The 72,089-nt window shown below is 47.0% G+C and overlaps 2 protein-coding genes, 1 long non-coding RNA gene and 1 other non-coding gene across 4 annotated transcripts; 1 reads left to right on the forward strand and 3 right to left on the reverse strand.

Annotated features, from left to right (window-relative positions):
- Positions 1-14,403: 14,403 nt before the first annotated feature.
- Positions 14,404-22,828, reverse strand: LOC121560975 (TNFAIP3-interacting protein 2). Its single transcript, XM_041873723.2, has 6 exons — positions 22,166-22,828; positions 21,157-21,462; positions 18,815-18,904; positions 18,004-18,345; positions 17,561-17,682; positions 14,404-15,685 (listed from the first exon to the last, which is right to left on the reverse strand). The coding sequence occupies exons 1-6, from the start codon at positions 22,484-22,486 to the stop codon at positions 15,643-15,645; spliced, it is 1,224 nt and encodes a 407-aa protein (XP_041729657.2). The 5' UTR covers positions 22,487-22,828; the 3' UTR covers positions 14,404-15,642.
- A 565-nt stretch (positions 22,829-23,393) lies between these two features.
- trnai-aau lies at positions 23,394-23,467 on the reverse strand. The gene has a single exon. It is a non-coding gene; the product is annotated as a tRNA-Ile (tRNA).
- A 40,580-nt stretch (positions 23,468-64,047) lies between these two features.
- On the reverse strand, positions 64,048-64,721 carry LOC123485547. Its single transcript, XR_006659046.1, has 3 exons — positions 64,641-64,721; positions 64,241-64,295; positions 64,048-64,095 (listed from the first exon to the last, which is right to left on the reverse strand). It is a non-coding gene; the product is annotated as an uncharacterized LOC123485547 (long non-coding RNA).
- A 3,956-nt stretch (positions 64,722-68,677) lies between these two features.
- On the forward strand, positions 68,678-69,680 carry LOC123485549 (glycoprotein hormones alpha chain 2). Its single transcript, XM_045216506.1, has 3 exons — positions 68,678-68,768; positions 69,007-69,182; positions 69,384-69,680. Exons 1-3 carry the CDS (start codon positions 68,678-68,680, stop codon positions 69,459-69,461), a joined length of 345 nt encoding a protein of 114 aa, XP_045072441.1. The 3' UTR covers positions 69,462-69,680.
- The last annotated feature ends 2,409 nt before the right edge of the window (positions 69,681-72,089 follow it).

The following is a 72,089-nucleotide window of genomic DNA, read 5'->3' on the forward strand; positions in this document are numbered from 1 at the left end:
TCACACAGTAACCAGTATGTACTTCCTGTGAGGCAGATTTGTGTCTGCTACAGTTCAGTTCGGTAACACCTACTTAAAACTGACAGGTATAAGGCTTTATACTTGTTAAAGCATGTATGAGCCTTTATGATGTCGTATTATAAGGATGTTATATCAATCTTTGTAGCAAATTTTCAACTGCCCCAAATGACTTTAATGGGCCATACATTTTTATGACAAGTCTTACAGTGCATTATAACCGCATTATAATGCATTGTAAGTAAAGTTTTCTCATAACATTACATACTCATCAAATACAGTTTTATTTGCCCATAACCTTAACTCTTAAAACTACATACCTCATTGAAGAGTATTTAAAATAAATCCCATGGCACTTGTCTTTTCCTACTTTGATGATAACTACTTTGTTGAGGGAAAATGTACTTGCTACGATTGTCATATGTTGTTGTCTCACCTAGCTATCTTAAGATTAATGCACTAATGTAAGTCACTCTGGATAAGAGAGTCTGCTAAATGACTAAAATGTAAATGTAAAACAAGGTGGAGTGACTTAATCAAACATTTCACGCTGAAGAGGAATTGAGTAACAATGGTAGGACATTCTCCCTTATTGCTTGCTTCCTCATATTTTTCAAGGATCAACTGTTCTTATCATAGATGGGTTTCATAATGAATAGTCACTATTCATACACATTTGTCAGATGAAAGAAATGCGGGAATTTTTCATCACGCAGAGAAGTAAAAACAGTATGGATTGAAAAGACAGCACAGCTGAAATTAGTCATTGTTTATTTCTGTAATGAATAGCTGACCAACTGACTTTCTGCCTGTACTGTGTGTTCGCTATCAGTCACCAATGATGTACTGTGTGTTCGCTATCAGTCACCAATGATGTACTGTGTGTTCGCTATCAGTCACCAATGATGTAAGAACAGACATCTGCTTCTGAGTAAGCGAGGGTGTGCAAGAAAAGACTACCTGAACTAGACAAGGACATTAACATTTTCTCAGGTATTTGTGAAACATAATTTAAATTACTGTAAATTATACATTGAGGAAAGTATTATTTATTTCCTTTTCAGGAATCCCCCAGTGTCCAAAGCTCATGAAAATGAACATGTATGATACTGTCACGACTTGCCGAGGCTGCCTCCCTCCTTGTTCGGGCAGGCTTCGGCGTTCGTAGTCACCGGAGTACTAACCACTGCCGCCCCAATCATCATCACAATTGTCTTGTCTCGTTATCACACACACCTGGTTCTAATCCCCTAATTAGTCCGTGTATAAGTGTTCCCTCTGCCCCCTTGTCCTTGTGGGTGATTGTTTATTGTGAAGGTTAGTGAAGCTCTGGAGCTCGTGTATTTTGTTCGAGGGGGAGTATTTTCCTGTGTGCCTTGTATTTTCCAGTGCACCTGTTTTGTGCCCTGGAGTGTGTTTGACGCAGTTCTGCGTAAACCTGTATTTTGTGGATTAAAGCCTGTTATTCTGTGATTTACCCTCCTGCGCCTGACTCCTTCAACACCACCTCATCACAGAATCACCCACCCTGAATATGGAGTCAGCGGGAGAAGAGTGCATGCCTGGAGTCGTGGCACGGGTCCAGGAGCATTCCATGATGCTGGTCGTCCAACGCCTGGAGAGGAGAGAATCCGATCTGTCGAGACCAGCTGGCCAACCGGATCCAGCCACCTACACCCCAGCACCGGAGGGATCCAGATATCCCGACCACGGGCGTTGATGGGACAACGGCGCTGTGCCAGGCATTCCTCCTCCAATTGGAGATTTACTTCACCAGCATCAGGCCGGAACCATCGGAGCGGGAGAAGGTATCCGTCCTTGTTTCCTGCCTCTGTGGGAAAGCCCTGGAGTGGGCCAACGCGGTGTGGAACGAAGGAGGAGCCGCGTTGGAAGACGACAGGGAGTTCGCTCGCCTCTTTCAGGCGGTCTTCGATGAGAGACTGGTCCATCTAAGGCAGGGGACGAGGACAGCGCAGGACTTCGCGTTGAAGTTTTGGACGCTGGCAGCGGGGTCCGGGTGAAACGAGCAGGCCCTGATCGACCAGTTCTGGTGCCATCTGCGTTAGGACATCCGACATGAGCTAGCCTGCTGAGACATAATGTTGTCCTTCAACAAACTGGTGGACATGGCCATTCGTTTGGACAACCTGCTGGCAGCCAGAGGACGTCCTAGTAGGGGTCTGCCCGTTTCCACCCCGGGACGACTGGATCCCGAGCCGATGGAGCTGGGTGGAGCCGCCGGCCGAGAGAGGGAGGAGGACAGCGACAGTGCCACTCTGGTGGTACGAAGGACAATACACTACACGTCGTAGTCAAGCGTTCTTTTGGGCCGGGAGGCGGCAGGCAGGGCACTCACGCATCACCCCAGGTATCGAACACCCACACTTGTTCAGAGCCCTCTGCTGCGCACTGTACCCTACCTATCCACTTTCCCGATTTCATGGTAGTTCCCCAGTGTAAGGCGCTAGTCGATTCAGGCGCAGCTGGGAACTTTATCGACAGGGCATTTGCATGCCGTCAAGGCATAACATTGGTTCCCCTATCGATTCCACTCCCCATCAGAGCACTCGATAGTCGACCAATAGGGTCCGGGTTTGTTACGGAAATCACGATACCAGTCACCATGATCACCCAGGAGACTCATTTTGAGCAGGTTATTTTTACGATTATTGAATCTCCTGCTTTCCCTGAGGTATTAGGTATCCTTTGGCTAGCACTCCACAGCCCCACCTTCTCATGGCCGCAGAGGGCTCTCACGGGGTGGTCGCGAGAGTGTCAGGGTAGGTGTCTAGATGTATCCATTGGTGCAACCACGGTGGAAAGTCCAGACAGTACCTCCACTGTGCGCATTCCCCCTGAATACCTCGATCTGGCGCAAGCGTTCTCTAAAACGGAGGCAACTAAATTACCACCTCATCGGGCGGGGGATTGCGCGATAAACCTCCGGGTAGACGCTGTACCTCCCAGGAGTCATATATACCCCCTGTCACAGGCTGAAAGGTTGGCTATGGAAACCTATGTCACCGAGTCCCTGCGGCAGGGGGTATATACGTCCTCCACATCACCCCGCCTCCTCGAGTTTCTTCTTTGTGAAGAAGAAGGACGGAGGTCTGCGCCCGTGCATTGATTATTGACCACTGAACAGGGAGACGATAAGATTTAGTTATCCTCTCCCCCTCATTCCTTCGGTGATTGAATCAATGCATGGAGCGCGCTTCTTCACCAAATTAGATCTCAGGAGTGCGTACAACCTGGTGCGTATCCGAGAGGGAGATGAGTGGAAGACCGCATTCAGCACAACCACGGGGGCATTATGAATACCTGGTGATGGCCTATGGTTTGATGAATGTCCCCTAATTTTCCCGTCCTTTGTGAACGAGGTGTTTCGGGACATGCTTGGTTGCAGTGTAGTGGTCTACATCGATGACATCCTGGTTTATTCCGCTACGCGCGTCGAGCATGTGTCCCTGGTTCGCAAGGTGCTGGCCCGACTGTTGGAAAATGACCTTTATGCTAAGGCAGAGAAGTGTATGTTTTTCCAGCAGTCCGTCTCCTTTTGATACCGCATTTCCATCTCAGGTGTGGAGATGGAGGGAGATCGCATTTCAGCCGTGCGTAATTGGCCGACTCCAACCACGGTTAAGGAGGTGCAGCGCTCCTTGGCTTTGCCAACTACTATCGGAGGTTTATCCGGGGCTTTGGCATGGTCGCAGCTCCCATTACCTCCCTGTTGAAGGGTGGGCCGTCCCGGCTCTGCTGGTCTGCTGCGGCTGACCTGGCCTTCAGCAAACTGCGGGGTCTGTTCGCCCCAGTACTGGCCCACCCCGATTCATCACTACCGTTCGTAGTGGAGGTGGATGCGTCCGAGGTTGGGATAGGAGCTGTCCTGTCTCAACGCTCGGGTACGCCACCCAAGCTCCAACCCTGTGCCTTCTTCTCTAAGACGCTCAGCCCCGTGGAGCAGAACTACGACGTTGGTGATCGGGAGCTGTTGGCTGTTGTCCGAGCCTTGAACGTGTGGACGTACCACCGTAACCTGGAGTACATCCGGGCAGCGAGGAGGCTGAATCCTCACCTGGCTAGGTGGGCCCTATTCTTCACCCGGTTTGATTTTACACTATCATACATTCCGGATACGAAGAACGTGAAGGCAGACACACTGTCCCGGCTGTATGACACAGAGGAGAGGCCCAGAAACAACACCCCCATACTCCTGGCCTCCAGCATTGTGGCGCCGGTAGTATGGGCGATGGACGCGGATATAGAGAAGGCATTACGCACAGATCCATCTCCACCGCAGTGTCCAGCTGGGCTGCGGTACGTGCCTGCTCTTATCCGTGATCGTCTGATCTTCTGGGCACACATGTTACCCTCCTCTGGTCACCCAGGAATCGGCCGTACAGTGTGCTGTTTGAGCAGAAAGTACTGGTGGCCTACCTTGGCTAAGGACGTGAGGGTGTACGTCTCCTCCTGCTCGGTGTGCGCCCAGAGTAAGGCACCTAGGCAACTCCCAACGGGTAAGCTACAACCATTACTGGTTCCACAACGACCATGGTCTCATCTTAGTATTGATTTTCGGACTGATCTTCCCCCTCTCCCAAGGTAACACCACCATCCTGGTCAGTGTGGACCACTTATCCAAGTCCTGCCGCCTCCTTCCTCTGCCCGGTCTCTCCACGGCCCTGCAGACTGCGGAGGCCCTGTTTACTCACGTCTTCCGGCACTACAGGGTGCCAGAGGATATCGTGTCCGACCGAGGTCCCCAGTTCACGTCCAAGGTTTGGAAGGCGTTCATGGAACGTCTGGGGGTCTCGGTCAGCCTGACCTCTGGGTTCCACCCCGAGTCAAATGGGCAGGTGGAACGAGTAAATCAGGATGTGGGTAGGTTCCTGCGGTCCTACGGGGGAGTGGTCGGTGTTCTTGCCATGGGCAGAATATGCCCAGAACTCTCTCCGCCACTCCTCTACTAACCTAACAAAAAAGTTTTTCAAAAACTAAAGCAGGAAGCACCAGTGACTCGGTTAATAAAAAAGTGGTCAGATGACGCAGATACTAAGCTACAGGACTGTTTTGCTAGCACAGACTGGAACATGTTCCGGGATTCTTCAGATAGCATTGAGGAGTACACCACATCAGTCACTGACTTCATCAATAAGTGCATCGATGATGTCGTCCCCACAGTGACCGTACGTAATACATACCCCAACCAGAAGCCATGGATTACAGGAAACATCCGCACTGAGCTAAATGGTAGAGCTGCCGCTTTCAAGGAGTGGGACTCTAACCCGGACGCTTATAAGAAATCCCGCTATGCCCTCCGACGAACCATCAAACAGGCAAAGAGTCAATACAGGACTAAGATTGAATCGTACTACACCGGCTCTGGACGCTCGTCGGATGTGGCAGGGCTTGAAAACTATTACAGACTACAAAGGGAAGCACAGCCACATTGACAGAAGCCTACCAGACGAAGCTAAACCACTTCTATGCTCGCTTCGAGGCAAGCAACACTGAAGCATGCATGAGAGCACCAGCTGTTTCAGATGACTATGTGATCACACTCTCCGTAGCCGATGTGAGTAAGACTTTTAAGCAGGTCAACATTCACAAGGCCGCAGGGCCAGACGGATTACCAGGACGTGTACTCCGAGCATGTGCTGACCAACTGGCAAGTGTCTTCACTGACATTTTCAACATGTCCCTGACTGAGTCTGTAATACCAACATGTTTCAAGCAGACCACCATAGTCCCCGTGCCCAAGGACACTAAGATAACCTGCCTAAATGACTACCGACCCGTAGCACTGACGTCTGTAGCCATGAAGTGCTTTGAAAGGCTGGTCATGGCTCACATCAACACCATTATCCCAGAAACACTAGACCCACTCCAATTTGCATACCGCTCCAACAGATCCACAGATGATGCAATCTCTATTGCACTCCACACTGCCCTTTCCCACCTGGACAAGAGGAACACCTACGTGAGAATGCTATTCATTGACTACAGCTCAGCATTCAACACCATAGTGCCCTCAAAGCTCATCACTAAGCTAAGGATCCTGGGACTAAACACCTCCCTCTGCAACTGGATCCTGGACTTCCTGACGGGCCGCCCCCAGGTGGTAAGGGTAGGTAACAACACATCTGCCACACTGATCCTCAACACGGGGGCCCCTCAGCGGTGCGTGCTCAGTCCCCTCCTGTACTCCCTGTTCACCCATGACTGCATGGCCAGGCACGACTCCAACACCATCATTAAGTTTGCCGACGACACAACAGTGGTAGGCCTGATCACCGACAACGATGAGACAGCCTATAGGGAGGAGGTCAGGAGACCTGTCCGTGTGGTACCAGGATAACAACCTCTCCCTCAACGTGACCAAGACAAAGGAGATGATTGTGGACTACAGGAAAAAAAGAGGACTGAGCACGCCCCCATTCTCATCGACGGGGCTGTAGTGGAACAGGTTGAGAGCTTCAAGTTCCTTGGTGTCCACATCACCAACAAACTATCATGGTCCAAACACACCAAGACAGTCGTGAAGAGGGCACGACAAAGCCTATTCCCCTCAGGAGACGGAAAGATTTGGCATGGGTCCTCAGATCCTCAAAATAATACAGCTGCACCATCGAGAGCATCCTGACTGGTTGCATCACCGCCTGGTATGGCAACTGCTTGGCCTCCGACCGCAAGGCACTACAGAGGGTAGTGCGTACGGCCAAGTACATCACTGGGGCCAAGCTTCCTGCCATCCAGGACCTCTATACCAGGCAGTGTCAGAGGAAGGCCCTCAAAATTGTCAAAGACTCCAGCCACCCTAGTCATAGACTGTTCTCTCTGCTACCGCACGGCAAGCGGTACCGGAGTGCCAAGTCTAGGTCCAAAATACTTCTCAACAGCTTCTACCCCAAGCCATTAGACTCCTGAACAGCTAATCATGGCTACCCGGACTATTTGCACTGCCCCCACCCCATCTTTTTACGCTGCTGCTACTCTGTTAATTATTTATGCATAGTCACTTTAACTCTACCCACATGTACATATTACTTCAACTACCTCAACTAGCCGGTGCCCCCGCACATTGACTCTGCACAGGTACCCCCCTGTATATATAGCCTCCCTACTGTTATTTTATTTTACTTCTGCTCTTTTTTTCTCAACACTTTTTTGTTGTTGTTTTATTTTACTTTTTTATTAAAAATAAATGCACTGTTGGTTAAGGGCTGTAAGTAAGCATTTCACTGCAATGTCTGCACCTGTTGTATTCGGCGCATGTGGCCAATAAAATTTGATTTGATTTGATAACACCATTCCAATGTGTTTTAGGTTACCAACCGGTTCTGGCACCGTGGCACCAGAGCCAGACCGAGGCTCCTGCGGTGGATGACTGGTTTCGGCGCGTGGAGGAGATGTGGGACGCTGCCCACGTTCACCTCCAGCGCGTCATCAGAAGGCCAACGCTGACCGTAACCGCAGTAAGGCCCCGGTTTTCGTACAGGGGGATCGGGTCTGGCTCTCGACCCGGAATCTGCCCCTCCGCCTGCCCTGCCGGAAGCTGAGCCCGCGGTTTGTGGGGCCGTTTAAAGTCCTGAGGAGAATCAACAAGGTTACGTATAGGTTATTACTTCCCCCTGATTACCGTATTAACCCCTCGTTTCATGTGTCTCTCCTCAGGCCGGTGGTGGTTGGTCCGCTCCAGGAGTCTGAGGTGCAGGAGGTTCCTCCACCTCCTCTGTCCTTGCCATCCTGGATTCGAGGCGTCGGGTGGGGGGCCTTCAGTACCTCGTGGAGTGGGAGGGGTACGGTCCGGAGGAACGGTGCTGGGTCCCAGTGAGGGATATCCTCCCTGTTGTGGGATTTCCACCGTTGCCATCCGGCTCGCCCTGCTCCGCGTCCTCCTGGCTGTCCCCGAGGCCGGGGTCGGTGCGCTGGTAGAGGTGCGCGTCGGGGGGGGGGTACTGTCACGACTTCGGCCGAGGCTGCCTCCCCTCCTTGTTTGGGCAGGCTTCGGCCTTCGCTCGTCACCGGAGTACTAACCACTGCCGCCCCAATCATCATCACAATTGTCTTGTCTCGTTATCACACACACCTAGTTCTAATCCCCTAATTAGTCTGTGTATAAGTGTTCCCTCTGCCCCCTTGTCCTTGTGGGTGATTGTTTATTGTGGAGCTCGTGTATTTTGTTCGACGGGAGTATTTTCCCGTTTGCCTTGTATTTTCCAGTGCACCTGTTTTGTGCCCTGGAGTGTATTTGACGCAGTTCTCGTAAACCTGTATTTTGAGGATTAAATGCCTGTTATTCTGTGATTAACCCTCCTGCGCCTGACTCCTTCAACACCACCTCATCACAGATACATAATATATGCCATTTAGCAGACACTTTTATCCAAAGCAACTTACAGTCATGCATGCATACATTTTACGTATGGGGGGGTGGCCCCAGGAATCGAAGCCACAACCCTTGGCAGTGCAAGTGCCATGCTCTACCAACTGAGCCATACAGGACCACAAGTATGGGTGCATGTATGACATTACTCTGATTCTACGTTTTCTATATTAAAAAAAACAAAAAAGAATAGAAAAAAACCTATCTGCATCACTATTACTTTGAAGAAATCTGACCATCCTTGGCTTTGGCCTCCGCTTTGACCTCTATCCCTAGCCAGTGATGACTGTGGTTAGAAAAATATCATGGTGCCATTGATTCTTCAATACACAGGGCAGAGCTCTAACTACAGGGGGAGAGGCAACAGGGTTATTAGAGGGAATCAGAGCTTTCAGATGGCTGCCTGTAGCTTGTAATCAGTGTGGGGGGGACCCCAGTCATTGGGGGGGAACCCCAGTCTTTCCTACATATTATACTCCACAATTGCATTTTGTACCAACAAGTGGCGAACCGCTCTAAACCAATGAACTGGCCTTCCTTATAAAATAAACGAACAAAGGGAATTGGCAATAATACCAACCACCTCCACCCACCTATAACTAATAATGATCTACAGCTCCCAAGTATGGAGCTGCCACGCTCCACTTTCAAGTGAACCAGAGAGTGTGTTGGGAATTCCCTTTATGGGAATTTCCCATTCTTTTCGGATACACATGAGATTTTGAGGCCACATCTATCCATTCTGTAGTCTGTCTAGATAAGTGTCAGGCTAAGTTTTCCCATTGCTGAAAAAGTGTATGACAGGGACAGATCTCGTAGACACCCGGTTAATGGAAACCTAGTGGCGCCAGGAACTGTTTTGCCACATCATCTGACTTGAAATTAATGGATTTGTAAATGTAGGTAGTCAGCCATTGTTTCTATCAAAAGGTCGCTGAGTACAGCAAAGGGATGTGTGACACCGAATGTTTCCACTCCATACAGCTGGGCTGTGTGTGTGTGTTCACATATAGACCAACTGTGCAGTTGTGTAGGTGTTTGTGTAAGCGTGTGAGGGGGGAAATTCCTGTCAACCCCAACCATGGCTTATTTGGGGGCCGTGTGTGTGACACTATGTGTGTGTGGGTCTTATGCAACAGTCAAATAATGATAGCTGTACAAAGCTACAATCTGAAACACAATCAATTGAATTCTTGAATTAAACTTCTCATAGAATCACCCTCTTTTCACTGAACAGATGTAAATGTGTGAGAATGATAGGAACTGGTCCGACCGGAAACATCTTCCCCAGACTGCATATGAGTTTGTGAGCATGCGGCGTGCTATGTCATCTCGAGACTGTGGCTGAGTCTCAAATGACACCCTTTTCCCTATTTAGTGCATTACTTTTGAGGGAATAGTGCACTATATAGGGAATAGAGTGTAATTTGGAACACAGACTGTGACTTGGCTCTTCGGAGGATTTTGAAACCTCTGATGGAGTTTCTATCTCTTTCAGCTGCTATAGTCCCTTGACACAATTAGCAAGGCCTTTCTTGTAGGAGGTCACAGGTCCTATAAGTGAGGCCTCATCTGCATCTGTACGGCAAGAGGGACCTAGTGTCTGTACTCTACTTCTATATAGAATATAGTCTTTAAAGGCTATTCAGGACACTTTTTAGAGTTTAGAAGTTCAGAGTTTAAGTGATAATGCTAGAAAAGCCGTTGTTTGTGAGGATATATTGGTACGGGTGTTGTTAGGCCCGAGACGAATATATCCTCCAAACAACGGCTTCGAGGGCATTATCACTTTTATACAATGGGTTACCAACATATTTAAATAATGATTGACATATTTTCATTAAAAACTTTATTTTGATTAATTTATTCATACTATTTCATCCTTCCACAAGATATAGACCCGACACAGATCTAGGGTTGCTAGCTTTTTGTTCTGTATCTATGGACCCAGTCGTTCATGCTAAATATTCCATTGCCATACTGGCTGGCAACGTTCTTATCCCTTGCTTGCTAGCTAGCCAACTATGGCTAACTTACAGTCACGTCAAAAAGTACAGCCAGAATAACAGCAAAGTAGCTGCATTTGCATTTGTTTAAGCTGTTTTCTAGTGACATTTATTTGGATACATCCATAACAATGAGCTAATGAGGCACGATTCGCCTGGCATAGAAAATGTGCTCACTTGTCTGGACACTGTTGTTCAGAGGAGCTAGCCAACAACACAGCTACAGTAACACAATCACTTCAAACTGAAGCTGGAAAGACTGCAAATTAGCTGCGCTTCATTTTACCTTTTTTCAATGTACCTTTTTTCCATAGAAATGATGCCAGCTGATTCATGATTTCGACTGGCTGAGAAACGCTGCCTGCCTGTCTGTCTCGTCCCGACTCCCAACATGTTCATTACTATGGGACAGCAGGAGATCGAATTTGAATATTGAAACAATATTGCAAATGCCGGAGAGACAGAAAGCAAGGTTTATACAAATCTTTGCTGTTGAAAATGAAATGTTAGTCTAAAAGAAATGTTAGATAATGTCTAGATGCTTTTTATAGTGGAGATCAAGTTTATAAATGCTGGGGTGATGAGACAATGGATTGCGCAGTCAGATGGAACAGAGTAAATAGGCATTTTAACGTCATAGATTTAGCCGATGGCAACTTGTGGAACTGACACCGGCTGGAATGCGGTTTTAACCAATCAGCATTCAGGATTAGACCCACCCGTTGTATAATCTATAATATTACAACAGCAATACATATTACAGACTTGAAAAACCATATTGTATATACTGTATGTGACACTATAATCCTTTGTAGGCAGTCATAATACACTATATCAGTATCAGCCATAATACATTAGGCTAAATCGTAAATTCGAATGTAGAAAAAACAAAGGTACAATAAACAAAGTAACACCTATACCTACACTACCGGTCAAAAGTTTTAGAACACCTACTCATTCAAGGGTATTTCTTTATTTTTGCTATTTTCTACATTGTAGAATAATAGTGAAGACATCAAAACTATGAAATAACACATGTGGAATCATGTAGTAACCTAAAAGGTGTTAAACAAATCAAAATATATTTTATATTTGAGATTCTTCAAATAGCCACCCTTTGTCTTGATGACAGCTTTGCACATCTTTGGTATTCTCTCAACCAGCTTCACCTGGAATGCTTTTCCAACAGTCTTGAAGGAGTTCCCACATATACTGGAGCACTAGTTGGCTGCTTTTCCTTCACTCTGCGGTCCGACTCATCCCAAACCATCTCAATTTGGTTGAGGTCGGGGGATTGTGGAGGCCAGGTCATCTGATGCAGCACTCTATCACTCTCCTTCTTGGTAAAATAGCCCTTACACAGCCTGGAGGTGTGTTGGGTCATTGTCCTGTTGAAAAACAAATGATAGTCCCGCTAAGCCCAAACCAGATGGGATGGCGTATCGCTACAAAATGCTGTGGTAGCCATGCTGGTTATGTGTGCCTTGAATTAGAAATAAATCACAGACAGTGTCTCCAGCAAAGCACCCCCACACCATAACACCTCCTCCTCCATGCTTTACAGTGGGAAATACACATGCGGAGATCATCCATTCACCCACACCATGTCTCACAAAGACACGGCGGTTGGAACCATAAATCTCCAATTTGGACTCCAGCCCAAAGGACAAATTTCCAACGGTCTAATGTCCATTGCTCGTGTTTCTTGGCCCAAGCAAGTCTCTTCTTATTATTGGTGTCCTTTAGTAGTGGTTTCTTTGCAGCAATTCAACCATGAAGGCCTGCTTCACACAGTCTCCTCTGAACAGTTGATGTTGAGATGTGTCTGTTAATTGAACTCTGTGAAGCATTTATTTGGGCTGCAATTTCTGAGGCTTGTAACTCTAATGAACTCATCCTCTGGGTCTTCCATTCCTGTGGCGGTCCTCATGAGAGCCAGTTTCATCATAGCGCTTGATGGTTTTTGTGACTGCACAAAATTGTCCGTATTGACTGACCTTCATGTCTTAAAGTAATGATGGACTGTAATTTCTCTTTGCTTATTTGAGCTGTTCTTGCCATAATATGGACTTGGTCTTTTACCAAATAGGGCTATCTTCTGTATACCCCCCTCTACCTTGTCACAACACAACTGATTGACTGTAACGCATTAAATTATTTTTTAAGAAGGCACACCTGTTAATTGAAATGCATTCCAGGTGACTACCTCATGAAGCTGGTTGAGGGAATGCCAAGAGTGTGCAGAGCTGTCATCAAAGCAAAGTGTGGCTATTTGAAGAATCTCAAATATAACATATATTTTGATTTGTTTAACACTTTTTTGGTTACTACATGATTCCATATGTGTTATTTCATAGTTTTGATGTCTTCACTAATATTCTACAATGTAAAAAATAGTAAAAATAAAGAAAAACTCTTGAATGAGTAGGTGTTAAAATTTGTTTTGACTGGTAGTGTATTTGAATTGCAAAATAATTGAGTAGGTTTTTAAATTGTGTTCTAATCATACCAGAACACAGAACAGTGTGACGGATCTCTCTCTCTTTCAAGATTGCTTTAAACTGGGACTCCAATAACAATGGAGCTCTGCAATATTAAAGCTGATCTACCCACTAAATACATTTAAAAAACAATGGCGCTTAATGATCCAGTGATCTGCTACTTTAGTGTCTCTAAAACGGAAGGACATGGTCACACGCACACACTCGCGCACACACACACACACACACACACACACAAAGTCCTTGTTTGGTGCTTCATCTGCCTTCCCTTTAAATAACTACTTTCTAACAGGGGAATGTCCAGTTCCTTGCGGCCATCTATACCCGTAAAAACTGGTCCTGGACTTGTGTTGTTTAGTCTAGTCGGAAGACTGAAGACAACTGATCCCAAATCAGTAGTTAGGAGCAGGATGTAACCAGAGCCTCTGTCTGACTGGTCTCTAGTCCCCTTGCTGTGTTAACTTCAGCCACACAGGACAGCTGGGAATGTGGCACAGACACACAGGGAAGCATGCCCATTCAGGCTACTCTGGGAAGGGGTTTTCCAAAGTGTGTACAAACACACACACAGTCAGACAAGGAACTTACACAGTCACACAAATGCACACACACACACACACACATTGTCACACACAGGAATAGGAATTAACAGTTGGACACACATGCACACACACACGAATGCAGATACGCACACGCACACACATGCACACACACACTTGGGTCCTGTGGTACCTGAGTTTCAATGGTTTATCTATGGTCAGAGCCTCTCGATGTCTCACACTCTCACTCCTCATGACTCTGCACCCCAAACTATAACTTGACCGGCAGTTATCCACCAAGCAAACCAAAATCCAACAAAAGTTCCTCAAGCTGAGATGTTGTATGGTTTGTATCACAAACACTCCACATGATTGGTCAAACAACAATGTTTTTAATTACAAAAATATCCTTTCAATTTATCAGGTTAAAACAGATAATCACATTTTGATGTTTATAAATCAATGGCTTCTAGAAAAATGTTACTTGTGTCAGTTCGGAGGTAATTTCTCCAAATGTAGTTTCAACTGTCAGATCTGACATGGCACTTTTTTTAAGATGCCATGTTATGGAGAATTTGTCTCCCACACTGTGTTGTCTTACCAGGATGTGGGAAACATCCTGCTTTGCTGTACCAGGATTCAGACGACACCTCAAAACATGATGGCACTGTTCATTTTGACACTGTAAAGATTTGCCTATTTTGAAAAAAAACCCACTAATAGCAAATAAATATTAAATCGTATATAATACTGTGAAAACATATTTCCAGGCACAAAGATCACAGGTCAATATCTATAGATTAAATTGAAAATAGATTACTTACACAAAACATGTGAAGAACATCAAAATATACAGTTAAACAAATAGCACCATGGTAACAAAAGACAACGTTCATACAGTATCTTCAACCAGAAAGAAGCTTATGTATTTCAAATCAAAGAAATCTAAAAAGAAATCTGTGCATTAACGATTACTTTGGTAAACAGGTTAGGAAAGTGCAACATGTTAACAATTTGATGCCGGAATATTGAATTGAGGTATGTGACATTCAAATATCGCAATTAACATCCAATTTCCCATCTAGATTTTCTACAGACCACACAATCAACCATCTCCCATGAAACACACCCATGCAGCATCATGTGATAATTCATATGGATCATGTAGTCAAACATGAGTGGTTTTGCACTGGAAAGCTATTTCACAAAAACGTTATTTTACAGTTACTTACTTTTTCCACTGGTATTTACCAGGTATTTACTAGGAAATTATATGGTAACAATGGGTACTTTCTGGTATTTCCTTCAAGGAACTCAACCCATTCAAATGGTGGCCAGTGGTGTTTGTTGTTACGATTCGAAAGCAAGGAACTCAACCCATTCAAATGGTGGCCAGTGGTGTTTGTTGTTACGAATCCGAAAGAAACAAACAAGTAATTCAAAGTCATTACTGTGTTATCATTTTACCATGTAGTTTCCTGGTAAATACCTGGTCTTTCTCCCACTACGACCACCAAAGTAGTACTGACACTCCAACTCAGTATCGATAATCTATTAGATTCTGTCCTTTAACAACCAAAAAGCATGGTAGCATCTGAAGTCCAGGTAGTACCTCCCTGTTTCAGTCCATTTTCTTCCATTTAGTGCCTAATGAACACAACCCAGTTGAACTAGTCAGTTTTCTAAGCTGCCCGGTCCCGACCCTTCTTAGGGTGCATGTAGTGCTTTTTCTTCAGTGCTCAGTTATCGTCAGTTAGCGATATTTGTCTCAACACCCCCGTGGGGTGGGCGGGGCAGTAACTCTCATAGCTTGGGAGTAGGGCAAAGTTGCCCCTAGACGCTGATCTTGGGTCAGTTTTGCATTTTCCCCACTTTATGATTTGGATTGGGGAACGGAAGCTGATCCTATATCTGTACCTAGGGGAAACTTCACGCCGGAGCTCATAGCCTGGCACACTCCTCGCAGTGGTTGAGGTACTCCACCGCATGTGCTTCATCATATGTGGTGAGGCATCTTGGGCATTGGAGTTCCGACAAACCCTGGCACTTTGTCCAGGTGGGACCGGGGGCTAATACCACCGGCGCCGCCCCAGCCGAAAGCCCGCTTTGAAGTTTTGCCGCAGGTGGATTGGCGCTGTTCCTCAGCAGTGGTTCGGCCGAGTCTGTGCTCATTCGTGGGGAGATCCGGTGCCCTATATGGACTCGGCACGTGGAGTTGACATCTCTAGTAGGGCTCTGGAAGAGAAATGAATGATGATCATGAGTAAATGTGTTCCTCCCATAGCCAACCTGGGCATAGTAGCACTTTGAGGATAATGTATGAAACACTCCACACAAATAAAATGATCACTATGTCATTATTATTGTAGGGAAGTGCTCTTTGTTGTTCCCTAATGTGATAGCTGACCAATCAGCCTGTTACCAACCCTTAGTAAACTTTTGGAAAAAATTGTGTTTGACCAGATACAATGCTATTTTACAGTAAACAAATTGACAACAGACTTTCAGCACGCTTATAGGGAAGGACATTCAACAAGCACAGCACTTACACAAATGACTGATGATTGGCTGAGAGAAATTGATGATAAAAATAATGTGGGGGGCAGTTTTTTTAGACTTCAGTGCTGCTTTTGACATTATCGATCATAGTCTGCTGCTGGAAAAACATATGTGGACAAAGAGTTAACTGTCTAACAGAACACAGAGGGTGTTCTTTAATGGAAAGTTCTCCAACATAATCCAGGTAGAATCAGGAATTCTCCAGGGCAGCTGTCTAGGCCCTTACATTTTTCAATCTTTACTAATGACATGTAAAGCCAGTGTGTCTATGTATATGGATGACTCAACACTATACACGTCAGCTACTACAGCGACTGAAATGACGACTGCAACACTTAACAAAGAGCTGCAGTTAGTTTCAGAATGGGTGGGAAGGAATAAATTAGTCCTAAATATTTCAAAAACTAAAATCATTGTATTTGGGACAAATCATTCACTAAACCCTAAACCTCAACTACATATTGTAATTAATCATGTGGAAATTGAGCAAGTTGAGGTGACTAAACTGCTTGGAGTAACCCTGGATTGTAAACTGCCATGGTCAAAACATATTGATACAACAGTAGCTAAGATGGGGAGAAGTCTGTCCTTAACAATACTATCAACAAGGCATGTCCTACAGGCCCTAGTTTTGTCGCACCTGGACTACTGTTCAGTCGTGTGGTCAGGTGCCACAAAGAGGGACTTAGGAAAATTACAATTGGCTCAGAACAGGGCAGCACGGCTGGCCTTTAAAAGTACACGGGGAGCTAACATTAATAATATGCATGTCAATCTCTCATGGCTCAAAGTGGAAGAGAGATTGACTTCATCACTACTTGTTTTTGTAAGAAGCGTTGACAGGCTGAATGTATCGAGCTGTCTGTTTAAACTACTAGCACACAGCTCGGACACCCATGCATACCCCACAAGACATGCCACCAGAGGTCTCTTCACAATTCCCAAGTCCAGAACAGACTATGGGAGGCGCACAATACTACATAGAGCCATGACTACATGGAACTCTATTCCACATCAGGTAACTGATGCAAGCAGTAGAATCAGATTTAAAAAACAGGTACAAATACACCTTATGGAACAGTGGGGACTGTGAAGAGACACACACAAAGGTACAGACACACGCATACGCACACAAGCGCAAGCACATGCACTCTACACACGTACATTGTAATATTGTTGTATGGTGGTATTATACTTTTGTATTGTAGATATGTAGTGGTGTAATAATGTTATTTGATGTACTGTTTTATCTTTTGTTTATATGTAATGTAAGTGCCTTAATGTGTTTGGACCCCAGGAAGAGTAGCTGCTGCCTTGGCAACAGCTAACGGGGGATCCCTAATAAATACAAATACAAATACTGTATCTTATTAGCCGTTAGCTGAACTGTATGAAGAACATGTCTGTCGAAACATCATTGTATCATCAAACCTCAATAAATGGCAAATAGGGGGACGGACATAAAAGCTTCCTTTTCATGGCTATTTTTGTCTCCTGTAACACGTTTGTTTGTAATGTATGTTAGTAATGACTATGTGTGTGTGGCCTTACCTGTGCCTGTGTGTGTAGCTGCTCCTGTAGTCGAGATACTTCCTCTTGCAGGTCCTGGATCCTGCACTGCGCTCTCTCCTGTCTGCCCGCTCCGACTTAAAGTCATCTGTGTAGATGAGAACCTGTGAAGGAGAGCGGGAAAGGGTGAGGTGTGTGTGAGAAAGAGAGAGGGATATGTTTCTGATTCAACTGAATAGGATGGAACTGTATGTGAGAGAGAGAGAGAGAGGTTTCTGATTCAATGGGGTTTTCTTTAAAGACTGTGCTGTGTGATGCATATATTCATGTGTACGTGCCAGAGAGAAAGAGAAGGAAGAGGGAGAGCAAGATAGAGTGGGGAGACAGAGGGAGAGATAGAAAGAGAAAAAGAGAGATAAAGAGAACGTGAGAGAGACAAAGAAATTGAAAGAGAGAGGAGTTAGATGATCCTACACCACACTAACCTGTTGCTCTAGCATCTGGATGCGCTCCTGGTATCGTCTCCTGCTCTCATCCATCTCCCTCCCCAACCTCCCACAGTCCCTCATCTTCTCCTCCAGTAGGCCATTGAGCCTGGCTATCTCCTGCTGGAGCAACCCAGCATTGGCTAAGTCCAACCCGTGGAACAAGCCCAGGCCAGCCCCAGGCTCTTGTGTAGGCCCGGGCCCTAACCTAGGCCCCACACCTGGAGCAGGGCTGGAGGCAGCAGCCAGGGCACTATACTCATTCAGCCTCAGACACAGGCCCCTCACATACCCTTCCCTGCTCGAGTCATACTTTTGCCATTTGGAGTTCAGACCTTCCACCTGGGAAAACGGAGGGAGGAAGAGGGGAGACATTAGTCACAAACATGTATGCACACTTGTGCGCACACAGCTTCTCACTACACACACACACACACACACACACACACACACACACACACACACACACACACACACACACACACACACACACGCACACACACAAGGCTGTTCAACTTTGGTTCTGATAGCCCATTTGCTATGACAATGTTGGATTACTAAAGTCTGCAAAAACACTACAGTAATTGCTATAGTATACGAATACTACAGTTTTTTTTACTATAGTATTTATACTATAGTAAACTGTAAATTCTACAGTATACTACAGTCATGTATATTTAGTCCGCAAAAACACTACAGTGAATACTACAGTAAAGTCTGCAAAAACACTACAGTGAATACCATAGTATAGTATAGTATAGTATCTTTTCATGTGGGTAGAGGGGAATTTCTACAGTGTGTTCCTGCTTACATATGCTACTCTTTGCTTTAGTTGTTGGTTCTCTTCTTGGAGTTTGTTGACCAGGGTGTCAACACGACCGGCTTCCGTAGAATCCGACATCTAACCATGAAAAGGGGAAACAAGAGCTCAAAATGATACTATCCGTTTAGAAATCCAACAGAAACAAACACTAATAACTTGGCTGAAAAGCACATAATGGCAGAGACAGAGACATTCCAAATGCTTTACATTTACATTTTAGTCATTTAGCAGACGCTCTTATCCAGAGCGACTTACAGTTAGTGCATACATTATAATTTTTTTTTCATACTGGCCCCCCGTGGAATCGAACCCACAACCCTGGCGTTGCAAACGCCATGCTCTACCAACTGAGCTACATCCCTGCCGGGCATTCCCTCCCTTACCCTGGACGACACTGGGCCAATTGTGCGCCGCCCCATGGGTCTCCCGGTCGCTGCCGGCTACGACAGAGCCTGGTTAGTACACACCTATTTTTCATTGCTTTCATTTTTAGTTTTGAAAGACAGTTACAGTGAATAAGCTCTTCCCAGTGAGTATACAAGACGTTGAAAATACGTATTTTCAACGTCTTTTGCTCATGGGGTTGTAGCTCGGATGTAGCCACTGCTGTTCCAATCTCTCAGTTGGAGTTTAGTGCATGCAACCCCAGGATTGTGGGCTTTGGGTTCGATTCCTGCATAGGCCACATATCCTGAATATAACATTTAGTATATACACAGTTTGTGGATATGAGTTAGCTCTTTACACTCGTACCCGTATATGGGTTCAAAATAGCAGATTTGGGCGATTATAAGCGGCTAAATTGGAACCCAGTGGCTGTACAGTAACATGCTATACTTGACGTCAAAGAGCAAGGTCTCTGCTTCCCAGCGCAGTATTGGTTTTGACTGACAGCGGTTCTGAACTTGAACACCGCGCCCGACAAGAAGTTACCCCATCTCTCCCGTAAATGTTGTTGACGGAGTGAGGGAAATGCTGTAAATAAAGAGGACTCGATGCATTTTGAAAGATTAGACGTTGAGGATTATAATACCACTTTGATTTCACACAAGCAAGCCAAACACCCGTTAGTTCAAATGTGCACTTCCCCATTCCATATCATAAAACTCATGTAATATACAGTGCCAACGTTTATGATCACTATGCTTGATGTACAGTTACAAGATGACATGGCGTATTGTGAAAAAATTTGGCAGGGAAATCTGAATGCACTCGTGATTCTATTCTAGTCGCACCAAAATTACAATTTTCTTCTCTGAATTGCCTTGTGAAAGCCTAACACTGTAAGATTGTATTTTGTAACTTAGCTAGCTATGTTCGCAATAGAACACGCTTTCAAATGATGCCCACCTGACCAGATTGTGATTTATAATGGACCATTTTTGGAATGCGTAAACAACAACAGTCATTGTGTAAAGGCGGAGATTCAGGGATGTGTTCCACAGAAAACAACTATAAATCTGCTTGCTTTAGTTCCTCAACGGTACTCAACGGTACAGCTAGGAGAGCTCAAAATAGCCCCTTATAGTTGAAGACTCTTCTTTGAGTCATAAAAGTGCACTGAAATTACATAGGAACTGTGCAGACTTTGGAGAGGTGTGTGGCCACATGGAGACACCAGTTAGACCTCTCACTTGTCATTTCTTTGTCTTATGTTGTACTTACCCCAAATTCCCATGAATATTCTTATCATGTTACTGAATGTATCCAGAGTATTTTCGGTTTTCATTATCAACAAATGCGGCAAAAAGTACAGTAAATGTAAAATGCACATAAAATCAACAGTGTAATGTTTGGATTCAGTCTTGAGTCAGATTAACTGTTTTGTCCTCACCTTTAGTCTAATAATTTCCCCATAATCTCCAAACTGTTCCCTTATGATTGTTACCATGGTTATGCATTTGCTTTCCATATTTCTTCTGTAAGAAACATTTCAATTTAGCCCTATCTATATAGGCCAATTCCCACGAGTGTAAGGGGTTAACTGTAATTTGCTTTTAATGTGCTTGAAAACCATGCTATTACACACTTATTATAATCTGGGTGTTTCGAGCCCTGAATGCTGATTGGCTGAAAGCCGTGGTATATCAGACCGTAATGGGTATGACAAAACATTTATTTTTACTGCTCAAATACGTTGGTAACCAGTTTATAATAGCAATAAGGCACCTCAGGGGTTTGTAATATATGGCCAATATACCACGGCTAAGGGCTGTGTCCTAGCACTCCGCATTGTGTCGTGCATAAAAACAGCCCATAGCCGTGGTATATTGGCCATATATCACACCCCCTCGGGCCTTATTGCTTAATTATACAACCTTCATACACACCTCTTTTGCCTTCTGCTGCATTTTCACCTCCTCCGTCACTTTCTCTCCTCCCTTCTTCTCTCCCTCTAGTCGGCCCAGTAACTCCTGACACACCCTGACCGTGGCTCCCAGTTGGCCCCGGAGCTGCTCGGCCTCTTCAGCCAGCGAGGTGCACAGGACGGCCCGGGTGGCCTGGGCACGGTCCCTCTCGGCCAGGGCAGAGCGGAGCCTCTGGATATCCTGGTCCTTCTCGTGGTCCGGTTGACGGGTCACACTCTCCAGCTCTCGCTCCATCTCCCTCAGCTGCTGTCGCAACCTCTGCATCTCCTTCAGGGGTGAGAGAATAGAATAGAATAGGCTTGAGTGTCAAATGTGAGTCAAATGCTGAAGATACGTTTTTTTTCCTTCTTATTTTTGATGGACAATATAGCTTTTTGGAATTATTTTATTGTATTGAAATATGACTTTTATGTGATACAGATATGTTTGTTTCGTGAAGTTAAGGCGAAACAACACTGACACCAGCACCCCCGCGGTTGTACACATTGAAATGGAAAAATAGAGGTTTTGCTATTGCAACATCCATGCTGCACCGCAAGGTGGTTTTGAAACAGGGACATTTTTATCAAGCCTGGTTGGCAAGTTTGGTGGTTGGTTAGGCCTACACTAGTAGTATTCCCAATAGACCTCAGTTGTGAACTAGTGTAGGGTTAGGGTTATCTCAAACCAAGTGCATATGGGCATGGTATAGGCTAGTGGGTATTTTCAGTGAAGACCATTTACTGTAGGACTAAGCTACCGGAAAATCCCCTGCTTTCATAATGTGCAAATTGAAAACGAAAGAAAGAAAGGGCATATATCTGTCATAAAGGATCATTTTAATACTTGCAGAGCAGACGTTGACATTTCAAGTAGGGCTATAAATAATGTTAAAAGGCACAACTATTTTTCACAGGGTTAACGTTAGCCTAAATATTCAATTCACATGATACACACTTAGAACACATCAAATTCAGTAAATTCTACTCACTTGTTGGCTCAACTCTGCTTGCTGAGCCGCATTCATTTCTGTGTCTTTCCATTTTTGTTTCAGTTTGCAGATTTCTTTGCATAAACTTTCCAGCAAAGATTTGGACGGTGCTATGACAACAGGGTCATACCCTTCCACATTGATACAGGTATTCTCGTATTTGCCCAACCTAGCCTTTAAATCTGCGATTAAATTGTCCCTTTTGTAGATGTTCTTACTTAATGTGTCAATCTCCAGCCGAGTTTCATGGTAGAAAGTATTCAATGTATTGCAGCTCCGTATCTTTGCTTTCAGCACATCATTATCCAAAGTGACATCCATCGTGTTCCTGATTCCAGAGGTAACGCCGTTGCTTCTGACAGATGAGGATTGGGAAAAATCTTCAATATTCCATCAGTTTCTGAAAATATTCTGCTTATTGGTTCGATAGAGTTTGTGTTCGTAGGTTATGCAACATGTCTTCAAAATTAGACTGAGGAGGATGTCAACTATGTAGCCTAAAGGATGTGGCGCATCTGAATTTGGAAATAAATAATTCCGACACTACAGGGGATTTCCTAGAGGGACTTCCCCTAGCCAATAGGCGGACTTTTCTTGTACTTTACTTTTTAACAACGTCGGGTAAATTGACAACTCCTTTCCGAGTTGTGCAATCATCCATTCCAGTAACAATCTAAATAATATGCTTTCGTTCCTTAATTTATTTTCTAACAATAAAGGACACTGGACTAAATTGACACCGTTTGACAGAGTTAAGGGAAAAAAACGCCGCCGCTAGAACTATTTGCACATGCGTACAACTTTTCCGGTAACATAGGCTACCTCCGCCTTGTGACATGCGTAAATCCACAGATCATACAATTCTGGTTTCTAAACAAATGACCTTTGCCTGAGTAATGCGCCTTGGTAAAATCCGTGAAGCAACTCTGTTTTATCGGATGGAATGTAAATGAGTTGCCGGTAGCTCTATTTTCCCGAATGAATGTCAATTCCGATTAATTTCATGAAAAGTTGTCTGCTATTATGTAGCCCTAATCTGATGTGTTTAATTGAATTGTTTACAAAACAGATGTTGTATTCAACAGTATGTAAAAGCGTCAATTTGAAATATGCCAGCAGTGGGATGTAGGCTAGCCTATCTGGGACTGATAAATGAGTTCACACGTAGGCAATAATTTATCAACCTCTAACCTACCGAGCCTACATTGGGATTTTGGGCAAAAATCTTTGGCCAGTACGGGTATCGAACCCGCGACCTTCGCGTTATTAGCACGACGCTCTAACCAACTGAGCTAACCGGCCGGATATGACCAGGAACAGAATATTGTAGTATTTAAAGCAAACATAAAATAACATGCATGCAGTCTGCAAGCCCAGTTCATAATGATACATTGTAAGGTCGGTCGCACTACACGCGAAACAGATCATGGTACTAATGTAACAACATCGGTCGCCAATGTCAAATGTATTTTCCCTGTCGATGTAGGCCACTGCCCTAAATATAGTAAGATCTGAGTGGGTAACAGCTCATCACAATTTTCTTTGCCCAAGGCCATGAACTCAAATAAACACGAAAATGAGTCAAAACATCTACAATTGGTTCAGACAACAGACGGATTCATTTATTGACCCTTATTCTATCAGGTAAAATGACTGAGAACTTACTATCTTTTACAGCAACGACCCGGGGAAGAGTTTCCACGGGGAGGAGAGGGGATGAATGAGCCAATTGGAAGCTGGGGATGATTAGGAGTCCATGAGTGCCAGATTGGGAATTTAGCCAGGACACCAGGGTTAACACCCCTACTCTTAGTATACAGTTGAAGTCGGAAGTTTATATACACCTTAGCAAAATATATTTACATTTACATTTACATTTACGTCATTTAGCAGACGCTCTTATCCAGAGCGACTTACAAATTGGTGCATTCACCCTATAGCCAGTGGGATAACCACTTTACAATTTTTTAATTTTTTTAATTTTTTTTGGGGGGGTGGGTAGAAGGATTACTTTATCCTATCCCAGGTATTCCTTAAAGAGGTGGGGTTTCAAATGTCTCCGGAAGGTGGTGAGTGACTCCGCTGTCCTGGCGTCGTGAGGGAGCTTGTTCCACCATTGGGGTGCCAGAGCAGCGAACAGTTTTGACTGGGCTGAGCGGGAACTATGCTTCCGCAGAGGAAGGGGAGCCAGCAGGCCAGAGGTGGATGAACGCAATGCCCTCGTTTGGGTGTAGGGACTGATCAGAGCCTGAAGGTACGGAGGTGCCGTTCCCCTCACAGCTCCGTAGGCAAGCACCATGGTCTTGTAACGGATGCGAGCTTCAACTGGAAGCCAGTGGAGTGTGCGGAGGAGGGGGGTGACGTGAGAGAACTTGGGAAGGTTGAACACCAGACGGGCTGCGGCATTCTGGATGAGTTGTAGGGGTTTAATGGCACAGGCAGGGAGCCCAGCCAACAGCGAGTTGCAGTAATCCAGACGGGAGATGACAAGTGCCTGGATTAGGACCTGTGCCGCTTCCTGTGTAAGGCAGGGTCGTACTCTCCGAATGTTGTAGAGCATGAACCTGCAGGATCGGGTCACCGCCTTGATGTTAGCGGAGAACGACAGGGTGTTGTCCAGGGTCACGCCAAGGCTCTTCGCACTCTGGGAGGAGGACACAACGGAGTTGTCAACCGTGATGGCGAGATCATGGAACGGGCAGTCCCTTCCCGGGAGGAAGAGCAGCTCCGTCTTGCCAGGGTTCAGCTTGAGGTGGTGATCCGTCATCCATACTGATATGTCTGCCAGACATGCAGAGATGCGATTCGCCACCTGGTTATCAGAAGGGGGAAAGGAGAAGATTAGTTGTGTATCGTCAGCGTAGCAATGATAGGAGAGGCCATGTGAGGATATGACAGAGCCAAGTGACTTGGTGTATAGGGAGAAAAGGAGAGGGCCTAGAACTGAGCCCTGGGGGACACCAGTGGTGAGAGCACATGGTGCGGAGACAGCTTCTCGCCACGCCACTTGGTAGGAGCGACCGGTCAGGTAGGACGCAATCCAGGAGTGAGCCGCGCCGGAGATGCCCAGCTCGGAGAGGGTGGAGAGGAGGATCTGATGGTTCACAGTATCAAAGGCGCAGACAGGTCTAGAAGGACAAGAGCAGAGGAGAGAGAGTTAGCTTTTAGCAGTGCGGAGAGCCTCCGTGACACAGAGAAGAGCAGTCTCAGTTGAATGACCAGTCCTGAAACCTGACTGGTTTGGATCAAGAAGGTCATTCTGAGAGAGATAGCAAGAGAGTTGGCTAAAGACGGCACGCTCAATAGTTTTGGAAAGAAAAGAAAGAAGGGATACTGGTCTGTAGTTGTTGACATCAGTGGGATCGAGTGTTGGTTTTTTGAGAAGGGGAGCAACTCTCGCTCTCTTGAAGACGGAACGGACATAGCCAGCGGTCAAGGATGAGTTGATCAGCGAGGTGAGGTAGGGGAGAAGGTCACCGGAGATGGTCTGGAGAAGAGAGGAGGGGATGGGGTCAAGCGGGCAGGTTGTTGGGCGGCCTGCAGTCACTAGTCGCAAGATTTTATCTGGAGAGAGAGGGGAGAAAGAAGTCAAAGCATAGGGTAGGGCAGTGTGAGCAGGACCAGCAGTGTCATTAGACATAACAAACGAGGATCGGATGTCGTCAACCTTCTTTTCAAAGTGGTTGACGAAGTCATCCACAGAGAGGGAGGAGGGGGGGGGATTCAGCAGTGAGGAGAATGTGGCAAAGAGCTTCCTAGGGTTAGAGGCAGATGCTTGGAATTTAGAGTGGTAGAAAGTGGCCTTAGCAGCAGAAACAGATGAAGAAAATGTAGAGAGGAGGGAGTGAAAAGATGCCAGGTCGGCAGGGAGTTTAGTTTTCTTCCATTTCCGCTCAGCTGCCCGGAGCTCTGTTCTGTGAGCTCGCAATGAGTCATCAAGCCACGGAGCTGGAGGGGGAGGACCGAGCCGGCCGGGAGGATAGGGGACACAGGGAGTCAAAGGATGCAGAAAGGGAGGAGAGGAGGGTTGAGGAGGCAGAATCAGGAGATTGGAGGGAGAAGGATTGAGCAGAGGGAAGAGATGATAGGATGGAAGAGGAGAGAGTAGTGGGAGAGAGAGAGCAAAGGTTGCGGCGGCGCGTTACCATCTGTGTAGGGGCAGAGTGAGTAGTGTTGGAGGAGAGCGAGAGAGAAAAGGATACAAAGTAGTGGTCGGAGACATGGAGGGGAGTTGCAGTGAGATTAGTAGAAGAGCAACATCTAGTAAAGATGAAGTCAAGCGTATTGCCTGCCTTGTGAGTAGGGGGGACGGTGAGAGGGGTGAGGTCAAAAGAGGAGAGGAGTGGAAAGAAGGAAGCAGAGAGAAATGAGTCAAATGTAGACGTAGGGAGGTTGAAATCCCCCAAAACTGTGAAGGGTGAGCCATCCTCAGGAAAGGAACTTATCAAGGCATCAAGCTCATTGATGAACTCTCCAAGGGAACCTGGAGGGCGATAGATGACAAGGATATTAAGCTTAAATGGGCTAGTGACTGTGACAGCGTGGAATTCAAATGAGGAGATAGACAGATGGGTTAGGGGAAAAATTGAGAATGACCACTTGGGAGAGATGAGGATTCCTGTGCCACCACCCCTCTGACCAGATGCTCTCGGGGTATGCGAGAACACATGGTCAGACGAGGAGAGAGCAGTGGGAGTAGCAGTGTTTTCAGTGGTAATCCATGTTTCCGTCAGCGCCAGGAAGTCGAGGGAATGGAGGGTAGCATAGGCTGGGATGAAGTCAGCCTTGTTGGCAGCAGAACGGCAGTTCCAGAGGCTGCCTGAGACCTGGAACTCCAGGTGTGGGGTGCGTGCAGGGACCACCAGGTTAGAGAGGCAGCAGCCACGCGGTGTGAGGCATTTGTGTAGCCTGTGCGGAGAGGAGAGAACAGGGATAGGCAGAGGCATAGTTGACAGGCTGTAGCAGATGGCTACAATAATGCAGAGGAGATCGGAATGAAATGAACTAAACATCTGGGAAAGGAGAGAGCAGGGCCTCCCTCACCAAAAAAAATATAACTCTCCCAACTTCCACCTCAGAAACTATAATTGTTTCACTGAACCACCCGAATAAAACTCTCCCAACTTCCACTTTAGAAATTAGAATTGTTGTAAACTACAGCGGTTCAATGTTTCAAGGAATAGACTCAACTTACTTTATTCAGCTAGCTAACTATGACGCCATAGCTAACTAGCATGCTAGCATCCAATAACACACAGTTTAGCACCAATACTTGGTTACAACAAACTACCAATAGTGTGTTAACACACTAAACAGATAATTCGTGTCCGTGTCTAGTTCTTTCATAACGCAGCAATAATTAAAAGTTGGCTAGCTAGCACAAAGATATTGTATTTAGCTACTACAGTACAGCTAGCTGGTAGTGTTGGCTAGCTAGCAATGGCTGCTGTGTTGACTTTGTTTGAAAAACGGCGTCGCTGCGAACGAATGTAGCTGGCTAAAAGGATATTGTATTTAGTTGCTACCGTTGCTAATAGCTACTCGACAGCTAGTCCAGGAGGTGAGTTAGCTAGCTAGCTTCGTGCTACACCTGGCACCGCCGAATACAAAAGTAACCTACAATAACTACATACAACAACTACCCACAACAGTTCTTCACAATTCCTGACATTTAATCCTAGTAAAAATTCCCTGTCTTAGGTCAGTTAGGATCACCACTTTATTTTAAGAATGTGAAATGTCAGAATAATAGTAGAGATAATTATTTATTTCAGCTTTTATTTCTTTCATCACATTCCCAGTGGGTCAGAAGTTTACATACACTTAGTATTTGGTGGCATTGCCTTTAAATTGTTTAACTTGGGCCAAATGTTTCAGGTAGCCTTCCACAAGCTTCCCACAATAAGTTGGGTGAATTTTGGCCCATTCCTCCTGACAGAGCTGGTGTAACTGAGTCAGGTTTGTAGGCCTTCTTGCCCGTACACGCTTTTTCAGTTCTGCACACACATTTTCTATAGGATTGAGGTCAGGGCTTTGTGATGGCCACTCCAATACCTTGACTTTGTCCTTAAGCCATTTTGCCACAACTTTGGAAGTATGCTTGGGGTCATTGTCCATTTGGAAGACCCATTTGCGACCAAGCTTTAACTTCCTGACTGATGTCTTGAGATGTTGCTTCAATATATCCACATAATTTTCCTTCCTCAGGATGCCATCTATGTTGTGAAGTGCACCAGTCCCTATTGCAGTAAAGCAACCCCACAGCATGATGCTGCCACCCCCGTGCTTCACGGTTGGGAAGGTGTTCTTCAGCATGCAAGGCTCCCCCTTTTCCTCCAAACATAATGATGGTCATTATGGCCAAACAGTTCTATTTTTGTTTCATCAGACCAGAGGACATTTCTCCAAAAAGTACGATGATTGTCCTCATGTGCAGTTGCAAACCGTAGTCTGGGTTTTTTATGGTGGTTTTGGAGCAGTAGCTTCTTCCTTGCTGAGCGGCCTTTCAGGATATGTGGATATAGGACTCGTTTTACTGTGGATATTGTCACGACTTCCGCCGAGGCTGCCTCCCCTCCTTGTTCGGGCACGCTTCGGCGTTCGTCGTCACCGGCTTACTAGCCACTGCCGCTCCATATATCATCATTCCATTTGTCTTGTCTTGTCAATTACACACACCTGGTTCTTATCCCCTCATTAGTCCGTGTATAAGTGTTCCCTCTGCCCTCCTTGTCCTTGTGGGTGATTGTTATTTGTGAGAGTAGTGTAGCTCGGTGGAGTATTGCCGGGGTAGATATATCCCCTGTGCCTGTATATTGTTGGAGTATCCCGTATCGTGTATTGCCAGGGTAGATAGTTTCCCCTGTGCCTGTTTTCGTGTGTCACTATCCAGCGCATCTGTGTACGACGGAATAAACTCTGTATTCTGTGATTTACCTTCCTGCGCCTGACTCCTTCTATCACACTCATCACAGAATCACCCACCCGCTATGGAGTGAGCGGGAGAGGAGCGCATGCCTGAAGTCATGGCACGGGTCCAGTAGCATTCCACGATACTGGCCAGCTTGGGGGAAGCAATGGATCGGGTTCTTCAGGTCATCCAACGCCTGGAGAGGAGAGGACCCGATCTGTCGAGACCAACTGGCCAACCGGATCCAGCCACCTACCCCCCAGCACCCGGAGGGATCCAGGTATCCCGACCACGGGCGTTCGACGGGACGGCGGCGCTCTGCCAAGGATTCCTCCTCCAACTGGAGCTCTACTTCTCCAGCATCAGGCCGGCCCCATCGGCGCGGGAGAAGGTGTCTGTCCTCATTTCCTGCCTCTCGGGGAAAGCCCTGGAGTGAGCCAACGCGGTTTGGAACGAAGGAGAATCCGCGTTGGAGAACTACGGGGAGTTCGCTTGCCTCTTTCGGGCGGTCTTCGATCACCCGCCCAAGGATCGAGAGGCGGGCGATCGGCTGGTCCACCTGAGTCAGGGGACGAGGACCGCGCAGGACTTCGCGTTGGAGTTTCGGATGCTTGCAGTGGGGTCCGGATGGAACGAGCGGGCCCTGATCGACCATTTCCGGTACCATCTACGTGAAGACGTCCGACAGGAGCTAGCCTGCCGGGACACCATGTTGTCTTTCACGCAACTGGGGTCTGCCCGTTTCCACCCCGGACGACTCGGATCCCGAGCTGATGGAGCTGGGTGGAGCCGCCGTCCGAGAGAGCGGAGGACGACAGTGACAGTGCCACTCTGGTGGCACGAAGGGACAGTACACCACACGTAGTCGTCAAAGCTCTTTTGGGTCTGGAGGCGACAGGCAGGACACTCTCGCATCACCCCAGGTATTGAACACCCACAATCGTTCAGAGCCCTCTGCTGCGCACTGTACCCTACCTATCTACTTTCCCGATCACATGGTAGTTCCCCAGTGTAAGGCGATAGTCGATTCAGGCGCAGCTGGGAACTTTATGGACAGGGCATTCTCACGCCATCAAGGCATTTAATTGGTTCCCCTATCAATTCCACTCCCCATCAGAGCACTTGATAGTCGACCATTGGGGTCCGGGATTGTTAAGGAAGTTACTGTACCAGTCACCATGATCACCCAGGAGACTCATTGTGAGCAGGTTACTTTTTCTATTATTGAGTCTCCTGCTTTCCCTGTGGTATTAGGTATCCTTTGGCCAGCACTCCACAACCCCACTTTCTCATGGCCGCAGAGGGTTCTCACGGGGTGGTCGCGAGAGTGTCAGGGTAGGTGTCTAGGTGTTTCCGTTGGTGCAACCACGGTGGAAAGTCCAGACGGTACCTCCACTGTGCGCATTCCCCCCGAATACCATGATCTGGCGCACACGTTTTCTAAGACGCAGGCGACAAAATTACCACCTCATCGGGCGGGTGATTGCGCGATAAACCTTCGGGTAGACACTGTACCTCCCAGGAGTCATGTGTACCCCCTGTCGCAGGCTGAAACGGAGGCTATGGAAACATACGTCACCGAGTCCCTGGGCCAGGGGTATATACGTCCCTCCACTTCACCCGCCTCCTCGAGTTTCTTCTTTGTGAAGAAGAAAGACGGCGGTCTGCGCCCGTGGATTAATTATCGATCACTGAACAAGGAGACTATAAGATTTAGTTATCTTCTCCTCCTCATTCCTTCAGTGATTGAGTCAATGCATGGGGCACGCTTCTTCACCAAATTAGATCTCAGGCGTGCATACAACCTGGTGCGTGTTCGGGAGGGGGATGAGTGGAAGACAGCTTTCAGCACAACCACAGGGCATTATGAATACCTGGTGATGCCCTACGGTTTGATGAATGCTCCATCCGTCTTCCAGTCCTTTGTGAACGAGGTGTTTCGGGACATTCTTGGTCGCGGGGTGGTGGTCTACATCGATGACATCCTGGTGTATTTCCACTACGCGCGCCGAGCATGTGTCCCTGGTTCGCAAAGTGCTGGCCCAACTGTTGGAAAATGACCTTTATGCCAAGGCAGAGAAGTGTATGTTTTTCCAGCACTTTCCAGCACCTCAGGTGTTGAGATGGAGGGAGATCCCATTTCAGCCATGCATAATTTGCCGACTCCAACCACGATTAAGGAGGTGCAGCGCTTCCTTGGCTTCGCCAACTACTATCGGAGGTTTATCTGGGGCTTTGGCAAGGTCGCAGCTCCCATTACATCCCTGTTGAAGGGTGGGCCGTCCCAGCTCCTCTGGTCTGCTGAGGCTGACCTGGCCTTCAGCAAACTGCGGGGTCTGTTCACCTCAGCCCCGGTACTGGCCCACCCCGATTCATCACTACTGTTCGTAGTGGAGGTGGATGCGTCCGAGGTAGGGATAGGCGCTGTCCTGTCTCAACGCTCAGGCACGCCACCCAAGCTCCGCCCCTGTGCCTTCTTCTCTAAGAAGCTCAGCCCGGCGGAGCAAAACTACGACGTTGGTGATCGGGAGCTGTTGGCTGTTGTCCGAGCTTTGACCGTGTGGAGGCATTGGCTCAAAGGGGCGAAACACCCATTCCTCGTCTGGACGCACCACCGTAACCTGGAGTACATCCGGGCAGCGAGGAGGCTGAATCCTCTCCAGGCCAGGTGGGCCCTATTCTTCACCCGGTTAGATTTTACACTGTCATACATTCTGGGTACGAAGAACGTGAAGGCAGACGCACTGTCCCGGCTGTATTACACAGAGGAGAGGCCCAGAGACAACACCCCCATACTCCCGGCCTCCTGCATTGTGACGCCGGTAGTATGGGCGATGGACGCGGATATAGAGCAGGCATTACGCACAGATCCATCTCCACCTCAGTGTCCAGCTGGCTGCGATACATGCCTGCTCTTATCCGTGATCGTCTAATCTACTGGGCACACACGTCACCCTCCTCTGGTCACCCAGGTATCGGTCGTACAGTACGCTGCTTGACCGGAAAGTACTGGTGGCCTACCTTGGCTAAGGACGTGAGGGTGTACGTCTACTCCTGCTCGGTGTGCGCCCAGAGTAAGGCACCTAGCCACCTCCCAGCGGGTAAGTTACAACCTTTACCAGTTCCACACCGACCATGGTCTCATCTAAGTGTTGATTTTTTGACTGATCTTCCCCTCTCCCAAGGTAACACCACCATCCTGGTCGTTGTGGACCGCTTTTCCAAGTCTTGCGCGTCAAGGGGGTACTGTCATGACTTCGCCGAGGCTGCCTCTCCATATATCTTCCGCCGAGGCTGCCGCTCCATATATCATCATTCCATTTGTCTTGTCTTGTCAATTACACACACCTGGTTCTTATCCCCTCATTAGTCTGTGCATAAGTGTTCCCTCTGCCCCCCTTGTCCTTGTGGGTGATTGTTATTTGTGAGAGTAGTGTAGCTCGGTGGAGCTACTCTCCCTTTGTATTGCCGGGGTAGATATTTCCCCTGTGCCTGTATATTGTTGGAGTATCCCGTATCGTGTATTGCCAGGGTAGATAGTTTCCCCTGTGCCTGTTTTCGTGTGTCGCTATCCAGCGCATTTGTGTATGACGGAATAAACTCGGTATTCTGTGATTTACCCTCCTGCGCTCCTCCTTCTATCACACTCATCACATATATAGATACTTTTGTACCTGTTTCCTCCAGCATCTTCACAAGGTCCTTTGCTGTTGTTCTGGGATTGATTTGCAGATTTCGCACCAAAGTACGTTCATCTCTAGGAGACAGAACCCGTCTCCTTCCTAAGCGGTATGACGGCTGCATGGCCCCATGGTGTTTATACTTGCGTACTATTGTTTGTACAGATGAACGTGGTACCTTCAGGCGTTTGGAAATTGCTCCCAAGGATGAACCAGACTTGTGGAGGTCTACAATTATTTTCTGAGGTCTTGGCTGATTTCTTTAGATTTTCCCATGATGTCAAGCAAAGAGGCATTGAGTTTGAAGGTAGGCCTTTAAATACATCCACAGGTACACCTCCAATTGACTCATTTTCTGGAAATTTCCAAGCTGTTTAAAGGCACAGTCAACTTAGTGTATGTAAACTTTTGACCCACTGGAATTGTGATACAGTGAATTATAAGTGAAATAATCTGTCTGTAAACAATCGTTGGTTTTAATGACTCCAACCTAAATGTATGTAAACTTCCGACTTCAACTATAAGTGCCAAGGAATCATTAGTGACCACAGAGAGTCAGGACACCCGTTTAAAAGCCCCATCCGAAAGACAGCACCCTATGCAGGGCAATGTCAACTTCACTGCCCTGAGGCATTGGGATCTCCTTAGACCAGAGGGAAGAGTGCCCCATAATGGACCTCCAACACCACATCCAGTAGCATCTGGTCTCCCATCCAGGGACCGACCAGGACCGATTCTGCTTAGGTTCAGAGGTAAGCTAGCAGTGCGATGCAGGGTGGTATACTGGCGGCTAACCCCATATCCCACAAGTTGTTTATTACAGGTTATAGGCCTACCCTACACCCTCCTGGTCTAGGCCTATATTCCTTAGAGAGGGACCAATTCCTTAGAGAGGGACCAATTCCTTAGTTCTGGGCCATCTCGGCCCAGGGAATGTACCGTGCCCACTCCTCCGGCCGGCCCTGGCAATACGACCTCAGAAACCTACCCACATCCTGGTTGACACGTTCTACCTGCCCGTTACTCTCCGGGTGGTACCCTGAGGTAAGGCTAACCGAGACCCCCAAACGCTCCATGAACGCTCTCCAAACACGGGAAGTAAACTGGGGGCCTCGATCAGACACTATATCCTCGGGTACCCCGTAATGCCGGAAGACGTGGGTAAATAGGGCCTCAGCGGTCTGTAGGGCAGTAGGAAGACCCGACATAGGGAGAAGACGACAGGCCTTAGAGAACCGGTCTACAACGACCAGGATGGTGGTATTCCCCCTGAGAGAGGGGAAGGTCTGTCACAAAATCCACCGAGAGGTGGGACCATGGTCGTTGTGGAACGGGCAGGGGTTGTAACTTACCCCTGGGCAGATGTCGGGGCACCTTACACTGGGCGCACACCGAGCAGGAGGAGACATAAACCCTCACATCCCTGGCCAAAGTGGGCCACCAGTATTTAGTGCTAAGGCAATGCACTGTCCGGCCAATACCCGGATGTCCAGAGGAGGGTGACGTGTGAGCCCAGTAAATGAGTCGATCCCCGAATCTCGACCGGAACGTGACTTCCGACCCTCAGGACACTGTGGAGGGCTGGGGGTCGGTATGCAACGCTTCGCTCGATTTCGGCACGACCTCCCACACCACCGGTGCCACAAGGCAAGACTCCGGTAGTATGGGAGTAGGCTCAACGGACCTCTCCTCCGTGTCATACACGCAGGGACAGCGCATCTGCCTTACCATTCTGGGACCCCAGGGATGTACGTGATTTTAAATACGTACTGGTGAGAAACATACTCCATCGAGCCTGGCGAGGTTAAGTCTCCTCGCTGCCCGGATGTACTCCAGGTTCCGATGGTCAGTCAAAATGAGGAAAGGGTGTTGAGCCCCCTCAGGCCAATGCCTCCACACCTTAAGGGCTTGAACTACAGCTAACAGCTCCCTGTCCCCAACGTCATAGTTACGCTCAGCCGGGCTGAGCTTTTTGAGTAAAAAGCACAGGGGCGGAGTTTAGGTGGCGTGCCGGACCGTTGAGAGAGAACGGCCCTATACCAGCCTCAGACAGCGTCTACCTCAACCTGAAAGGGTAATGCGGGATCCGGATGCGCTAGCACCGGAGCCGACGTAAAACAGGTCCTTCAGTCTCCTAAAGGCCCTGTCCGCATCAGCTGACCACTGCAGGCGCACGGACCCCCCTTTCAGAAGGGGACGTGATGGGAGCTGCCACCTGTCCAAAACCCCGGATAAACCTCCGGTAGTAATTCGTAAAGCCCAAGAACTGCTGCACCTCTTTTACAGTGGTTGGAGTTTGCCAATTACGCACAGCGGACACGATCCACCTCCATTCTCACCCCTGACGCGGACAACTCGATAACCCAAAAAAGGGAGACCGACTCCTGGAAAAACAGACATTTCTCTGCCTTGACATATAGGTCGTGCTCCAACATCCTCCTCAATACCGACGCATCAGGGTTATATGCTCGGCTCGGGTAGACGAGTACACCAGAATGTCATCAATGTCACGACCACCCCCTTGTGTCATGAGCCCTCTCACTCCACCGGGTTACCACCTTAATTTGTTTCCACTATCTTCCACTCTGCTCACCTCCCTCTCTCTACTCAGCCTAACTAGCTCCACCTGTCCCTGCTCTGCTCGGCTCTAATTACTCTGCCAGCTGCGCTGCATTACCCACTAACCTCTCCCAGTATTTAAGGCCCTGTCTTTCAGCTCTCCGGTGTCAGATCGTCTGCAAAGCTCACACCCGGAACCTGTTTGCTCGCGCTTCTGGCTCACCCTGGTTTTGTGACCCCCGGACCTGCCTGTTTTTTGGATACTCTTCTGCCTCAGGAGATCCAGACCTGCTTCTGCCATTACGACTCTGACTACTCTTCAATCCCGGTAACTCTGACCAGCCTTCTGCCTTGCTACTACGTATTTTGGATTTCCCTTGAACTGTACTGCTGCCTGGTTTCATTCCGCCCTGTTGTGTCTGTGTCTCCCCCCAGGACTTCTGGACCACCCACCACCGGCTTCATAGGACGCATCGCTGCCACTGGGGGGCACAGACCAGCGCATTGGACGGGATCCCTGTTACCCCTGGAGCCTTCATTCACTCCCTACTTCCCTTTTCCCTTAAGTTTAATAAACTTTCTGGTGTGGCGCAATTGTGGTCCTCTGGTCGTCTGTCTGAATCGTGACAGTACGATCTGACCATTATGGACTCAGCGCACACCTTTCCCGACATGGAAACCGATGAGCATGAGCAGCAGTTCCAGCAGCAGCAACAACAACTCGCCATGATCATTCAACTCCTCACCAACCTTACCCCAGCCAGTCTGCCCACCAGCCCAGCCCCCGAGTTACCTGCCCGGTCATTGCAGCCGCTTGCTCCGTGAACCCAAGATTGAAACCCCGAGCGGTTCAACGGCGATTCAACCCAGGTCCGGCCATTCCTGACTAGCTGCTTCGACTTCAGTTCTCCTTGCAGCCAAGGACCTTCGCCCACGGAGGGGCTAAAGTTGGGTATGCCATCACTCACCTGACGGGCCGAGCTCGACTCTGGGGAACAGCAGAGTTCGAACGTCAAACCCCGCATGTGCAACCTTCGACCTGTTTGCTGAGGAGATGCTGAAGGTGTTTGACCTGGATTCACCCACCGCAGAGGCGTCTCGTGAACTGTTCAGTATTCGACAAGGCAGACGTACAGTCGCAGACCATTCCATCGACTTCCGAACCCTGGCTAGACGAAGTTCTTGGAACACACCATCGTTGGTGGACGCGTTCTTCCATAGTTTGGCTGACTATATCAAGGACGAGTTGGTCTCCCATGAACTGCCTTCCACTCTTGATGAAGCCATCGCACTGACTGTCAGGATCGACAGAAGGATACAGACCCGTCGTCGTGAGAGGGGGCGCCAAGGTCCACCTACTACCGGCATTCGGAGAGATCCGACTGGGCTCCTGTCATCTACTGCCACTCACCCAGGTCAGCTTGATCAGTCTGAGCCTATGGAGATTGGGCGAGCCTCCCTCACTCCTGCAGAGCGCCAGCGCCGCTTCACCTCAAACCTCTGCCTCTATTGTGGAGGTGATGGACATCGTGTGGTAACCTGCCCTTTAAAGGGCCGAAGCTCACCGGGCGTAGGGGGAGTCCGGTTGAGTTCAATGACCATCCAGTCCTCCGACCGCAAACCCCTGCTGCAAGTTCACCTCCGCCTCTGACTCAACTCACACCCTGGCTGCTCTGGTGGATTCTGGCGCCGAAGCCAACATAATGGACATCAAGCTGGCACGCCAACTGGGACTGGAGAACCTCCGTTTGACACCTCCTATTCCTGCCCGGGCACTGGACGGACACTTACTCGGATCGGTCACTCATGTCACGGCCCCGGTCTCGATGGGTCTGTCCGAAACCATCAAGAAACTATCCAGTTTCACCTGCTCCCCCTCTCCAGGCCAACCCCTCATCCCTGGGTTACCCATGGCTCCGCCCGCACAACCCCTCAGCTCGACTGGGTGACCGGGGTGATCAGGGAGTGGGAGAGGACTGCCACCGACCTGCCTGCTTGCTGCCCTACCCTCGGCCAGTACCTACTAACTCCGCTCCTGACCTCTCCAATGTCCCAGAATGCTACCATGGTCTCAGAGAGGTGTTTAACAAAGCAAGAGCCACATCTCTGCCCCCTCACCCGACCGCATTACGACTGTGCCATCGACCTCCTCCTGGAACAGCTCCTCCAAGGGGTCGTCTTTATTCGTTGTCTGCTCCTGAAAGAAAGTCCATGGAGGACTACATCAATGGCTCTCTGTCCGCAGGATTAATCCGTTCATCTTCATCTCCTGCTGGTGCTGGCTTCTTCTTTGTGGGGAAGAAGGACGGATCTCTTCGCCCCTGCATCGACTACAGGGGACTCAACGACATCACAGTGAAGAACCGTTACCCTCTGCCTCTGCTCACCTCTGCTTTTGAGTTGCTCCAGGAGCCACTGTTTTTACCAAGTTGGATCTCAGAAACGCTTACCACCTAGTGCGGATCCGGGGAGGGAGATGAATGGAAAACCGCATTCAATACACCAACAGGCCACTACGAGTATCTGGTTATGCCTTTTGGCCTCACCAATGCTCCTGCTGTGTTCCAGGCTCTAGTGAATGATGTACTGCGGGACATGTTAAACAAGTTTGTCTTCGTTTACCTGGATGACATCTTAATTTACTCCAGAAACCTGTCTGAACACACCCGCCATGTCCAGCAAGTCCTTCATCGTCTTCTGGAGAATTCCCTCACGCCAAGGCAGAGAAATGTGAGTTTCACGTCAAGACAGTGGCCTTCCTGGGGTACATAGTGGCAGAAGCGGAAGTATCCAAATGGATCCTGCCAAAGTATCAGCAGTCACTTCATGGCCAGTTCGGAGAACAGAAAGAAGCTGCAACAGTTTCTGGGGTTTGCTAACTTCTATAGGAAGTTTATCCGGGAACTACAGTACCGTTGCTGCCCTCTCACTGCTCTAACCAGCACCAAGCAACCCTTCACCTGGACCCCCAGCAGCCGACAAAGCCTTCAGTACCCTCAAGGTGAGGTTCACCTCCGCTCCCATCCTCCAGATGCCTGATGTGGACCGGCAATTCATTGTGGAGGTGGACGCCTCGGATGTGGGAGTTGGTGCTGTGATTTCTCAGTGGGCTGCGGAGGATAGGAAGCTCCATCCCTGTGCCTTTTTCTCACGTCGGTTGTCCCCCTCTGAGTGCAATTACGACATAGGGAACCGTGAGCTGCTGGCTGTGAAGCTTGCCTTGGAGGAGTGGCGTCACTGGCTGGAGGGGTCCACCATTCCATTTCTCGTTTGGACCGATCATAAGAACTTGGAGTACATCCGCACGGCCAAACGGTTGAACTCCAGGCAGTCCCGCTGGGCCCTGTTCTTCACCAGGTTTAATTTCACTCTGTCATACCGGCCTGGATCACGCAACACCAAGCCAGACGCCCTCTCCCGTCAATTCCAGAAGGATGACACCCCCTCCAAGGACCCTGTGTCGATTCTGCCAAGTCCCTGCATCGTTGCAGCTCTGACCTGGGCTGTTGAGGAACAGGTGCTGGAGGCTCTCCGTAACCAGCCAGGTCCCAGCACTTGCCCAGCTGACCGCCTTTTTGTCCCCGAAGACCTGAGGTCCCAGGTCATTCAGTGGGGACATGACTCCCGCCTAGCTTGTCACCCTGGCTCCACCCGCACTTACAACCTGCTCGCCCAGAGGTTCTGGTGGCCCTCTCTGAGGAAGGATGTACGGGAATTCGTCCAAGCCTGCCCCATCTGCAACCAACACAAGTCGTCCTGCCAGCCCCCAGCCGGATTGCTGCAGCCCCTGCCTGTGCCCAGACGTCCCTGGTCTCACATCGCCCTTGACTTTGTCACGGGGCTGCCCCCTTCAAGTGGCATGACCGTCATTCTCACCATCGTTGACCGTTTCAGCAAGATGGCACACTTCATCTCCCCTCCCCAAGCTCCCAACCGCCAAGGAGACCGCCCAGGTGGTCCTGGAACACGTCTTCCGGATCCACGGACTGCCAAGGGATGTTGTTTCTGACCGTGGTCCACAATTCTCCTCCGCTTTTTTGGAAGGAGTTCTGTCACCTGCTGGGAGCCACAGTCAGTCTGACTTCCGGATTCCATCCCCAATCCAATGGGCAGTCAGAGCGGGCTAATCAGGAGCTCGAGAAGGCACTGCGATGCATGACTTCACGCAACCCCCCACTCCTGGTCGCAGCAATTGACATGGGTGGAGTACGCACACAATTCTCTGACCTGCTCTGCCATCGGTATGTCCCCTTTCCAATGTGTTTATGGATACCAGCCTCCTCTATTTGCCAGCCAGGAGGAGGAGGTTAGCTTGCCCATCTGCACTTGCTTTTGCCCGTCGATGTCGCGCACCTGGTCACAAGCCCGAGCCACACTCCTCAGGTCCGTTGCCAGCTACACTACCGGGGCCAACCGTCGGAGAATTCCTGCTCCCACCTACCATGTTGGTCAAAGGGTGTGGTTGTCATCGAAGAACCTGCCACTCAGGGTGGAGTCGCAGAAGCTGGCACCTCGGTTCATTGGCCCATTCCCTATCATAAGAGTGATTAGCCCAACTGCTGTCCGGCTCCAACTGCCTAATTCCTGAGGGTGCACCCCACTTTCCATGTGTCTAAGATTAAGCCCATCCATGAGAGTCCGCTGGTCCCTGCTGCGCCTGGTCCTCCTCCTCCACGGCTCGTCGATGGTGGTCTGGTTTACACCGGGTCCGCGCCTGCTTCGGTCCAGACGGAGGGGTAGGGGTCTCCAGTACCTCATTGACTGGGAGGGCTATGGACCTGAGGAAAGGACCTGGGTGCCAGCTAGTCGGATTGTGGATAGGACTCTCATCACCGCTTTCCACCAACGGCATCCGGATCAACCTGCAATCCGTAGGGGCGCCAGAGGGGTCCCTAACCGTCCGGCCCGCTGGCTTCCTGTCCTGTGCCTGATCCTGTCTCGGGGACCTGTCCCATCTCCCGACCACGGCCTCCGGCTCCTCCGAGGATGAGGACGTTCACTGGACCGGTCGGGAGGAGTTCTAGCCCTCCTCCGGCTCCCTCCTCCCGCCGGCGTGGTGTTGCTCTTGGGACTTCTGGGGCCGTCCCTTGGGGTTCTGTCATGAGCCCTCTCACTCCACCGGGTTACCACCTTAATTTGTTTCCACTATCTTCCACTCTGCTCACCTCCCTCTCTCTACTCAGCCTAACTAGCTCCACCTGTCCCTGCTCTGCTCGGCTCTAATTACTCTGCCAGCTGCGCTGCATTACCCACTAACCCTCTCCCAGTATTTAAGGCCCTGTCTTTCAGCTCTCCGGTGTCAGATCGTCTGCAAAGCTCACACCCGGAACCTGTTTGCTCGCGCTTCGGCTCACCCTGGTTTTGTGACCCCGGACCTGCCTGTTTTTGGATACTCTTCTGCCTCAGGAGATCCAGACCTGCTTCTGCCATTACGACTCCTGACTACTCTTCAATCCCGGTAACTTTGACCAGCCTTCTGCCTTGCTACTACGATTTTGGATTTCCCTTGAACTGTGCACTGCTGCCTGGTTTCATTCCGCCCTGTTGTGTCTGTGTCTCCCCCCCAGGACTTCTGGACCACCCACCACCGGCTTCATAGGACGATCGCTTGCCACTGGGGGCACAGACCCAGCGCATTGGACGGGATCCCTGTTACCCCTGGAGCCTTCATTCACTCCCTACTTCCCTTTCCCTTAAGTTTAATGTAACTTTCTGGTGTGACGCAATTGTGGTCCTCTGGTCGTCTGTCTGAATCGTGACACCTTGTCCGCATATCCCGGAAAATGTATTACGAAGGATTGGAAGACTGATGGAGCATTCATCAACCCATATGGCATGACGAGATATTCGAAATGACCTGACGTGGTACTAAACGCTGTTTCCATTCGCCCTAATGGACCATTATACGCTCTGAGATCCAATTTTGTGTAAAATATGCAACGACTCTGTTGGTCGCAATAGAGGGAGGGATAACTGATTTCACAGTAACTGATTGAGACCACGGTAATCAATGCACGGGCGCAACCCTCCATCTTTCTTCTTCACAAAAAAAAGAAACTTGAGGAGGCGGAGAAGGGGAGGCCGAATGTATCCCTTAATATGTAAGTTCCATAGCTTTTCTCTCCTCTTGAGACAAAGGATACACGTGGTCGTGGGAGCGCTGCTCCTGCTGGAGATCAATCGCACAATCCCCCTGTCTATGAGGAGGCAACCGTCGCCCTAGTTTTACTAAACACGAGAGCTAAATCATATTCAGGCGGAATGGAGTGCGGGCACTTGGTTTGGATTTCCACGAAGCCCCCACGGAAACACCCAGACAGACGCACGAGAGAACCATCGAGAGCCTGCTGCCACGAAATAGCAGGGATGGGTGTTAACCAGGGAATTCCCAGCACCACTGGAGTACGCAGGAGAGTGATCAGATACAGCTGTATAGTCTCTTCATGATCCCCCCGCGCAACATCTAGTGGTGCGGATCTCCTAATAACCCGACCCCAACGGGCGGCATAAGGCATGAACGGGAAAAAGGTGTAAAGTAGGAGAGGGATCCTAAATCTAAACAAAACTTCAGATCAACAAAATTCCCAGCTGGGAATCACTAGGGCTATGCTGGGAATGAGGTGCAACCTGTGGAAAACACACAGGTATAAAAAGTGCGCAACAGAAAGCTGGGTAAGTGGGAGCTATCACCGGGAGGCCCCAGTGGGTGTCCCCCCCGGAGAACCCCCCCAGCACCTGGCCGCAGTGTGCCCCTCCACGACCCACTCTGGTGCAGGGAGGGTCCCCCCCCCTCTAGCCACCCGACTAGGCTCGGCTCGGAGGTGCCGGAGGGGGAAGGGACGACCCCGGAGTCCACGGGGGCAGCAGGGTGTCAGACGGATGGACATATCGACCAACCCGGTCGAAGGTGAGATGGGTGGTATCCTGCAGGCTAACTCACGTTGAACGCCCTCCCGGAGGGCGCATCGAAAATGGCCGATGAGGGGGTCATTCCACCCCGCGTCCGCCGCCAGAGTCCGGAACCCTCTAGAGCAAACCCAGAGCCCGTTCAGGTGGATAGAGCCCCCGCCGCTCCCTCAGGTGGATGGTTCGAACACGGCCTTGAGGGGGAAACTCGGCGGGAGATGGGTGGATATCTCCACTGGTAGTCACCAACCTTGCCCGTGAGAAGGAGATGGGGAGGAAACCCGAGGGAAACCGGGTGTAAGTGGCCAGGTAGAGCTCCACCTGCAGGAGGAACCCCGGACACCGGCAGCTGTTCCGCCAACGCCCGGGAGCGAGAGCCGAATCCCCTGGGTTCCGGACCTGGGACCGGTGGACCGGCCGAAGGGGTTGGCAGGGCAGGTGGAGGTGTGGGTACCCCGGCCTCCCATGGTGCAGGGTGTTGATGACGCCCTGTAGAGCGGTCCCCAGTTTGGGATCTGGTATTTGGCCGCGAACATGCCCTCGAGACTCAGGCGGAATGCAGATCCTGCGATTCAATTTGGGTGTGTGATCTAGGGGTGTGAAGGTGGGTGTGGTGAATTAATCAAGCAGGACAAAAGAAAAGATTTAGTGCAATATTACGTAGAAAATAAGCACAATAAGCCCGAAGAAATAACGCGCACACAGGAAACAACGCACTAACAGTGAAAACCCTCCAAAACACTGGAGGGAAGTAAGTCCAACAGAAACAGAAGAGAATCACACACAAAGACAAACACACACAACGAGAACTAAATAGGACACTAACGAGGACTAACAAGACACAGGTGTACAACATCAAGATCAAAAACCAAAACAAATAAAATAGATCGGTGGCAGTAGACTCGGGGACGACGACCGCCGAAGCCTGCCCGAACCAGGAGGAGGAGCAGCCACGGCCGAAACCGTGACACAATGATTGCTAATGGGTATGTTCATGGGTGTGTAAAATATTATGTTCGCAGATTGATTTAATAGATTTGAGATTATTTTTTTTGCGCAAGGAAGGAATTTGATCGTATATTTGACTGTGATATGTGGTTGTCTCACCTAGTATCTTAAGATGAATGATCTTACTGTAAGCTGCTCTGGATAAGAGCATCTGCTAAATGACTAAAATGTAAAATGTAAATGTTTAATAAGATTTATATTATGTATTGAACATGTTTTTTAAATTTATATATTTTTATTTTTATTTTATTTCATTTATTAACAGTAGGCCAGTTGAGAACAAGTTCTCATTTAAACTGGACCTGGCCAAGATAAAGCAAAGCAGGGATAAAAAACAACAACAACAAAGAGTTACACATGGGATAAACAAAACATACAGTCTATAACAAATATAAAATCTAAATACAGTGTGTGAAATGTAGTAAGTTATGGAGGTAAGGCAATAAATAGACCATAGTGCAAAAATAATTACAATTTAGTATTAACACTGGAGTGATAGATGCAGAAGATAGGAGAAGATGATGTGAAATAGAGATACTGGGGTGAAATTAGCAAAGTAAATAAAAATGGGGATGAGTAGTTGGGTGGGCTAATGACAGATGGGCTGTGTACAGGTGCAGTGATGTAAGTGTATGACAACTGATGCTTAAAGTTAGTGAGGGAGATAAGAGTTCAGCTTCAGAGATTTTTGCAGTTATTCCAGTCATTAGCAGCAGAGAACTGGAAGGAATGGGGCAGCAAAGGAGGTGTTGGCTGGGATGACCAGTGAGATATACCTGCTGGAGCACATATACGGGTGGGTGTTGCTATGGTGACCAATGAGCTAAGATAAGGCAGAGATTTGCTAGCAGATATTTATAGATGACCTGGAGCCAGTGGGATTGGCGACGAATATGTAGTGAGGGGCCAGCAAGAGAGGTAAAGGTCACAATGGTGGGTAGTATATGGGGTTTGGTGACAAAACGGATGGCACGGATAGACTACATCCAATTTGCTGAGTAGAGTGTTGGAGGTATTTTGTAAATGAATGGCGAAGTCAAGGATCGGTAGGATAGTTAGTTTTACGAGGGCATGTTTGGCAGCATGAGTGAAGGAGGCTTTGTTGCAAAATAGGAAGCGATTTAACTTTGGATTGGAGATGCTTAATGTGAGTCTGGAAGGAGAGTTTACGGTCTAACCAGACACCTAGGTATTTGTAGTTGTCACATATTCTAAGTCAGACCCGCCGAGAGTAGTGATTCTAGTGGGCGGGTGCAAGCAGGTCGATTGAAGAGCATGCATTTAGTTTTATAGCGCAAGTGCAGTTGGAGGCTACGGAAGGAGTGTTGTATGGATTGAAGCTTGTTTGGAGGTTTGTTAACACAGTGTAATGAAGGGACAGATGTATAAAAAAATGGTGTCAGTCATGCGAGAGGTGGATCTGAGAGTCACCAGCAGCAGGAGCGACATTTGAACCCTGTGGCACCCCCATAGAGACTGCCAGAGGTCAGACAACACCCCGATTGACACATTGAACCTATCTGAGAAGTAGTGGTGAACCAGGGAGGAGTATTTGAGAAACCAAGGCTATTTAGTCTGCCAATAAGAATGCGGTGATTGACAGAGTCGAAAGCCTTGGCCAGGTGATGAAGACGGCTGCACAGTACTGTCTTTTATCGATGGGTTATAATATCATTTTGGACCTTGAGCGTGGCTGAGGGCACCCATGACAGCTTGGATACCAGATTGCATAGCAGAGAAGGAAGGGATGAAATGGGGTGATCGTGTTAACTTGGCTTTAAATATTTAAAGTAGGGAGGATGGATATAGGTTGTAACAGTTTGATCTAGAGGGTCACCCCCTTCGAAGAGGGGGATGACGCGGCAGTTTCCAATCCTGGGATCTCAGATGATACGAAAGAGAGGTTGAACAGGAGCATTTGACAATGATGAGGGGGTGGTCGCGCTGACCGCCGGACCCATTACGGACGAGGCAATGAGGCAGGATCGCTGAGATCCTGGTTGAAGACAGCGGAGGTGTATTTAGAGGGTAAATTAGTCAGGATGATATCTATGAGGGTGCCCATGTTTACGGATTTAGGGTTGTACCAATATATATATATTGATGTCACAAATGTATCATTTGTACTGTTCTTTATTAAAAAATGTAGATATTTGTTATATTTGACTGTGTAAAACCTAGCAATACTACCTATTTCTCTGAGATTGAGGCAGATATACAGTGAGGGAAAAAAGTATTTGATCACTGCTGATTTTGTACGCTTGCCCACTGACAAAGACATGATAGTATAATTTTAATGGTAGGTTTATTTGAATAGTGAGAGACAGAATAACAACAAAAAAATCCAGAAAAACGCATGTAAAAAAATGTTATAAATTGATTTGTATTTTAATGAGGGAAATAAGTATTTGACCCTCTGCAAAAATGATTAGTACTTGGTGTCACGATCGTTATAGGAACGACAAGGGCAGCGGATAGGGAAATTTTAATGAGTATTTATAAATAACAAAACAACAGAATGATACGTGAAGTAAAAGTTACCAACACAAACCTATACAGAACAAGATCCCACAATATAAAGTGCCAAAAGGCTGCCTAAGCATGGTTCAATCAGAGACAACGAGAATCAGCTGCCTCGATTGGGAACACCTGCCAACATAGAAAACAAACTAGAACACAACATAGAAAATCACACATAGAAAATCACACCCTGGCTCAACATATAAGAGTCCCCAGAGCCAGGCGTGACAGTACCCCCAAAGGGACTGCGACCACGAACAAACCCAACAGGAGGGGCGGTGGGGAGATGGCGGGCGTGACCACCACCTCGCACCCCCCGTAGCGCCCTGGTCTGGTCTGGCCCCGCTGGCCGGAGCTGGACTGGACACCGGTGGAGCGGATTGCTCAGGCTCCGGTGTGGAGGAGCTGACCGGTGCCTGACCAGACACCGGTGGAACAGGCACAGGCTGTGCCGGTTGACGACGCACACCACTGGCTGGAGCGGGGGAGAAGGAACAGGCCGGAGGTGGCGACGCGCACCACTGGCTTGGTGCGGGGAGCAGGAACGGGGAGGTTGGGAGCGCACCACAGGCTTGGTGCGGGGAGCAGGAACAGGCCGGAGGCTGGCGACCGCACCACCGGCTTGGCGCGGGGAGCAGGAACGGGGGACGGTGGCGACGCACCACGGGGGGGAGCAGGAAATGGGCGGACGCTGACGACACGCACTCACTGGTTGGTGGGGAGCAGGAACGGGGGACCGGGTGGCGACGCAGCACCACCGCCTTGGGCAGAGGAACAGGCCGGACCGGGCTGTGGAGACGGACTGAGGTTGGAGCGAAGAGCTGACACAACCGGGCCCTGGCTGAATGCCTATTTCTACACACTCTGTGTGAGGCATAGCACAGGACGGAAGGGCTGTGCACTCCACTGGCACTACAGCACGTGGCACTGGCGCAGGATATCCGGGGACCGAGGAGGGGTACTGAGGCACGAGCGCTGAGCCGGCACACTCCGGCCTGGCTGCATGCCCACCGTAGCACGACACGGTGGTGCTAGCACAGGACACAGGACTGTGCCGGACACTCGCGGGCACAGTACGCAGCGCATAACTCGAACTGCCCAGTTCACGCTGCCTAGCCCGGAGTAGGGAGTTGGCTTGCTCTACCCCTAGGCTCCACCAACCTCCCCTTCCAGCCCCCCAAACCTGGTGGCCTCCTCTCCCAATCTCCTAATCTGCCGATACGCCCAGTGCAGATCCCCCGCCGCCCATGCCGGGTCCCCCAAAAAAAAATTACTTAGGGTTGCCTCTCCTGCACACGCTGCTTGGTCTATGATGGTGGGATCTTCTGTCACGATGTATAGGAACGACAAGGGAGTATAGGGAATCTAATGAGTACTTTATAAATAAAAACGATACGTGAAGTAAAAAGGTCACCAACACAAACCTATACAGAACAAGATCCCACAATACTAAAGTGCCAAAAGGTGTAAGTATGGTTCAATCAGAGACAATGAGAATCAGCTGCCTCGATTGGGAACCACCCTGGCCAACATAGAAAAACGAACTAGAACACAACATAGAAAATCACACATAAAAAATCCACACCGTGGCTCAACATATAAGAGTCCCCAGAGCCAGGGCGTGACACTTGGTGGCAAAACCCTGTTGGCAATCACAGAGGTCAGACATTTCTTGTAGTTGGTACCAGGTTTGCACACATCTTAGGAGGGATTTTGTTCCACTCCCCTTTGCAGATCTTCTCAAGTCATTAAAGTTCGAGGCTGACGCTTGGCAACCGAACCTTCTGCCCCTCACAGATTTTCTATGGGATTAAGGTCTGGAGACTGGCTAGGCCACAGGACCTTAATGTGCTTCTTCTTGAGCCACTCCTTTGTTGCCTTGGCCGTGTGTTTTGGGTATTGTCATGCTGGAATACCCATCCACGACCCATTTTCAATGCCCTGGCTGAGGGAAGGAGGTTCTCACCCAAGATTTGAGGCACATGGCCCCGTCCATGGCCCCTTTGATGCGGGAAGTTGAGATCTTGCATGGAGCCCCAGGCCGAGGGAGATTTACAGTTATTTGTATTAATTTGCGAATAATCGCACCAACTGTTTTCACCTTCTTATAAGCTGCTTGGGAGGATTGTAGCCCATTCCAGCCTTGTGTAGGTCTACAATCTTGTCTTGACATCCTTGGAGAGCCTCTATGGGTTGGCCATGGTGGAGAGTTTGGAATGTGATTGATTGATTGGTGGATAGGTGTTTTTATACAGTAACAAGATGAGATTAAGAGACTCCCTTTAAGAGTGTGCTCCAAATTTAAGCTTGTTACCTGTATAAAAGACACCTGGGAGCCAGAAATCTTTCTGATTGAGAGGGGGTCAAATACTTATTTCCCTCATTAAAATGCAAATCAATTTATAACATTTTTGACATGCGTTTTTTTCTGAATTTTTTGTTGTTATTCTGCCTCTCACTGTTCAAATAAACCTACCATTAAAATTATAGACTGATCATTTCTTTGTCAGTGGGCAAACGTACAAAATCAGCAGGGGATCAAAAACTTTTTTCCCTCAATTTTGCCTTGCAAAAGTATTCTTCCCCCTTGGCGTTTTTCCTATTTTGTTGCATTACAACCTGTAATTTAAATTGATTTTTATTGGGATTTAATGGACATACACAAAATAGTCCAAATTGGTGAAGCGAAATGAATTTTCAAAAAATTCTAAAAAATAAATAATGGAAAAGTGGTGCGTGCATATGTATTCACCCCCTTTGCTACGAGGCCCGTAAATAAGATCTGGTGCAACCAATTACCTTCAGAAGTCACATAATTAGTTAAATAAAGTCCACCTGTGTGCAATCTAAGTGTCACATGATCTGTCACATGATCTCAGTATATATACACCTGTTCTGAAAGGCCCCAGAGTCTGCAACACCACTAAGCAAGGGGCACCACCAAGCAAGCAGCAACAAGAAGACCAAGGAGCTCTCCAAACAGGTCAGGGACAAAATTGTGGAGAAGTACACATCCATCTCTTTCATAATTTCTATAAACAATAAAATATTATTTACCAACATTTCTGAAAATGGATATATAGCGTTTTGGAATGAAACTCTTCATGTGGAAACCAGCGAAAAATGCAAGTTAATAGGAAAAATACTTGCAACCATGACTTCACACCATTTATTACAGCACTTAAACGTATATTTCTAAGCAGTAGGCCGAACAGTTTATTTTAAGTTTTATTTCATGCCAACATTTGAGGTCAAAACAATGCTAACATCCCCCATTTGACCGTATCAGGTCGGATGCATTTCAAATGAAACAAGGAGAGGGAGTACAGTGTAGATCAAGCAATATAGTATGACATTGACTTCTATTACTTATCTCCGTAAACTCAACTCCCTATGCTCCTCTTCAGGCATAAGCAAATCATCCATTGGATAATGGACATCGTCACCTATATCTTGGAAGAAATACTCCTCACTGTCACAGGCAGTGCTGTGGACACCCTGCTGGCAGTCTGTAGGTTGGCTCTGGGGTTCAAGATCACTTTTACTGTCACTGGTATTGCTGCTATCACTGGTCTCACTAGTGTCACTGCTCTCGCTACTTTCACTGCTTTCGCTACTATCGCTGGTATCCTTGCTGTTACTGGTGTCTCTTATGTCAAAGGTAACAGTACTGACGTCACTGGTAACAGTACTGACATTACCAGTAACAGCACTGATGTCACTGGTATCAATGCTGACACTGTTCTCACTGAGGGAACCAGAGGCTTTGAGGAAGCTCTCTACCAATGCCAAGGCTGCATTGCTCTTAACTGTATCGCCAGGCTGGCTGTGGTTGGTTGTCATGGCGGTGGGAGAGAGTGTGCTCTGTTTCGCTGCCCCCTGATTGGTGGGTAGGTCCAGCTGCTCTTTGACCTCAGAGCTGCTGTTGTTCTCTGCACTCAAGACTCGGACGGCAAACACTCGGATCCAATTCTAGAGAAGTGGACAAGACACAGATGGGTGAAATAATGGTTGATTGTCGTCAGTTCACACAGAATGGTAATCCTTCATTTAAAATCAAATCAAAATGTATTTATCACATGAAACTCTTGCTTCCGAACCTTTCCCAATGATGCAGAGTTTAAAAAAAGAGTAACTAACACAAGAGGAATAAAATAGAAAATACACAATGGAAAGTATTCTGACTTTTTTCACATTTTGTTACTTTACAGCGTTATTCTACAATTGATTAAATATATATTTGTTCATTAATCTACACACAATACCCCATAATGACAAAGCAAAAACAGGTTTTTAGAAAAAATAAAAAACTGAAATATCATATTTACATAAGTTTCAGACCCTTTACTCAGTACTTTGTTAAAGCACATTTGGCATCGATTACAGCCTTGAGTCTTCTTGGGTATGACGCTACAAGCTTGGCACACCTATATTTGGGGAGTTTCTCCCATTCTTCTCTGCAGATCCTCTCAAGCTCTGTCAGGTTGGATGGGGAGCGTCACTGCACAGCTATTTTCAGGTCTCTCCAGAGATGTTCGATCGGGTTCAAGTCCGGGCTCTGGCTGGGCCACTCAAGGACATTCAGAGACTTATCCTGAAGCCACTCCTGTGTTGTCTTGGCTGTGTGCTTAGGGTTGTTGTCCTATTGGAAGGTGAACCTTGGTCCCAGTCTGAGGTCCTGAGCGCTCTGGAGCAGGTTTTCATCAAGGATCTCTCTGTACTCATATTTGCCTCGATCCTGACTAGTCTCCCAGTCCCTGCCGCTGAAAAACATCCCCACAGCATGATGCTGCTACCACCATGCTTCACCGTAGGGATGGTGCAGGTTTCCTCTAGACATGACGCTTGGCATTCAGGCCAAAGAGTTCAATCTTGGTTTCATCAGACCAGAGAAACTTGATCCACATGGTCTGAGAGTCCTTTAGGTGCCTTTTGGCAAACTCCAAGCGGGCTGTCATGTGCCTTTTATTGAGGAGTGGCTTCCATCTGGCCAGTCTACCGTAAATGCTTGATTGGTGGAGTGCTGCAGCGATGGTTGGGTTTCTGGAAGGTTCTCCCATCTCCACAGAGGAACTCTGGAGCTCTGTCAGAGTGACCATCGGGTTCTTGGTCACCTCCCTGACCAAGGCCCTTCTCCCCCATTTGCTCAGTTTGGATGGACGGCCAACTCTAGGAAGAGTCTTGGTGGTTCCAAACTTCTTCCATTTAAGAATGATGGAGGCCACTGTGTTCTTGGGGACCTTCAATCTGTGCCTCGATGCAATCCTGTCTCGGAGCTCTACGGACAATTCCTTTGACCTCATGGCTTGGTTTTTACTCTGACATGCACTGTCAACTGTGGGACCTTATAAAGACAGGTGTGTGCCTTTCCAAATCATGTCCAATCAATTGAATTTACCACAGATGGACTCCAATCAAGTTGTAGAAACATCTCAGGGATGATCAATGGAAACAGGATGCACCTGAGCTCAATTTCGAGTCTCATAGCAAAGGGTCTGAATATTTACAGTGAGGGAAAAAAGTATTTGATCCCCTGCTGATTTTGTACGTTTGCCCACTGACAAAGAAATGATCAGTCTATAATTTTAATGGTAGGTTTATTTGAACAGAGAGAGACAGAATAACAAAAAAAAAATCCAGAAAAACGCATGTCAAAAATGTTATAAATTGGTTTGCATTTTAATGAGGGAAATCAGTATTTGACCCCTCTGCAAAACATGACTAAGTACTTGGTGGCAAAACCCTTGTTGGCAATCACAGAGGTCAGATGTTTCTTGTAGTTGGCCACCAGGTTTGCACACATCTCAGGAGGGATTTTGTCCCACTCCTCTTTGCAAATCTTCTCCAAGTCATTAAGGTTTCGAGGCTGTTGTTTGGCAACTCGAACCTTCAGCTCCCTCCACAGATTTTCTATGGGATTAAGGTCTGGAGACTGGCTAGGCCACTCCAGGACCTTAATGTGCTTCTTCTTCAGCCACTCCTTTGTTGCCTTGGCCGTGTGTTTTGGGTTATTGTCATGCTGGAATACCCATCCACGACCCATTTTCAATGCCCTGGCTGAGGGAAGGAGGTTCTCACCCCATCCATCATCCCTTTGATGCGGTGAAGTTGTCCTGTCCCCTTAGCAGAAAAACACCCCCAAAGCATAATGTTTCCACCTCCATGTTTGACGGTGGGGATGGTGATCTTGGGGTCATAGGCAGCATTCCTCCTCCTCCAAACACGGCGAGTTGAGTTGATGCCAAAGAGCTCAATTTTGGTTCCAATTGACCACAACACTTTCACCCAGTTCTCCTCTGAATCATTCAGATGTTCATTGGCAAACTTCAGATGGGTAAGTATACGTGCTTTCTTGAGCAGGGGGACCTTGCGGGCACTGCAGGATTTCAGTCCTTCACGGCGTAGTGTGTTACCAATTGTTTTCTTGGTGACTATGGTCCCAGCTGCCTTGAGATCATTGACAAGATCCTCCCGTGTAGTTCTGGGCTGATTCCTCACCGTTCTCATGATCGTTGCAACTCCACGAGGTGAGATCTTGCATGGAGCCCCAGGCCGAGGGAGATTGACAGTTATTTTGTATTTCTTCCATCTGCGAATAATCGCACCAACTGTTGTCACCTTCTCACCAAGCTGCTTGGCGATGGTCTTGTAGCTCATTCCAGCCTTGTGTAGGTCTACAATCTTATCCCTGACATCCTTGGAGAGCTCTTTGGTCTTGGCCATGGTGGAGAGTTTGGAATCTGATTGATTGATTGCTTCTGCGGACAGGTGTCTTTTATACAGGTAACAAGCTGAGATTAGGAGCACTCCCTTTAAGAGTGTGCTCCTAATCTCAGCTCGTTACCTGTATAAAAGACACCTGGGAGCCAGAAATCTTTCTGATTGAGAGGGGGTCAAATACGTATTTCCCTCATTAAAATGCAAATCAATTTATAACATTTTTGGCATGCGTTATTCTGGATTTTTTTGTTGTTTTTATGTCTCTCACTGTTCAAATAAACCTACCATTAAAATTATAGACTGATAATTTATTTGTCAGTGGGCAAACGTACAAAATCAGCAGGGGATCAAATACTTGTTTCCCTCACCGTATGTAAATAATGTATTTTCGCTTTGTCATTATGTGATATTTTGTGTAGATTGATGAGGAAAAAAAGTACTTTCATCAATTTTAGAATAAGGCTGTAACATAACAAAATGTGGAAAAAGTCAAGGTGGCTGAATACTTTCCGAATGCACTATATATACAGGGAGTACAAGTACCAGATCAAAGTGCACAGCTACGAGGTACTTGAGGTAGATACTGTATGTACATGAAGGCGAGGTAAAGTGACTAGGCATCCAGATAGATAATAATAAGAGTAAAATAAAGAACAGAGTAGCAGCATCAAATTATGAGTGTAAAAGTGTGTGTGTGTGTGAGTGTGCGTGCGTGTATGTATGTTTGTGTTGTGTCGGTATGCGTGTGTGTGTTATGTGTGTGTGTGTGTGTGCGTATGTGCGTATGTACTGTAGTGTTTGAATGTGTGAGGGATTTTTGTGTGAGTGACAGTGTAGTGTTTGTGATTGAGCGTGTATATGGTGTGTATATATAGTCTAGTGAGTGTGCGTATGGTCAGTGCAAGATAGAGTCAGTGCAGATTGTTTGGGGACCATTCATTGACTATTTAGCAGTCTGGCTATTTAGCACACAGAAGGTTGGAGGCACCTTAATTGGGGAGCACGGGCTCATGGTAATAGCTGGAATGGAATTAGTGGAATGGCATCGAATACATCAAACACATGAATTCCATTAAGTTTGATGCCATTAAATTCGCTCCGTTCCAGACATTATTATGAACTGTTCTCCCCTCAGCAGCCTCCTGTGATTTAGCTGTCTTATTGCTTGGGGGTAGATGCTGTCTCGAAGCCTGTTGTTCCGAGAACCGATGTTCCGGTACCGTTTGCCGGACGGTAGCAGAGTGAATAGTCTATGGCTTGAGTGGCTGGAGTCTTTGGCAATTTTTTTAGCCTTTTTCTGATGGACCCTTTTCGGGTCCATGATGAGTTAGTACATTGTAAATGACTCGAAAGCACATACTGTAGTATGTGCTTTGCATGGACAAAATCTAAATGTCAAACTAAGATTTTGACAGGCTTAGTATTGTGTAAAAATGCGTTCTTATTATAAGTGTATGACATAACATGCCACAGGATATTATGACAAGTGCATTGCGTGACTAACCTTTCGAACGTTTTCTTCACTGCCTTGGCTGTTGTCTCTTGTATCCCCAATAGCATTGGAGTCAGTCTGTTGAAACAAACCAACATAAGATACAGTAAATGCAACCATCGTCATTTGCATGACATTTTGTAAATTGATTGCATCCTTCTCATTTTATTGTTTTTATATGCGCTGTGTGGAATTACGTAAATCTTAGGATCTTTACCCTGCCCTCCAGTGATTGGCTCTCACTCTCTGAAGAATGGCTCTCGGAAGACTGTGTGAAGGGGAACAGATTATAACAAAATGTACCAAAGAGGTATTTTTCGACTAACAGCCCTAGTATTTGCACAACCAAAACAACCCATATTAAATACTACAGTTTACTATAGAATACTACAGTACTTACTATAGAATTCTCTAGTAAACTGTAGGATACTGTAGAATACTATACTACACACTGTAGTATCCCTCCATCATATGTAGTACTTACTATACAACATTGTAGTATACTGTAGAATACTATAGTAAATACTACAGTAATGTCTGCAAAAACAGTACAGTCCGCAAAAATACTGCACTTTTTTATACTACAGTATTTAATTTGCATTTACTCTGCCCATTCCCCTCCCCATATAGCAATTTATGCCACGCATAAGTGAGAAACCTACATGCCAAGGATAGACCATATATTGTGTTCCCTACAGGTTATAGAAAAGAGCAGAAGCTCTGAACTATCCGTTCAGACCCCATTCCTACCTACCTACAGGTTATGGAAAATGTGCTCTTTTAGTATTTCTCCAGTAGGAGAAAGCCTCCACTTCTATGTCAAAGATAATAAAACAAAAACATTATAGTAAATACTATACTAATGTCACCAAAAACACTGCAGTAAATACTACAGTATACTACAATCTGCAAAAACACTACATTTATTACTATAGTATATACAGTGAGGGAAAAAAGTATTTGATCCCCTGCTGACTTTGTATGTTTGCCCACTGACAAAGAAATGATCAGTCTATCATTTTAATGGTAGGTTTATTTGAACAGTGAGAGACAGAATAACAACAACAAAATCCAGAATAACGCATGTCAAAAATGTTATAAATTGATTTGCATTTTAATGAGGGAAATAAGTATTTGACCCCCTCTCAATCAGAAAGATTTCTGGCTCCCAGGTGTCTTTTATACAGGTAACGAGCTGAGATTAGGAGCACACTCTAAAAGGGAGTGCTCCTAATCTCAGCTTGTTACCTGTATAAAAGACACCTGTCCGCAGAAGCAATCAATCAATCAGATTCCAAACTCTCCACCATGGCCAAGACCAAAGAGCTCTCCAAGGATGTCAGGGACAAGATTGTAGACCTACACAAGACTGGAATGGGCTACAAGACCATCGCCAAGCAGCTTGGTGAGAAGGTGACAACAGTTGGTGCGATTATTCGCAAATGGAAGAAACACAAAATAACTGTCAATCTCCCTCAGCCTGGGGCCCCATGCAAGATCTCACCTCGTGGAGTTGCAATGATCATGAGAACGGTGAGGAATCAGCCTAGAACTACACGGAAGGATCTTGTCAATGATCTCAAGGCAGCTGGGACCATAGTCACCAAGAAAACAATTGGTAACACACTACGCCGTGAAGGACTGAACTCCTGCAGCGCCCGCAAGGTCCCCGTGCTCAAGAAAGCACATATACAGGCCCGTCTGAAGTTTGCCAATGAACATCTGAATGATTCAGAGGAGAACTGGGTGAAAGTGTTGTGGTCAGATGAGACCAAAATCGAACTCTTTGGCATCAACTCAACTCGCCGTGTTTGGAGGAGGAGGATTGCTGCCTATGACCCCAAGAACACCATCCCCACCGTCAAACATGGAGGTGGAAACATTATGCTTTGGGGGTGTTTTTCTGCTAAGGGGACAGGACAACTTCACCGCATCAAAGGGACGATGGACGGGGCCATGTACCATCAAATCTTGGGTGAGAACCTCCTTCCCTCAGCCAGGGCATTGAAAATGGGTCGTGGATGGGTATTCCAGCATGACAATGACCCAAAACACATGGCCAAGGCAACAAAGGAGTGGCTCAAGAAGAAGCACATTAAGTTCCTGGAGTGGCCTAGCCAGTCTCCAGACCTTAATCCCATAGAAAATGTGTGGAGGGAGCTGAAGGTTCGAAGTTGCCAAATGTCAGCCTCGAAACCTTAATGACTTGGAGAAGATCTGCAAAGAGGAGTGGGACAAAATCCCTCCTGAGATGTGTGCAAACCTGGTGGCCAACTACAAGAAACGTCTGACCTCTGTGATTGCCAACAAGGGTTTTGCCACCAAGTACTAAGTCATGTTTTGCAGAGGAGTCAAATACTTATTTCCCTCATTAAAATGCAAATCAATTTATAACATTTTTGACATGCGTTTTTCTGGATTTTTGTTGTTGTTATTCTGTCTCTCACTGTTCAAATAAACCTACCTACTATAGACTGATCATTTCTTTGTCAGTGGGCAAACATACAAAATCAGCAGGGGATCAAATACGTTTTTTCCCTCACTGTACTACAGTTTTCTTTTACTACAGTATTTATACTATAGTTTACTGTGAATACCACAGTTGTCACGCCCTGACTCAGGGGACTCTTATATGTTGAGTCAGGGTGTGGATATTTTATGTTGTATTTTCTATATTTGGGTTCTAGTATGTGAAGTTCTATGTTTGTCCGGGTGTGTTTCCCAATCAGAGGCAGCTGTCGCTCGTTGTCTCTGATTGGGGAGCATACTTAGGCAGCCTATTGGCAATTAGGGGTTGTGGGATCTTGTTTCTGGTTATAGGCTTGTGTTGTGTTTAGCCTTAGGACTTCACGTTTCGTTTGTTTGTTGTTTTGTCATGAGATTATCATTTGAATAAACATGTACGCTTTTCACGCTGCGCCTTGGTCTGATCCGTCCTTCAACGACCGTGACAGAAGATCCCACCAAACACGGACCAAGCAGCGTGCCCAGGAGGACCGAACACCCTGGACACAGGTGGGGAAGATGTGGTCGTGGGAGGAGATATTTGCGGGAAAAGGACCCTTGGTGAAGAAGGAAGCCCAGGCAGGAGAGGAGCAACGGCCACACAGAAGCCGGCCGAGGAGGAAGCCCGAGAAGCAGCCCCAATAAAAACAATTTGGGGGGCTAAAGGGGTGGTCGGGGAGCGAGAGAGAAGAGCCCCGACCACTGCACCCGGTGGGTTTCTAGATTGAGTCCCTACGATCATGGGAAGAAGAATGGGAACAGTTCTATACTGAGGAGTCGGAGGATGACGACGACGAGGAGTTTCTGTTCCCTAACTCGTGGGGTCTCCCAGAGGAGTCCTCACTGTAGGAGGAGTGCCGAGAGAGAGAGAAGGATTGGATCTGCAGGGTAAGAGAGGAGGCCACCACATTACGGGGGCTGATAGCTAGAATGGAGCGAGAGAGAGCCATTCAAGAGGAGGCACTGCAGGAGGCTCGTAGGGAGAAGGAGGAAGTAGCGGCACGGAGAGAGGAGCTGGTTAGGCAGCATAAGGAGCGGGGCTTAATAGAGGAACCCAGGTATGCAGAGAAATGTACTGTATCGCCAGTGCGCATGCACAGCCCAGTGCGTTCTGTGCCAGCGCCCGCACGTGTCGTGCGAAAGTGGGCAGCCAGCCAGGACGGGTTGTGCCAGCTCTCCGCTCCAGACCTCCAGTCCGCCTCCACAGTCCGGTCCGGCCCGTTCCTGTTCCTCGCACCAGGCCAGTGGTGCGTGTTCCCAGTCCGGCCCGGCCCGTTCCTGCTCCTCGCACCAGACCAGTGGTGCATGTTCCCAGTCCGGCCCGGCCCGTTTCTGCTCCTCGCACCAGACCTGTGGTGCGTGTCTCCAGTCCGGTCTGGCCCGTTCCTGCTCCTCGCACCAAGCTAGTGGTGCGTGTCGCTAGCCCGGTACGGCCCGTTCCTGCTCCTCGCACCAAGCCAGTGGTGCGTGTCCCCAGTCCGGTACGTCAAGTGCCTGCTCCCCGCACCAAGCCAGTGGTGCGTGTTCCCAGTCCGGCACGGCCTGTTCCTGCTCCTCGCACCAAGCCAATGGTGCATATCGCCAGTCCGGCCTGGCCTGTTACTGTTCCTCGCACTAAGCCAGTGGTGCGTGTCGCCAGTCCGGCCCGGCCCGTTCCTGCTCCTCGCACCAAGTCAGTGGTGCGTGTTCCCAGTCCGGCCCGGCCTGTTCCTGCTCCTCGCACCAAGCCAGTGGTGCATGTCGCCAGTCCGGTCCGGCCCGTGCCTGCTCCTCGCACCAGACCAGTGGTGCGTGTGTCCAGTCCGGCACGGCCCGTGCCCGTTCCACCGGTCCCTGGTCCGGCACCGGTCAGCTGCTCCACTCCGGAGCCAGAGCAATCCGCTCCACCGGTGCCTGATCCAGCTCTGGTCAGCTGCTCCACTCCGGAGCCAGAGCAGTCTGCTCCACCGGTGCCTGATCCAGCTCCGGTCAGCTGCTCCACTCCGGAGCCAGAGCAGTCCGCTCCACCGGGGTCTAGTCCATCTCCGGTCAGCGGCTCCACTCCGGAGCAAGAGCAGTCCGCTCCACCGGGGTCCAGTCCAGTTCCGGTCAGCTGCTCCACTCCGGAGCCAAAGCAGTCCGCTCCACCGGTGCCCAATCCAGCTCCGGTCAGCGGCTTCACTCCGGAGCCAGAGTAGTCCGCTCCACCGGTGCCTAGCCCAGCTCCGGTCAGCGGCTCCAGTCCGGAGCCTGAGCAGTCCGCTCCACCGGTGCTTGGTCCAGCTCCAGTCAGCGGTTCCAGTCCAGACCCAGTCGTCAGCCCCTCTCCAGGTTCGGGGTCTCCCACACCAGGGTCCAGACAGGGCTTGGAGTATCGTGGGAGGAAGGAGAGGGGAAGCAGCGCGCCGAGGTCCAGACCAGACCAGGGGCGCAACAGGGAGGCGGAGAGTATGTGGTCGTCACGCCCGGAGCCGGATCCGCCTCCGAGGCGGAATGCCCACCCGGTCCCTACCCTGTTATGTAAAGGTTGTGCGGTCGGAGTCCGCACCTTTGGGGGGGGAGGGGGTACTGTCACGCCCTGACTCAGGGGACTCTTATATGTTGAGTCAGGGTGTGGATATTCTATGTTGTATTTTCTATGTTTGGGTTCTAGTATGTGTAGTTCTATGTTTGTCCGGGTGTGTTTCCCAATCAGAGGCAGCTGTTGCTCGTTGTCTCTGATTGGGGAGCATACTTAGGCAGCCTATTGGCAATCAGGGGTGGTGGGATCTTGTTTCTGGTTATAGGCTTGTGTTGTGTTTAGCCTTAGGACTTCACGTTTCGTTTGTTTGTTGTTTTGTCGTGTGTTTATCATTTGAATAAACATGTACGCTTTTCACGCTGCGCCTTGGTCTGACCTGTCCTTCAACGACCGTGACAACAGTATACTACAGTAAACATTACAGTGAATACTATAGTATTTATACCATAGTATACTTAAGCAATAAGGCCAGAGGGGGTGTGGTATATACATTTACATTTACATTTACGTCATTTAGCAGACGCTCTTATCCAGAGCGACTTACAAATCGACTTACAGCCGTGGTATAGCAGACCGTATACGAGTATGACAAAACATTTATTTTTACAGCTCCAATTACATTGGTAACAAGTTTATAATAGGAATAAGGCACCTCGGGAGTTTGTGGTTTATGGCCAATATAACACGGCTAAGGGCTGTTCTTATGCAGGACGCGACGCGGAGTGCCTGGATACAGCCCTTAGCCGTGGTGTAATGGCCATAAACAACAAACTCCCGAGGTGCCTTATTCCTATTATAAACTTGTTACCAATGTAATTAGAGCTGTAAAAATAAATGTTTTGTCATACTCGTATACGGTCTGCTATATCACGGCTGTCAGCCAATCAGCATTCAGGGCTCGAACCACCCAGTTTATAATACAGTGAGGGAAAAAAGTATTTGATCCCCTGCTGATTTTGTATGTTTTCCCACTGACAAAGACATGAACAGTCTATAATTTTAATGGTAGGTTTATTTGAACACTGAGAGACAGAATAACAACAAAAAAATCCAGAAAAACACATGTCAAAAATGTTATAAATTGAATGGCATTTAAATGAGGGAAATAAGTATTTGACCCCTCTGCAAAACATGACTTAGTACTTGGTGGCAAAACCCTTGTTGGCAATCACAGAGGTCAGACGTTTCTTGTAGTTGGCCACCAGGTTTGCACACATCTCAGGAGGGATTTTGTCCCACTCCTTTTTGCAGATCTTCTCCAAGTCATTAAGGTTTCGAGGCTGACGTTTGGCAACTCGAACCTTCAGCTCCCTCCACAGATTTTCTATGGGATTAAGGTCTGGAGACTGGCTAGGCCACTCCAGGAATTTAATGTGTTACTTCTTGAGCCACTCCTTTGTTGCCTTGGCCGTGTGTTTTGGGTCATTGTCATGCTGGAATACCCATCCACGACCCATTTTCAATGCCCTGGCTGAGGGAAGGAGGTTCTCACCCAAGATTTGATGGTACATGGCCCCGTCCATCGTCCCTTTGATGTGGTGAAGTTGTCCTGTCCTCTCAGCAGAAAAACACCCCCAAAGCATAATGTTTCCACCTCCATATTTGACGGTGGGGATGGTGTTCTTGGGGTCATAGGCAGCATTCCTCCTCATCCAAACACGGCGAGTTGAGTTGATACCAAAGAGCTCCATTTTGGTCTCATCTGACCACAACACTTTCACCCAGTTCTCCTCTGAATCATTCAGATGTTCATTGGCAAACTTCAGACGGGCATGTATATGTGCTTTCTTGAGCAGGGGGGACCTTGCGCTGCAGGTTTTCAGTCCTTCACGGCGTAGTGTGTCACCAATTGTTTTCTTGGTGACTATGGTCCCAGCTGCCTTGAGATCATTGACAAGATCCTCCCGTGTAGTTCTGGGCTGATTCTCACCGTTCTCATGATCATTGCAACTCCACGAGGTGAGATCTTGCATGGAGCCCCAGGCCGAGGGAGATTGACAGTTATTTTGTGTTTCTTCCATTTGCGAATAATCGCACCAACTGTTGTCACCTTCTCACCAAGCTGCTTGGCGATGGTCTTGTAGCCCATTCCAGCCTTGTGTAGGTCTACAATCTTGTCCCTGACATCCTTGGAGAGCTCTTTGGGCTTGGCCATGGTGGAGAGTTTGGAATCTGATTGATTGATCGCTTCTGTGGACAGGTGTCTTTTATACAGGCAACAAACAGAGATTAGGAGCACTCCCTTTAAGAGTGTGCTCCTAATCTCAGCTCGTTACCTGTATAAAAGACACCTGGGAGCCAGAAATCTTTCTGATTGAGAGGTGGTAAAATGCTTATTTCCCTCATTAAAATGCAAATCAATTTATAACATTTTTGACATGCGTTTTTCTGGATTTTTTTGTTGTTATTCTGTCTCTCACTGTTCAAATAAACCTACCATTAAAATTATAGACTGATAATTTCTTTGTCAGTGGGCAAACGTACAAAATCAGCAGGGGATCAAATACTTTTTTCCCTCACTGTATAGTATTTTCTCATGTGGGAAGGATGATACTGTAGTAGGCAAACTGTTGTTGTCACTCACCTCTGATTTAGATTCCAATGATTCGGACTCAGACTCTGAACTCTGAAACCCAATATAACACAGATTGAATATTCAAGATTAGAGCCACTTGATAAAGGAGAACAGGGGTGTCAGTATCATGCGTATGTATCAAGCTTCTCAGAGTATGCTCATCTATGATCAGTTTTGGCTTGTAGATCCTAATGAATAAGATGACATGGACAAGGGGGACCTGATCCAAGATCAGCACTACTGCTCTAAATGCTGTGTGAATACGGCCCCAGATACATTCTAGGCATTGCTTGTAATGTCAATACTTTTGAGCAGAAAAGAATGAGCCTGTTTTAAAAGATGAACCTACCTGGTCCTCTGAGGTACTTTCTTCAGAGCTCTATAAGAAAAGAGATGTGGGTTATTACACTACCGGTCAAAAGTTTTAGAACACCTACTCATTCAAGGGTTTTTCTTTATTTTTGCTATTTTCTACATTGTAGAATAATAGTGAAGACATCAAAACTATATAGTAACCAAAAAAGTGTTAAACAAATCAAAATATATTTTATATTTTATATGCTTTGATGACAGCTTTGCAAACTCTTGGCATTCTCTCAACCAGCTTCATGAGGTAGTCACCTGGAGTGCATTTCAATTAACAGGTGTGACTTCTTAAAAGTTAATTTGTGGAATTTATTTCCTTCTTAATGCATTTGAACCAATCAGTTGTGTTGTGACAAGATAGGCGGGGGTATACAGAAGATAGCCCTATTTGGTAAAAGACCAAGTCCATATTATGGCAATAACAGCCCAAATAAACAAAGAGAAACGACAGTCCATCGTTACATTAAGACATGAAGGTCAGTCAATACGGAAAATTCAAGTGCAGTCTCAAAAACCATCAAGCGCTATGATGAAACTGGCTCTCATGAGGACCGCCACAGGAATGGAAGACTCCAGAGTTACCTCTGCTGCAGAGGATAAGTTCGTTAGAGTTAGATATTGCAGCCCAAATAAATGCTTCACAGAGTTCAAGTAACAAGACACATCTCGACATCAACTGTTCAGAGGAGACTGTGTGAATCAAGCCTTCATGGTAGAATTGCTGCAAAGAAACCACTACTAAAGGACACCAATAATAAGAAGAGACTTGCTTGGGCCAAGAAACACGAGCAATGGACATTAGACCGTGTAAATTTGTCCTTTGGTCTTGAGTCCAAATTGAGATTTTTGGTTCCAACCGCTGTGTCTTTGTGAGATGCGGTGTGGGTGAATGGATGATCTCCGCATGTGTATTTTCCACCGTAAAGCATGGAGGAGGAGGTGTTATGGTGTGGGGGTGCTTTGCTGGTAACACTGTCTGTGATTTATTTAGAATTCAAGGCACACTTAACCAGCATGGCTACCACAGCATTCTGCAGCGATACACCATCCCATCTGGTTTGGGCTTAGTGGGACTATCATTTGTTTTTCAACAGGACAATGACCCAACACACCTCCAGGCTGTGTAAGGGCTATTTTACGAAGAAGGAGAGTGATGGAGTACTGCATCAGATGACCTGGCCTCCACAATCCAACGACCTCAACCAAATTGAGATGCTTTGGGATGAGTCGGACCGCAGAGTGAAGGAAAGCAGCCAACAAGTGCTCAGCATATGTGGGAACTCCTTCCAGGTGAAGCTGGTTGAGAGAATGCCAAGACTGTTCAAAGCTGTCATCAAGGCAAAGGGTGGCTATTTGAAGAATGTCAAATATAACAACAATTTTGATTTGTTTAATACTTTTTAGGTTACTACATGATTCCATATGTGTTATTTCATAGTTTTGATGTCTTCACTATTATTCTACAATGTAGAAAATAGTAAAAATAAAGAAAAACCCTTGAATGAGTAGGTGTTCTAAAACTTTTGACCGGTAGTGTATAAACATTAATATGCATTACAATGAATAAGCATAGTGCATTTATTAATATTTAAAAAGTATAAATAATGGCTTATTCATGGAAGTAATTATAAATTATGAGTTAGATAAAGACCTATTCTGTTTTTTGCCAATGCACTCACACTTGTATGTTTTACATTCTACACCTGGTGACATTTTTAATATTATTCCATTCAACCCACCTCGAGCTCTGAAGTGTCACTTTGATCCGAAGATTGCGAGGCGGATGAACTTAGCCTTTGCGTTTGAGTCTGAAACACAATGCCAGCAGAAAAGCACAATGCATTTAATAACAACCTGTCAATGCGACAAAAAAAAACTCTACCATTGCCCAAACAAGCCATTGTAAGTAAGAGTATATGGGTGTATACTGTGCAATGAGCTCTACTCGAATGCAATCTAAACTTGAGGTTTGAAACAGGAATGATGAACTACCATAACTGTCAGCTTTTTCTGACTTGGACTGGGGAGGTAGACAACGTGATTGCAATCCACAGGCTTGCGTGCATTTTTCAGACCCACACCCCAACACAACAATCAAACTGCAGATACTTTTGATAGCTTGTTTTGATATTACTTACCATGTTTGATGATTCCAGTTCACTCTGCTCCAAAATAACTTTGTACAGAATCTGTTAAAAGAAACATATACAGTTCGACATGTGAGAATACAAAAATAATACAAAAAGTCTGATGTGTTAAATCTATATCAACTCATCATTTACATTTTATTGTGAATAAATTAAGATTGTTCAATAAAACAACAAGGGTACTTACTGGGTTGGCATAAACCGCCCCCACCAAGCAAAAAATCACTATAGTAATCTTCATTCTACAATGAACACAGAATATTAACATTGTTGATTTTAGTAACTGTGGATTGATGCATTAGGCCTACTGGATTTTTTTGGGTTGCATTTCCAATAACATGTATCAAGCGTCTAAATAAAACCATCAATATTTGTTGTAGGTGTGCTGTTAAAAGAAAAGAAAAGCAAACAAGTGAGACAGTCGCTTAGGCAGTGCAATTCATTTTCCACATGCAGTTTTTTCATATACATTTTATATACTATAACTATATTCACTCTATATACTACAACTATATACATTCTAGTGTATACATTCTGTGCTAAACCTGTGTATTGTGTATGTGTTGAAATCAACCATGGTCCTTTACCTTTTCCCCAGTTTCACCAGAATCAGATGCTTGTAGCTGCAAACCCAACTCTGCCAATGGTCCTTGTACTGTGTACAGTAGTAGTTTAGAACGCCAGGCACTACTATCCCACTGGATGTTGAGACAATGTGAGCAGGATTAAATGGATGTGGGTGAGTTGAGGAGACAGACAGGGATATATACTAACCAGAACCCCTCAATTAACACTGATCGCCTCACTTCCCTCCCAGCCAACTCGTTCACCACACTTTTTGTGAAAGTGTATTGGTGCCGGATACCGAATGTACACACACATAAACACATACGCACACACGCGCGCACACACACCACACGTGATTCCAAGAGCATGACCACATCGCCACACCATCTCCTCCACCTTTAGGGAATTCTACATCCCCATGGCCTCATCTTCATCCTTTTACGATAGGATCTTCATCACAGCCCAGACCTTGTACCACAAACGGAGCTCCCGGTGACCCTGTGTAAGAGGAGAGCCAGCAGCCACAACTACCTGAGTAACTGCCCCGCACACACCAATGTCTCTCTAGGACTGCTTTCAATGGTATGTCTGGACTGATTGTTAATCGGGCTGTAAACAATGTATTAAAGATGCTATGCTATACCATAGCAAATGTTTACATTTTTGGGGAATAAAAGCGGGTTTCATTTCAACTGAGAAAATAGTAGATAGCCTTTATCCAGAGCGGTATTAAAGAAGAGTAAATAACATAATTTACAGAAAGTTACCAGTGGTGTAGTGGAGGGTATGTTCACAAAACACTGTTCATGCACGTTTTATTTTATTTCTGCACAGCGTTTACCCACCTTTTGCAGAAAAATGCATTGAAAGTAAAGGGAGCATTACTATACTCACACTGACTGGTGGTCAGTGTTTAACCACATATTTTTTTACCACTACATCATTGCATGTTACAATAACAAAAGTACAGTACATGTACTGTGCTATGCATTTAGTTGACAATTATGGTTTTCATCTTTCAACTTGTTAATGAAAACATAAATAATAAAACACCTTAGCAATTAGTCTTAATGTTTCACAGTAGGCTATACAATTAGCATTTTGAATGGAGAAATACAATTACAGTAAGAGTGCAGGAGTGAAGAACACTTATGGCTCATGACATGGTTGCACTATAAGCCTTTTAAATCTCAGAGATTTCATGTGCCATCCTCCATGCATATTCAGTTACATCTGCCAGGGACTAGTCTCCAACGCAACCAAGGTCGGGACATTTTTAAAACACAGGTAAACGGAAAGATGAAAGGATACTGTGGTGAAGCTGTTCTTACACTAAACAAAAATATAACGCAACATGTAAATATGATGATTTATGAGCTGAAATAAAAGATCCCAAAAAACGTATTTCTCTCAAATGTTGTGACACATTTGTTTACATCCCTGTTAGTGAGCATTTCTCCTTTGCCAAGATAATCCATCCACTTGACAGTTGTGGCATATCAAGAAGCTGATTAAAGAGCATGATCATTACACAGGTGCACCTTAGTGCTGGGGGACAATAAAAGGCCACTCTAAAATGTGCAGTTTTGTCACACAACACAATGCCACAGATGTCTCAAGTTTTGAGGGAGCGTGCAATTGGCATGCTGACTGCAGGAATGTCCACCAGAGCTGTTGCCAGATAATTTAATGTTCATTTCTCTACCATAAGCCACCTCCAATGTTGTTTTAGAGAATTTGGCAGTACGTCCAACCGGCCTCACAACCGCAGACCATATGTAACCATGCCAGCCCAGGACCTCCACATCCTGCTTCTTCACCTGCGGGATCGTCTGAGACCAGCCACCCGGACAGCTGATGAAACTGTGGGTTTGCACAATCAAAACATTTCTGCGCAAACTGTCAGAAACCATCTCAGGGAAGCTCATCTGCGTGCCGCCGCCCTCACCAGGGTCTTGACCTGACTGCAGTTCGGCATCGTAACCAACTCAGTGGGCAAATGCTCACTTCGATGGCCACTGGCACACTGGAGAAGTGTGCTTCACAGATGTATCTCAATTTCAACTGTACCGGCAGATGGCAGACAAAGTGTATGGCGTCATGTGGGCGTAGTGGTTTGCTGATAACGCTGTGAACAGAGAGCGCCATGGTGGCGGGGGTTATGGTATGGGCAGGCATAAGCTACGGACAATGAATACAATTGCATTTTATCGATGGCAATTTGAATGCACAGGGATACGGTGATGAGATCCTGAGGCCATTGTCATGCCATTCATCCGTCGCCATCACCTCATGGTTCAGCATTATAATGCAGGCCCCATGTCGCAAGGATCTGTACACAATTCCTGGAAGCTGAAAATGTCTCAGTTCTTCCATGGCCTGCATACTCACCAGACATGTCACCCATTGAGCATGTTCGGGATGCTCTGGATTGACGTGTACAACAGTGTGTTCCAGTTCCCGCCAATATCCAGTAACTTCGCACAGCCATTGAAGAGGAGTGGGACAACATTCCGCAGGCCACAATCAACAGCCTGATCAACTCTATGGTGTGACCCCCATCTGCCTGAGACTGGTTTTCTGATCCACGACCCTGCCTTTCTAAGGTATCTGTGACCAACAGATGCATATCTGTATTCCTAGTCATGTGAAATCCATAGATTAGGGCATAATTAATTTATATTGACTGATTTCCTTATATGTACTGTAACTCAGTAAAATGTTTGAAATTGTTGCATGTTGCGTTTATATTTTTGTTCAGTGTAGTAATAAGAGAGGGTATCCAGTGGAGGCATATGTGAACCCCTGGGCTTGTTTACTTACATTCTCTCTCATCCTCTTACATTGTATATTCTCCTTTCTCTATCTGGTTATTTCTCCCTTAGCCCATAACTCTTGTGCGCTCTTTAAGGAGCATGCACTTGTTTAACATGAACATCACAAGTACTGCAACTTAATATTCATCCTTGATATTTCCAACTTTCAGAGGTGGATGGATTGATATATTCCTGAAATGATTATTCAAGCATTCATACATTGTCATAACCATTGTAATTACATATTTGTAAGGCAATGAAAGGTTTGTTTTGACAAGTCACCCTGGGACAATTCTTATTTTCATTTCACTTTGTGTTACTAGGTTAATGTTCCCATGATTTCAGTTCACAGAGGATTCTAAGCAGTAACCTCAATATAACCTTAAAGCTGCAAAATGTAACTTGCCTGTTTTGTCACATAAACTGAAATTAGGCCAACTATTAGAATCTTAGCAACCAGGAAATGGCGGAGCGATGTCTGCATAGTGCACCTTTAATTTAGAGCACACATTCATTAGCATACATCTAATTTAATTGAGGATACACTGACTCATTAATGTTATTACATGAATATAAACATAACATTGAACGGCATCTCTGAGGTAAATACACCATAGCTTACATATTTACTTTATTTTGGGGGGTATAATCCAGCACGGAAAGATTAATCAGACATTCAAAGTATTTAAAATGTATTTTTGATGTATTGATTTACAAAGCAAAAGACCATGAACATAAGTTAAACTAATGAACCAATCACACTGCCTTGCCTTCCGCACGACATAACAGCAGTTACCTAGCAACATCCCACCTGTTTAAGCGATTAGAAGCTTCCATCCATAGTCAGGATGGAAGGATGGAAGTGTGTTTTGACTTTCGACCGTGTGTGCAGTTCCTTTTTTCATTTAAAGGATTAGAGCAGGTAGCTAAGTGGCCACTGCCTCACAGATATCACTGATAAGGTTTGAGGGGTTTACCTAATCCCAGTCGAGCACATGGGCAGAGGACAGCGGTAAAAAGTTCATGGAGGGAGCAGTAGGGTCTACACTGAACACCGAACAGGCTTCCACCAAGATAAACATACACAGGTAAGCTTTTTCCATTCACTATGTTGTGTTTCCAATGTATTGTTTCACTGCTTTTCTTTGTGTTTATCAGTTTTCAACTTCAGAGATGAATATGTTGGTTTTGAATGGTTTTGTTTATGTTTCTTGTCAGGATATTGCCAACCATCACTAAAAATGTGCTTGTTGAAATCAACTGGAGTATCCCTCATTCTGTCCATACTTCTATTCATCGCAGACTCTTATCCAAACAGTGAGAAGACAAACAGTAAGTTTTATGTTACAATAACTGGTTTTTGTTGATGGTTTATGTGTTCTGGAAACAAAATGACCAGTGAGTTCTTCTGTTCATTATAAAGAGAATATAAATTGGTATATTACCTCCTTATTCCCAAACGTGTGCTTACAAGGAAGAGAGCCATACATTGGTGATGCATGGTTACCAAGCTTAAGATCAGACTATTCAATAGATTCTCAATTAATTAATGTCTTCATTATCTTCACAGTGGGCTGCGAGGAATGCACACTGAAGCCGAACACAATCTTCCCCAACATCATGCAGTGTACAGGCTGCTGCTTCTCCAGAGCTTATCCAACCCCACTACGGTCCAAGCAAACCATGTTGGTCCCCAAGAACATCACCTCTGAAGCCACATGCTGCGTTGCAAAAGAAGGGAAAAGAGTAAGACAATATTTAGCTAATAAAGTAGTTGGGATTGATATTCTCTGCTGCAAAAAGTTTGATAATCTGACATGACAACCTTCCTAGTATAATGCACATAAGATCTAAGCGTATCATTTAACAACAACTCGAATTAACCTGAATGTTTTTTTTTTACCATCTCTCTTTCACTTGATACTTTCTCTCCTCCTCCTCTCTCAGGTCACCACCAAGGAAGGCTTCCCGGTGACGAACCACACAGAGTGTCACTGCAGCACCTGTTATTACCATAAATCATAAACTGTCTGTGAGGGCTGGAAATCTCCTTGTCGTAGAAGTAAAAGCTTGGCAACAGATCATATATTTTGCACAACTTATTCCTGAAGTTCCTTGTGTTTTAAGAGAAATCACATATTAGGAAATCATTGTGATCCACAAAAGGTAATATTCTGCAGATAATATTTATAGTGCTCTTATGGTCGCAATGATATAAAGTTTTATTCCTGTACTGTGTTAATAAAATGTAGACTTTACTGTATGAATTGAATACTGATTAAAATGCCAATTAACATGATTGCATCACTTCCTCCCAGCCAACTCAGCTTCATCACACTGTATTGGTGCCGGATGCTGAATGCACACACACACACACACACATAAACACATAAACACACACACACGCACGCAGGCAGCGCCACGCACAAACACATGCAGGCTTCCAAGAGTTACTCCATTCAGTCTTTCGTCTTCTTCCTCCTCCCCCCCTCACTGACTTAAGTCAATATAATTTAGGAGGCTAAACTATAGGGTGTGCAGCCTCTTGTAAAAACAAGCGTGCCCACTCCACGAACGGAAGACGGAAGGTCAAATAAGAACATGTCTCCTTCCTGTGAAACGATTCCATTTCCTCAAAATAATACAGTAAATACATACTGAACATGCATAGATCATCCTTCCAGCCATGAGCCTGTCCTCCTAATTTCTCCCATCACTGGCCTGCACTGGTTGTAAGTGAATGAAAATGTACCTTTCAGTCGGTGTAAATGATAGGGTGGATTATACATTGATATTTTTTGTTAAGACAAGGATACCAAAAGCATTATGCATAGCTCAGAATTTTTATACAGACGATTTTACTTTAAGTTTATTGTTTTCTTTCTGAATGTCGATAGTACATTATTCAATGCTTATAATATGAGTCATACACAGTAATATGATGGATATGAGTGAAATTCTTATGCTATAAACATAGCACAGTCTGTCTAAATTCTGACTATAGTCGCTTACTTCTAGAAGCTTATGTAATAAATTGTTTCCTGGATATCCATATTTGGCTCATCCTAAATCGGTCCTCCGAGGTGTTGAATCTGAATCTGACGACAGATTCTCAGAACTGTGCACTATTCTGGGAGAGGGCCTTTTGTCTCTCACCACACCATGGGTGTGTGTTTGTGGGTGTGCAAGCATGTGTTTGTGTGTGTGTGGCTGTGGCTTGTGTAGGCAATGTGGTAGTTTATGGTATTGACCAACCCCATTTTGAGAAAAATCGACTCAGTCACAGCAGCCTCCCTTACCTTTTCAATGAACATGGACAAGGTATTTGTATAATAAACATGATCGTGAACAGTTTTTCTTTTCATTCACATTTACCACAAAAACCAAGGTATGAATACTGCCATGTGCACGTAAAAAAAAAAATCTGTATAATTACAATTTTGGGGATTCACACACTCCCTACATCTCTGATGAATATAACAGGAAACCTGTTCGATCACCATGCACTGCAAAATCATTCTGCCTATGGATACGGAAAACATCAACACATTAACATCAACACACCAGATGATATAGCCATTGGACTTGGGGCTCGACTGGGAGTTTACCTCATCTTTGGATTTTTTTATTCTGCTTTGCCACTAAAATCATAATAAACACTGACAACTGAAATATTGTGTTATTATTGTATGACAGGACTTCATCCAAATGGACTTAATCCAAATGCCATGGCTTCCTACTCCAGTGCTCCCTCTATTTTGCTCATCAGACAGGAGCCCCCACCACTGAGAGGTCCAAGGTTGCCACGGTAATTTCCCTGCTGACCGGGCGGGTGTTGGAGTGGGCTACGGCTGTCTGGGAGAGAGGAGAGGAAGAGCTGGGTTCCTACGAGGGGTTCATGGCTCTGTTCAGGGCGGCTTCGACCATCCACCGGAGTGCAGGTGAGCGACTACTCCAACTCCCGGCATGGTGCCCAGACAGCTGTGGAGTACGCCTCACCTTCCGGACCATGGCAGCCTCCAACGGATGGAATGAGCCGGCGCTCTGCACCATATTCCAAGAGGACTGCGCGAGGAGATCCAGACGGAGTTGGCGTGCAGAGACGACAACCTTTCCCTGGGCGTGCTCATCGCGATGGCCATCCGTCTGGAAAACCTTCTTCAGGAGCGCCGGGCGCTCTCCTCACGCATCACCCCCTCCTTTGGCCGTCCCGGGCAGAGCCTGAACCCATGGAGATTGGGGTCACACACCTCCCCAGCGGTGTCCGGTGCGTCCCAACCCGAAGTCCACTGGGGCAGAGGGATAGCCCCGTGATCAGCTGTCTCCCAAGGTAGGCGTGAGTATTCCTTCATCATCGCTTTTCCTCCAAACACTTCCCTGGTTTCCATTTCACTGTCTGGCTGTCCCTCAGGGGTTGTCTCTACAGCTCTAGTGGACTCTAGTGCCGCAAGGACTTTTATCGACCAGGCCCCTCGTCTCCTCCCTGAACATCAGTGTGTACCGCTCTCCTTTTGGTCCAAGCCCTGGATAAACAACCATTGGGATTCGGCACTATCATGCACATAACAGCACCACTCACCCTCACCATGGGACCCATGCACCAAGAAAGCCAGCCCTTCCTCATCATCACTGCTTCTGTACACAAAGTCATCC

This window comes from Coregonus clupeaformis, chromosome 5 (assembly GCF_020615455.1).
Source record: "Coregonus clupeaformis isolate EN_2021a chromosome 5, ASM2061545v1, whole genome shotgun sequence".
NCBI classification, from domain to species: Eukaryota; Metazoa; Chordata; class Actinopteri; order Salmoniformes; family Salmonidae; genus Coregonus; species Coregonus clupeaformis.

Bases quoted from the DNA above. Each gene is read 5' to 3' on its own strand.
- LOC123485549 (XM_045216506.1), top strand. From the start codon at position 68,678: ATGTGCTTGTTGAAATCAACTGGAGTATCCCTCATTCTGTCCATACTT. The intron at 68,769-69,006 runs GTAAGTTTTATG...TTATCTTCACAG, and splicing joins AAACAGTGAGAAGACAAACA to TGGGCTGCGAGGAATGCACA. The intron at 69,183-69,383 runs GTAAGACAATAT...CTCCTCTCTCAG, and splicing joins TTGCAAAAGAAGGGAAAAGA to GTCACCACCAAGGAAGGCTT.
- LOC121560975 (XM_041873723.2), bottom strand. From the start codon at position 22,486: ATGGATGTCACTTTGGATAATGATGTGCTGAAAGCAAAGATACGGAGC. The intron at 18,346-18,814 runs GTAAGCAGGAAC...CCGTTTTCCCAG, and splicing joins TAAAGCAAAGAGTAGCATAT to GTGGAAGGTCTGAACTCCAA. The intron at 15,686-17,560 runs GTAAGGCCACAC...TTTCTCTTCCAG, and splicing joins AGCTACACACACAGGCACAG to AGCCCTACTAGAGATGTCAA.